Source organism: Rhineura floridana, chromosome 10, assembly GCF_030035675.1.
Source record: "Rhineura floridana isolate rRhiFlo1 chromosome 10, rRhiFlo1.hap2, whole genome shotgun sequence".
Lineage (NCBI taxonomy): Eukaryota > Metazoa > Chordata > Lepidosauria > Squamata > Rhineuridae > Rhineura > Rhineura floridana.
The window spans coordinates 62,174,796-62,246,884 of NC_084489.1; the positions used below are offsets into that span (position 1 = coordinate 62,174,796).

At 43.1% G+C, this 72,089-nt stretch overlaps 1 protein-coding gene across 2 annotated transcripts; it reads left to right on the plus strand.

The window, feature by feature from the left end:
- Positions 1–4,206: 4,206 nt before the first annotated feature.
- On the plus strand, positions 4,207–32,014 carry MSRB2 (methionine sulfoxide reductase B2). 2 transcript variants are annotated; one of them, XM_061586296.1, is made up of 5 exons: positions 4,207–4,641; positions 9,652–9,764; positions 17,296–17,372; positions 30,366–30,513; positions 31,442–32,014. In XM_061586296.1, exons 1-5 carry the CDS (start codon positions 4,488–4,490, stop codon positions 31,547–31,549), a joined length of 600 nt encoding a protein of 199 aa, XP_061442280.1. In that variant the 5' UTR covers positions 4,207–4,487; the 3' UTR covers positions 31,550–32,014. The 2 variants fall into 2 exon arrangements, 1 of the variants encoding a protein (XP_061442280.1); XR_009758097.1 differs by lacking the exons at positions 4,207–4,641; positions 9,652–9,764; positions 17,296–17,372 and adding an exon at positions 22,465–22,622.
- Positions 32,015–72,089: the final 40,075 nt, after the last annotated feature.

A 72,089-nucleotide genomic window follows, 5' to 3' on the forward strand; every position in this document is an offset into this window, starting at 1 on the left:
AGTTAAGATTATAGAATAATCTGCCTAGTCTTCAATACTGCTTTCTGCTTCTGTATCACTATCACCATTTGGCTGTCCTTTCTCACTGCCAGATATATTACTTGAATTAATAAATTCAGTGTCTACACTTTTATCTACCTGCTGCTAGAGTCTTCTCAGTGGCTGGCTCACCTCCTTTCACTCTGATTGGCTCCAATCAGCAGGAAAGGTCAAGGAAGCAAGCTAGAAGACTTTTCTCAGTCACTAACACACTACCCTTTCATGCTGATTGGCTCTAGGACACTGGAGATTTAGAGACCCTACTGGGACCTGGCTCCAAAAAAAGTAAGTGGTTTAAGACCTCCCTGAAACCTCAGATGACTACACTCCTGCTTGTGTGCTATGAGTTACTACAGGCAGTTGCAGAACTGGGATTGCTACAAAATGGGTATTATAAATGTACTCTGTACATTTAACATTTCTAGAGGAAGCAATGTAATAACGGGCTGGCAATGGGTTTTTGTAAATCTCTGGAGCAAGACAAGGGCAGTGTCTGCCTCCCCTCCCTCCCCCTGCCAATTCAAGAAACTTGCCCACAACTCTGCAGAGGTATGCCAATTCTGAGCTCCTGGATCCATCTGCCTTACCAGTCTCCCAAAGCTGGAAGAGCAGCAAAGAGGATGGATAAGATCCTAGCAAGATGAGCACTCAGTTCAGTGATTGATCCATTCTGAAACTGATGGTCCCCAGGCAACAGCCTGAACTTTCCAGCTGCTGGTGCAGCTAGGAAAGAGAAATAATATTACATGAAAATCAGTAAGCATTTAGAATTTAATACATACTTTAGAATCTTTCTTCCTAACTTGCTGAAAGTATAGTATGTAAAGGGTGATATCTGTTTGTGCATGACTCACCTGCTTGGCTTAAAGATATGGCTCATCATCAGCTGACACAAATGTGTGTGATGACCAGGTTGTCCTTCAAACCTGCCAACCAGGCTGTGCCAAGATACAGTTAAATCAAGAAAAGAGAATCACCACATGGAGAGGACTCTCACTATCTCTGCCACTTACTCTTTCACACCCACACACATGCTGTTATTCCTCCTGCTGCTGCTGCTGCTGCTGCCACCTCCCAGAAGTAAAGATCTTGGAAAATTCAAGCATTTTTCCCTTCTCTCACCTTCCAATAGTTAGCAAGATGATATATTTCTTCAGGCAAAAATAGAAACAATCCTGGGTTAACAACTGGATTTTACATTTTTATCATTGTGTGTTACTTTCATCCCTGCAGCTGTGGGTGAATCTGAAATTTGCATAGCACCTAAGATTGCCTCATCTGAATGCCTACTACTTCCTCCCACATTCCATCTTGAGTCTATGACCAAATGCTGATCCCACACCTTCACCAGCCAGTCTTTTTCTCCCTCTCTTTATCATTCAGCTTGATGAAAAGTTCTGGACAACTTATAAGCTTGCATACTATTTTGATTGGTTTAATATTTTTATTGGCTTAATACTGTTCTAACATGGATTTTGGATTCCTGACAACTAGTTTACATCACTGAGGGTGTATAGCACATTAAACAGGAAAATCCTAGACTCAAGGTTTGTCGACTTAGAAAATGTCTACTCAGAAATAAATCCAACTGAATTCAATGGCACTTACAGGAACATATATCTAGGATTGCAAACTAAATGCACAGTGGTTATATATTTATTACACAAAAGCTAGACATTTTTCCTTCAAAGCAACCCTTCATTTCACAAGTTCCATATGAACCTCTACAGGTGTTATAGCAGGCACGGATGATCTCTACATCCTCTTTTCCTCTAGGAAGACCTGCAACCGCAAGAGGAAGAGCATGCTTGCAGTCCCCGCATCCATCTCTGAAATCTAGAACATTGGCCTTCAGCTGGTGGGTCAGGACTTACTAGTCACTGTGGGTCACAGCAGCAATACAACCACTTTACAAATGTTTAATGTAAAATTAAAAAGTGGGTCCCTAAATGCACATTTTGGTGGATCCTTTGTTTGAAAAGATTGAGGATTATTGATCTAGAAAAAGGATAGCCAATGTGGTGTCCTCCAGATGTTGGTGGACTATAGCTTTTATAATCCCTGACCATTGGCCAGGCCAGTTGGTGCTAATGGATGTTGTGGTCCAGCAATATCTGGAAGTTACCACATTGGCTTCTCCTGGTCTAGAACACCCTACCAAGGAATGTTCCCCCATCCTTTGTTTTTAGATGTTGCTGCTGGTAAGTTAGTTATTAAGAGGCCTTTGAAGACTACTGATGTATTGGCTGCTGTTCCATGTTGCTGGCTTTCAGGTATTTTATTGTTCATTTTATGCTTTTAAACCTAATTATATAGCTTTATGTCAGACTATAAACATATAAACCCTGATCAATTACATCTATTATTGCAACATTATGTATACATCATAGACAGTTAATAAATAGTCTATTTTCCTTAAACATGCTTTAAAATGAAAATATTCCTCCAGTGCTCGCTGCCATTAAATTTGCCACTTATGCTTCCCATTCAGTTTCATCTTTTGTTGAATCAATGTCTCTCCAATAACTGTTAGAAGCAGAGTGTAGCTTCACTCCACCACCACCCGCTACATACTATAAAATCATTACACCCATAATTAACAGCATGTTCCTGCTGAGTGCTGAAGTGATCAGATTTAATCATTAATTAAACTTCGCGCTGGGCCTCTTTCACTGCATACTTTTCTTGAACTTTGACTCAAAGATTAGATTGCAATTGATGGGGCTAATAATTTGATCTCGAGTGCCCTCAACTTCCACTGAACTTAGCACCTATTCCTAGTGTGCAAGTGATTTACAGTGCCGTGGAAAAGTATCTGCCCCCTTTCTGATTTTCTGCATGGTTGCATATTTTTGGCACTGAATGTTACCTTGAGCCAAACCTAATATTAGGGAAAAAGGAACCTGAGTGAACAAATAACACAAAATTTAGATACTTATTTCATTAATTTATTAAAGAAAGTTAAGCATCACCCAATGCCCCCGTGTGAAAAAGTAATTGCCCCCTTAGACTCAAAACCTGGTTATGTCACCTTGCCATGACTGCAACCAAACACTTCCTGTAATTCTTGATCAGTGTGTCACAGCTCTGTGGTGGAATTTCGGTCCGCTCTTCCATGCGGAACTGCTTTAACTCAGTGACATTTGTGGGTTTTCGAGCATGAACAGTGCCTTTCAGGTCCTGCTATAACATCTCAATGGGGCTTAGGTGTGGACTTTGACTAGGCCATTCCAACTTTAAATTTCTTGTTCCTCAACCATTCTGATGTAGACTTGCTTTTGTGTTTCAGATCATTGTCTTGCTGCATCACCCAGCTGCGCTTCAGCTGACAGATGGATGGCCTGACATTCTCCTGTAGAATTCTCTGATACAAAGCAGAATTCATGGTTCCTTCAATGATGGCAAGTCATCCAGGACCTGATGCAGCAAAGCATCCCCAAACCATGACATTGCCACCACCATGCTTGACTGTTGCTATGAGGTTCTTCATGTGGAATGTCTGGATTTCGCCAGACATAACGCGGCCCATGTTTCCCAAAAGGTTCCATCCATTGTTCCAGAACTCTTGATGGTCCAGGTGCTTTTGGGCAAACAATGTTCTATGGACAGATGAGTCAAAGATGGAACTTTTGGGGGCCATGTTGCCCTGTTATGTAGAGATACCTCATTTCCACAGTCTACCTCGCCCCCAGCTTCAGGAGGGAGAAGTTTAAACTAGCGGAAATTCATCTGTCTTCCAGTCCGAAACAAACCCTACTTTTCTGTTTTCTAAAGGCTTCCAAAGAGCCGCAAAACATTTTTGTTTTCATATTCCCTGGACAGGCTCAAAATATCAAACTAAGTCAGGGTAGGGAACGAAGGAACACCACCCCCTCCCCTACACTTCATTCCGTGCGGAAGAGCCTGGAGTTTCAGACTGGCCCCACCGTTAGGCAGAGTGAAGCAACCACCTCAGACAGCTGCTTCTGTGTGTCATGAAGGGACAGCAAAACTGTTGTTTAATTTTATTTTGGTTGTTGTATCTTTCCTGCTTGTTGGTGGGAGTGCTTGTGGCGCTTTTTACCTCAGGTGCCGAACTAAAGCCTTGACAGGGCAGGCGAAACTTTTGCACGCAAAGCACGTTGGCTACCGCAGATCCCTCATCCCTTTCCGGCCTTCGTGCTCTGCCTTAGATGGCAAAACGTTTTGTGCCAGAGACGTTTTTAATTCCTGCCAGTCAGTCGTGTGCTATTGAAGAACTCAGAATTAAGTCTTCTTGAGGGGCAGCCCCGGCCGCACGGGAGGAGAGCTTTTTTGGCGCCCTTGGGCTCTCAGTCATCGCTCGATGTCTCGTGTTTGGGAGAAAGAAACATGTCGGCAAAGGGCAGGGCGGAGCCTGAGGGCGAGCGCCGAGGGGGTGAGGTTGTGACACTGCAGCCTCTGGCGCTTTGGGATCCTCCGGGGCGACGATGGCTGCTCGGCTTCTCAGGAGACTTCGCGGCTTACAGTCGGTCATGCAGGCACCACCGCGGCTTCTGCGAGCTGCGCAGGGGGCCGCCCGGAGCTGCGCCCTCCTCGGGTCCCGAGCAGCTCACACCGACACCGGTAGCTGCTCGGAGCTAGGTGGGCGGAAGCATGGAGGGGAGCTGCGTCTTGGTGTGGTGTTTTCCAGCCTCGCTAGGAGGGAGCGCAGGGCACAGAAGCGGGGAGGTTTTTCTCGGAGGATGCCGCCGTTATTTCTCGGAGACAGCTCCAGGCGATTCCTCTGATGTACTAATACATGACTTAATAATAATTAATTATAATTAAAGTAGAGCAAATTAGCCTGGTATATCAGTGAAGGGGAGGAGACGCAATGCAAAGGAAGGACAAGGAATTATGTATGTGAGAGGGTGGCCATTTCGGCAGGTGCAACGTCTCTTTTCATCCCTGCTGGGAGATTGGAACGGCCAAATGTTTCTCTCCTCTAAAAGGCCAAGAGCTCAGCCCGCCTTTAAGGTTAGAAGCTTGTCCCTTTAGGATTTTCACAGGTGGTCCTTTTAATAAAGGGCTTTCCTTGTGATAGTGGTGCCGGGATTATTGGAATATTTTTCCAAGGGAGCCCAGCCTGTTCCCCATTTCAATGCCACTCAAGCATCCGAACAAAAACCTTTTAAATACAATTTCGAGTGTTTCTGTTGCTTAATTAGTAGGCAATCCTATACATATCTACTCCGAGGCCAAAGGGGCTTCACTCCCAGGTGTTGCAGCCTTAATCTGCTTTAGATCTGCTGGTGGTTGGTCAGGTTGCTTTTTTAGATTTTGCGTATGTTATTGTTGTGTTTTGATGCTTTGTAAACCATCCAGGGAGCTCTTTTGAAGGACAAGGTAGAAAGCTCTATAATAAATAAAAAATAAAAAGTACTGCTGAGTTGAGAGGCTTTGCTTAATGAATTCCCCACCCCTATTTAAAATCCAGGAAACTCCTCTTTTCTCTTGCATCTGATGAACCGTCCTAATTAAACCTTTCCCAACCCTCCAGATGTTTTGGTCTGCAACTTTTATCAGCCCCATCCAGCACAGCTGGGCCCTACAGATAAAGAGCCAAAAGTATGGACTCAGCCACCTGCTTTTCAGTTTCATTATTATGTGCGGAGCTCTAGTTTGTGGCTATCAGCATGGAAGCAGGGGTTGGAGATATTTTAAGTTAACTTACACAGAGTATAGTTCTGTGTATGGTTGTATGGTTTTCCAAGGATCTGAAAAAAAGCAAATATCTCTGATCCAGCTGAAGTTCATTGTGATTGCAGTTGTGGACCTATGGACGCTTGTGTGGAAGTGTTGGGATGCAATTCAGTTTGATGGGGTTTGCATGGGGAAAAGGTAGACCCAATCTGTGCTGACTTTCCTTCAGGTATATAAACTGACACTCTTAGGGTTGTTGACCTCATTTTCTGCTCCTGTTCTTCATCCCACCGTGGGAGATGAGACATCTTTCCTTTGTGTGTCTCTCTCTCCTGCAGAGATTACAGAGCAAACATAGCCCTTTGCATCTTCAACTTTAGTTAGCTAGAACTAGGATCTTTCTTATCCGGTGTGTATTTCTAGAAGAAATGTAAGCTTTCTTATTTTCCTAAACCCAGAGTCTCAGTGTGAATATATCCAGGACAAAGTGTGCTCCTTCACTAGGGATCCTTAGTGTTACAGTTCAGCTTCCGTCAAGCATTCAACTCCAAATCCTAACAGGTTTCTCCATATCTCAGCCTTTCTTTGTGTTCTTCCATCTAGAAGGGCATTTGATGCAGAGTAGAATAGATCTGAGTACCACTGCAGTGCCTGTATGGAGATCTTCCTTCTACCTTCAGAAACCATAAATATTTGTAGTGCTATGCTCAGGGCTGTGGAGTCGGTACGCCAGACCTTCGACTCCGACTCCTCTATTTTTCTACTGTCCAACTCCGACTCTGGCTGCGACTCCTTCATAAATGGCAAATGTATATTAACTAGTAATAACAAATTTACTGTAGTAAAATGGTAGCACAAGGCATTTCATCACCACCATGTGAATCCAGAGCTTGGAAAAGTTACTTTTTTGAACGACAACTCCCACGAGCCCAATCCCTGGGGCTGATGGGAGTTGTAGTTCAAAAAAGTAACTTTTCTAAGCTCTGGATTCACGTGGTGGTGATGAAATGCCTTGTGCTACCATTTTACTACAGTAAATTTGTTATTACTAGTTAATATGTAACTTGTCCCTTGGGTCCTCCTCCGTGCCTGAGGACTGGAAAGTGGCAAATGTAACGCCAATCTTCAAAAAGGGATCCAGAGGGGATCCCGGAAATTACAGGCCAGTTAGCTTAACTTCTGTCCCTGGAAAACTGGTAGAAAGTATGATTAAAGCTAGATTAACTAAGCACATAGAAGAACAAGCCTTGCTGAAGCAGAGCCAGCATGGCTTCTGCAAGGGAAAGTCCTGTCTCAGTAACCTATTAGAATTCTTTGAGAGTGTCAACAAGCATATAGATAGAGGTGATCCGGTGGACATAGTGTACTTAGACTTTCAAAAAGCGTTTGACAAGGTACCTCACCAAAGGCTTCTGAGGAAGCTTAGCAGTCATGGAATAAGAGGAGAGGTCCTCTTGTGGATAAGGAATTTGTTAAGAAGCAGAAAGCAGAGAGTAGGAATAAACGGACAGTTCTCCCAATGGAGGGCTGTAGAAAGTGGAGTCCCTCAAGGATCGGTATTGGGACCTATACTTTTCAACTTGTTCATTAATGACCTGGAATTAGGAGTGAGCCGTGAAGTGGCCAAGTTTGCTGATGACACTAAATTGTTCAGGGTTGTTAAAACAAAAAGGGATTGCGAAGAGCTCCAAAAAGACCTCTCCAAACTGAGTGAATGGGCAGAAAAATGGCAAATGCAATTCAATATAAACAAGTGTAAAATTATGCATATTGGAGCAAAAAATCTTAATTTCACAGGAGAGAGACCTCGGGGTTGTAGTGGACAGCACGATGAAAATGTCGACCCAGTGTGCGGCAGCTGTGAAAAAGGCAAATTCCATGCTAGCGATAATTAGGAAAGGTATTGAAAATAAAACAGCCGATATCATAATGCCGTTGTATAAATCTATGGTGCGGACGCATTTGGAATACTGTGTACAGTTCTGGTCGCCTCATCTCAAAAAGGATATTATAGAGTTGGAAAAGGTTCAGAAGAGGGCAACCAGAATGATCAAGGGGATGGAGCGACTCCCTTACGAGGAAAGGTTGCAGCATTTGGGGCTTTTTAGTTTAGAGAAAAGGCGGGTCAGAGGAGACATGATAGAAGTGTATAAAATTATGCATGGCATTGAGAAAGTGGATAGAGAAAAGTTCTTCTCCCTCTCTCATAATACTAGAACTCGTGGACATTCAAAGAAGCTGAATGTTGGAAGATTCAGGACAGACAAAAGGAAGTACTTCTTTACTCAGCGCATAGTTAAACTATGGAATTTGCTCCCACAAGATGCAGTAATGGCCACCAGCTTGGACGGCTTTAAAAGAAGATTAGACAAATTCATGGAGGACAGGGCTATCAATGGCTACTAGCCATGATGGCTGTGCTCTGCCACCCTAGTCAGAGGCAGCATGCTTCTGAAAACCAGTTGCCGGAAGCCTCAGGAGGGGAGAGTGTTCTTGCACTCGGGTCCTGCTTGCGGGCTTCCCCCAGGCACCTGGTTGGCCATTGTGAGAACAGGATGCTGGACTAGATGGGCCACTGGCCTGATCCAGCAGGCTCTTCTTATGTTCTTATGTTCTTAATATACATTTGCCATTTATGAAGGAATCAGAGTCGGAGTCGGTACATTTCTACTGACTCAGACTCCACCCAAAATTGCTCCCGACTCTGACTCCACAACTCCGACTCCACAGCCCTGGCTATGCTGCATCTGTGTAGAGAATCTGAAGAGAGCTGAACATGTATCTTGTCTGGATCCAGTCCCTTTAGACTTAAATGCTGGGAATTTTAACCTTTGCTCACCTGTATACTCCAAAAGGGGATGGTTATGGGGCTATGCAGTTTGCACAGCAGAGTTTTTGTTTTTAGTGTCTCTGTGTGTGAGAGTGAGTGAGTGAGTGAGTGTGTGTGTGTGTGTGTGTGTGTGTGTGTGAGAGAGAGAGAGAGAGAGAGAGAGAAGGCAACTGATTTGTTCAGTTCTTGCCAAACCATTTGCCCAGACAGTTCTGCGTACATGTCCTAAACTGGCCACAACCTCTTTGCCTGTAGTCCTTTGCCAACGTATCCCACTAATCTCTGCAGCTCTTTTAAAACTATGTGTAGTAGCGTAGCTCAGTAGCTTTTCCTGGGTTCATGGTCATGAAGTGGTGGCTTTGAATCCCAAACTCCCTGTGCCTGAGTAGGAGCATGGATTTGTACTTCAGAAATGTTTTGGGAGGAGCCATAGTTCAGGGATGCACAACATGCATTCCATGCAGACTGTCCCAAGTCAATCCTGGGCATGTCCAGGTAAAAGGATCTGAAGTGTAAGAGCAGGGAGAGCTGCTTGCCTGAATAAGCAATACTTAGAGATGGGGCAGTGGTCTGACAGTATTAGGCAGCTTGATATGCTTAGACCAATCAGGCATACTAATTGTGCTCTGCTCAACCACAAGATCCAGATTGGTTTGCTAGTTTGCAAGAAGAATTGCATGTGTGAGGGAGAAGCAAAATGGTGGTTGAGAAGTATACAGCAACCTGTGTGTTGCAGGATTGATGGGGCCTCTGGAAGATAGGAACTGTTAGTTTGTCAAGGGTGATAGGATGTTTATTTGAAACCATTTTCATTACAGAGATTTTTTGTCTGTGACTGTATACAATATATATTTTATTGAGCTCGAGGCCCCATTAAACATCTCCTCCATGAATATGAGTCTTTGACCATTTCCTAGTAAATTCCACTACTGCGGAATGACGCTCATCTCCCAGCAGCTGTTCTGAGTGTATCATCTTTCAGCACCCTGCCAACTATAATCACAGGCCTCATATCATCTTCCCTTGGCTCTGGATGTAATCATTGTTTTTCTTCTGGTGCAATGTGGCATATAGGCACCTGTCCTACATATGCTGTCTCAAACCTGTTGCTTGTATTTCTTGCTGTTCCACCTTTCTAGATAAAGATGTGGGCTCTTTGACAAGATATGATGAGTCGAGCATTACCACTGACTGGCAGAAGAAATTGACTCCTGAGCAGTTTTATGTCACCAGGGAAAAAGGAACTGAACTGGTAAGCCAAGAGTTGTAATAGTTTCCATCCCAGTGGGATATGTATTCAATATAGACTCACAATGTATAGCTATCCATTCCCTGTCTTTAAATGATGATGTCTGTTCAAATTGTGTATAAAGTGTGTGTGTGTGTGTCAGGAAGAGGGGGAATGTTGAACCATCCACCACATTTCCCTATGTATGTAGTCCTTGCAGCTGCTTTTCACACATCCAGACTGCCCAAATTTGTGTGAAGGGGTGGGCATTGGGGGGGAGGAGACAGACTAGAGTTCAGGGAAGGGAAGTGACAGTCGGAGGTAAGATTGTCATCCTTCAAACCCATGTGCCCACTTTTGCACTTGAAATAGCACTCCACCCTCTGCTTTACATTATTTATTTATTTATTTAAGATATTTCTTACCCGTCCTTCTCCATAAAGTCCCAAGCCAGGTTATGACCATATAATCATGCAACATTAAAATCCAATAAAAACAACTTAAAACAAAGAATGCACATCAAACAGTAGAGGCTGGCGCGTTTAAATGATTATTGCAACAGGGAATATCTACAGATTAATTACACAAAAACAAAGATTATGGTCTTTGGGAAACGACATTGTCCTTGTAAATGGTCCATCGGGGAGCACCCAATTGAACAGTGTCGTTCCTTCAAATATCTAGGGATTCAGTTCCAGGACACGCTTTCTTGGAAACAACAGCTGGTGTCAATGAAATCCACAGCAATAAGAACAGCCGGCGCCATTCTTAAATTTTATAGGACCGAGGGGGGTAACCTTGTGGCCCAGGCACTAAGAGTGTTTCAAAGTAAGGTGCTGAATCAGATTCTGTATGGGGCAGCAGTATGGGGTTGGGAGGACTCGCTTCTACCCACTATCGAGGCTATTCAAAATGGCTTTCTTAAAAAATTCCTGCGGCTACCCATGGGTACGCCAGCGGTGTTCTTGCATGCAGAAACTGGTTTACCTCCTATAAGTGTGCGTGTCCATAATACATTGATTACTTTCTGGGGAGCGATAGCTAATGCACCAGCAAAGGTAATCCTGAAGGCCTGTTATATGTCAGCCACACCAGATTCTTTCTGGAGTAATAAACTAACTAGAGTTCTTCAAAGATACCATATCCCTGTTTCAACCGCTCCCACCCAGAGTAGACAGAAGCACTGGGAATCTATTCTCCGTCATTCAGAATGGATGGACAGATTAGCGATTGACAACTACAGGTTCTCTAAGTGGTTCACCTTATTTAAGTGTGACCATTTGAGGGCGAGTTATCTGACCTACTCCATTCCAGTACAGTTGAGGCAAGCCTTTACAGCACTCAGGCTCCAGACGATGCCAACTTCAGTTCTGTCAGGACGTTATCAACAGATCCCATGGGAACAACGCCTTTGCATCTGTGGAGCCGGAGTGGTAGAAGATTTGCCCCACTATCTGCTTGAATGCTCCTTATATGTTCATCCTAGGGACAAATTTTTAGCAGACATGATTAAACTACAGGATGATCCCCAGGCCGATAGTCTTATCCCCTTCCTTCTAGCTGATAATGATTATATGGTCACATACAGGGTAGCTCATTATGCCCTAGCAGCGCAAAAGTTAGGGGTAAAACACCCAGACATGGCAAACCAGACAAGGTAACATCAGGCTAGGCCTTACAAGGTACGAGCCGGATAGATGGATAGCTAGGCATTACTGACATATCCTGCGTTATTTTAAGCATGTTTAGTGGTTTGTATATTTGATGTATGTATGTTTTAATAGATGTATGAAAATGATTGTTCGTCTGCGACGGCCTAAGCCCATGCAATAAATATTTTGGATTTGGAACAGTAGAGGTGGTTCCATAAAAATAACACAAATCTTAATTGTCAAAGACGAAGAGGTACGTATTCAGCAAATGATGAAAAGTTTATAATGAAGATGCTTGGCACACCTCTATGGGCACTTCACATGGTTTGGGCAGATTTATGTTTAAATGCACAAGGCTGCCACTGTTGCAAGGAGTTTGACCCTTAGTATTCTGCAAATGGGGCTTCTCTAATCTTGCTCTGCAGTGCAAAGTGCCAAATGTTATACAGGAATGGGAAGCCTGTGGCCCTCTGGATGTTGTTGGACTTCAACTCCTGTCATCCTTGATGGTTGGCCATGCTGCTGGGAGTTAAAATCCAGCAACATCTGGAGGGTCACATTTTCTATGCTGCTTAGTGATTAAGCAGTATATTAATAGCAGAAATAGATGTAATAGTTGTGCAGTATTCATCGCATGGGAAACTTGTGTGTTTGGTTTTTTTAGAAAAAGAAGCAACAGCAGCAATGTTTTAGCCTTTGTGGCAGTAGTGGCTAACTTGTGGCCGTCCAGGTGTTGCTGAACTATAACTCTCATCAGTCCCAGCCAGGATAGTCAGTGATCAGATATGATGGGAGTTGTAATCTGGCAACATCTGGAGGGCCACCCCTGTGTTATGGCCACAATGTAGGCTAGTAAAGTAATAAATAAGAACATACCTGCTGGATCAGACCATCTAGGTCATCATCTTGTTTCCCACCAAATACCTTTGGGAAGCCCACAAGCAGAACAAGAACAAGCCTTTTCTACTGTTACTCCTCTGCAACAGCTGCTGCTTCAGTGGTTCCGCTCAAACCTCCCGGGCCACTTCCAAAAAGTAGCTATGGGAGACTACTGTTCGGCACCATGAGAGCTGTCCTGTGGTGTTCTGCAGGGTTCCATCTTGTCCCCCATGCTACTTAACATCTATATGAAGCTGCTAGGAGCTCTCATCAGGAGATTTTGGAGTGAGGTGTTATTAATATGCAGATGACACCCAGCTCTATCTCTCCATTCCATGCGAATCAGGAGAGGCAGTTGAGGTGCTAGAATGGTGCTTGAGGGGGTGATGGACTGGATGTGGGCCAATAAATTGAGGCTGAATCCTGACAAGACAGAGGTATTATGTGTCCAGAGTTCTCACGGCTGGGTGTTGGAGAGACGGCCTGTTCTGGACGGGGTTGCACTCCCCTGAAAGGAGCAGGTTCACAGCTTCGATCCTGGATCCAATATTGTCACTGGTGGCCCAGGTCGCCTCAGTGACTACAAGTTTTGCCCCTTCTGGACAGAGATCACTTGGCCACAGTACTCCATGCTCTGGTAACTTCCAGATTGGATTATTGCAATGCACTCTGCATAGGACTGCCCTTGAAGACTATTTGGAAACCTCAACTGGTCCAAAATGCAGCAACCAAATTACTAGCTGGGGTTCTTGTTAGATCTCATACAACTTCTGTTCTAAAACAACTGTATTGGTTGCCAGTTTGTTTCTGGGCCCAATTTAAGGTGCTCACATTAATGTTTAAAGCCCTAAATGACTTAGGTCCTAAATATCTGAAAGACCATCTCGTTCCCTACAGACCCTCTTGGTTGTTGAGATCAGCAGAGGGGGCACTTTTGATAGTTCCACCACCCTCAGAAGCTCAGGTTGGTGGTGGTCCGGGAGAGGGCATTCTCTGTGGCAGCCCCTAAGTTGTGGAACTCCCTCCCCACCGAAGTGTGTCTGGTAACCTCACTGTACAGCATTAGGCAAATGCTGAAGATGCACCTTTTTACCCTGGCCTTTGACACCTGAGATTTATATTTTTAGGACCCACCCTATTTGTGATTCTGGTTGTTCATAATTGTTTTTAACACTGTACATTAACCTTGTTATAACCTGCCTTGTGACCTCTTGGTGAAGGGGGGGCAATAAATGCTAATGCTGATGCTGATAATAACAATAACTAATAATAATAGTCATTACACAGAAATTCAGTATAACTGGAAAAATGGAAATGGACTGCCTTCAAGTCGATCCCGACTTATGGTGACCCTATGAATAGGGTTTTCATGGTAAGTGCCAACGAGGGGACTTGAGCTTCATTTTCAATGGTGATGCTGCACCCTCTGAATCCTTTGTAATTTTAGACAATGAACAAAAAGTTTACCAGCGAATACATCATGAGGAATCTGAGATGGAAACGGAGGAAGAAGTTGACATTTTGATGAGCAGCGATATTTATTCAGCAACATTATCAACCAAATCAATCACTTTCACACGTACCCAAACAGGATGGCTTTTCTGAGAAGATAAAACAGAACGGGTAGGAAACTTTTTGGCAGACTTCTACCTGGTTAATGGACTTGTGTTAGAATCAAGGAAAAGACGGGAACATCTCAGTGAAGAAGATATTCTTCAAAACAAGGCTATTATGGAAAGCTTGAGTAAAGGTGGAAACTTGATGGAACAAAATTTTGAGCCTGTCAGGAGGCAGTCTCTTACTCCACCTCCACCAAACACAATTACATGGGAGGAGTATATATCTGCTGAAAATGGAAAAGCACCTCATTTGGGTAGGGAACTGGTCTGCAAAGAAAGCAAGAAAACATTTAAAGACACAATAGCCATGAGCCAAGAATTCCCTCTAGGAATTGAATCGTAAGTCTAAAACTGTGTGCTATAAACGTTTGTTGAAAGGACATGATGAATTTAAAATATGCTGATGTATATAAAACTGTGCTTATTCCAGAGATTGCAATGTAATATATTATCATTATTTGTATTTGTATCTGTGATTTTATTCATTTATTGTATTATTGTATGTTGTACACCGCCCAGGGAGCCATTGGCTATGGGCGGTTTATAAATGAAATTAAATAAATAAATAAATAATAAATAAGTGGTATTCAGAGGGGGTTTACCATTGCCTTCCTCTGAGAGGCAGTGACTGGCCCAAGGTCACCCCGTGAGCTTTGTGGCTGTGTGGGGATTCAAACCCTGGTCTCCCAGGTTGTAGTCCAACACCTTAACCACTACACCACACTGGCTCTCATATAAATGATATGACGATAAAAGTCTAACATATGAAAGAGCAGGCAAGTGGGCTGTTAACTTTGTGGAATTATTTGCAAAGTGAAATCTTGCCTCTTGCCATACCTGACAGATTATACAAAACCAGCCAAATATGTGTATATTGGTTTTATTTGTATAATTTATGCCAGTTACTCCTTGGCACAGCATTCGCATTTTAGCATAGCCTTGGGCTTGCACAATTGCTCCTCCTCATCTTCCCTCCTTTTGTGTGCCCCCTCTTCCCTCCTGCACTTCCTTCTTACAGGACAGACCATAGCTTGCTATTGCATCCAAACTGAGCGAACCAGAATTGCTCAGCACAGTGTAATCATGGGTTCTAATTCCAGTTTGCTTGCAAACCATAGTTTTCCTGGGTCAGATGCAAGAGCAAACTGTAGTTTGATGTGAAGGAGAAACTGGACTTCATGAGGGGAGGTGTGAGTATGAGGCGAAGGTTCATTCATACAATGCCAAGTCATGATTTAGCATTATGTCTGAACTTAGTCTAAATGTAACTTCTACAGCTTCTAGAGAACTTATAAACCCTCCCCTATTTGTCCCTAGCATGTACTGTAGGGATACACTGTCTTTGCGTATGAAGATTCCATTAAGTGATCGTGGCTAGTTCCATTGACAAGTGGACCTGCAATAAAATGTTGCAGCCCGGAGTGTTTCTGTTAGGGTTCCAACCAGCCACCATGCCATTTTCCAGGGCACTGTATTCCATTCCCCATCCCCACAACAGTCACTCAGTAATGTGCAACTATTGAACATATTCAGTGTTCATTGGGCTGTTCTAGGATTTCCTCTCCTTAGGTGTTGCTTCCTCTGAAATTTCATATATCTGCAAACTTTGGGGTTCTCCCTAGAGATGTGAATCCCTGGAAAAAAGTGAAACATTCGGGGGGGGGAGAGAAAAATTCAGAAAAATAGTTTTTTCAATTTTTTCTCTTTTTTTAATGAGCCTTCACATCTTTAGTTCTTCCAAGCCAGCTGATATCCTCCACTGTTGTGTGTGGATGGTGCCATTTCAACTGCATAAGGATCATCATTTGAAAGAATAAGGTCACTGTTAGTATGTACTAGGGATGGGGAGCTGCTTTTGCCTGGCAGGCCAGATCATAAAGTGGTCACCCTCTGTGGGCTGTGCATTCTGATTATTCCTTGGTGTTGGGGCTTGAATTCAGTGCTGTTTAAATTTAGTGTCAAATGCAAGCTCCACTGCTTTTGGCAAAGTTTGGCTCCACTCATGAGCTCAGTCAGCAACTCCCACTTGGAATCATTTTCATTGTGGCTTGCATTCAGCAGCAAATTTTAACAGCACTGAATGCCAGCCCTGCTGCCAAGGAACATCAAGAGTGCACTTAAGCGTTCCTCCTAGTTGTTGCTTCATAGCCACAACTTTACCTCTTCTGCCCCTGATGTCAAAAACAGCTATGTGGGCCAAATTGGCCAACTTAATTTGGTCTGCAGGCTGGAGGTTTCCCACTCCTGATATTAATTAATTAATTAATTAATTAATTAAACTTGTATACCGCCCCATAGCCGAAGCTCTCCGGGCAGTTTACAATAACTAAAAACAAATACAATTTAAAATACATCTTTTAAAAAACAATTTAAAACACAATTTAAATTTTTAAAACAATATAGAACACATGCTAAAATGCCTGGGAGAAGAGGAAACTCTTGACCTGGCGCCAAAAAGATAACAGTGTTGGCGCCAGGTGCACCTCGTCAGGAAGATCATTCCATAATTTGGGGGCCACCACTGAGAAGTCCCTCTCCCTTGTTGCCATTCTCCGAGCTTCCCTCGGAGTAGGCACCCGGAGGAGGGCCTTTGATCTTGAACGTAGTGTATTGGGAGAGGCGTTCCATCAGGTATTGTGGTCCCAAGCCATGTAAGGCTTCATAGGTCAATACCAGCACCTTGAATCGAGCTCGGAAACATAAAGGCACCCAGTGCAAGCGGGCCAGAATTGGTTTTATAAGTTCGGACCGTCTGGTCCCTGTTACCAATCTGGCCGCTGCAATTTGCACAAGCTGCAGTTTCCGAACCGTCTTCAAAGGTAGCCCCACGTAGTGCATTGCAGTAATCTAATTTAGAGGTTACCAGAGCATGGACAACTGAAGCCAGGTTATCCCTGTCCAGATAGGGACGTAGTTGGGCCGCCAACCAAAGTTGGTAGAAGGCACTCCGTGCCACTGAGGCTACCTGATATATAAGATAAACCTCTGCTTCTTGCATTTGTCTAACTCCTTTTTTCAAAGCCATTGTCACTTCTTATGGCAGTATATTCTGTAAGTTATGTGAAGAGATATTTCTCTTTATCCTTCCTAAACCTATTGCAGTACTAATCACAGTTTTTATCTGTTTAAACATGAGGGATATTGGGTGCTATAAATGAGTGATGACAACATCCCTGAACCTGTAGGTTTCTGCCTCTTGGTTGAGAGGTCCCCAGGAGAGTGTAAGGTGGAAATGGGACATCCCAAGATGACAGAAGGAGACTATGTTGATTATGCAGGTTGAATGCCTATCCATGATGCCGTGGAAGTTCTCGCACATAAGCCTGCATGAGTTTTGGTTTTGCAAACTGGCTTTGGAAAAAATAGATGGTTTGGAATCAGAATCCTAACAATACATGTTTGAAGCCTTTTAGTGGAATTCATCTGACTAACATAGAGCCTGGGATGTACCACTGCATATGCTGTGATGCCCCGCTGTTCAGGTAGGAGTCTAATTATAATGTCCTTTTTTAAAAAAAAAGTATTCCTCTGCCCTCAGGAGCTCGGGTATGCCAGTATATGATGCTTTCCCTTAAAACAACATTGTGAGGTAGGTTAGGCTGAGAGATACCAACTGGCCCAAAGTCACCCACTGAACCTAATGGCTATGCCTGGATTTGAATCTGACCTTCCCAGGTCTAAGAGTGCATCTAGATACCATGTGAGAGATTATGATCAAGAGCTTCTGCTTAAAAAAAAAAGCAACTGTGAGGAGACCCTGAATCAGATCAAGATTATAATACTGAGGGAGGAGGGGATTAATCCTTTCCACTTCAGAATTTTCCTAGTTAAAATATCCCCTAAAGCTGCCATTTGTCCCTGAGGGACATTATAGGTACCTGTATGATACCTGTAAGTTCCCCCCACACACACACTGGTAAATAGCAACTTCGGGTGGGAATTTTAATTGGGTGGGGGGAAGGTGCAGGAGAAAGAGCTAAAACCCCATCCCCAGATAGTCCTGATTGCTATTAATGTTTTAAATATATACATATGGATGCTCCTAATCAATGTCCTGTCTGGTTTGACCGTATGTTCGGACCTTTATACCCCATGTATGGGGTATGTGTGGATAGTCTGCTGCTCATATGCATATATACGGTATGTGAAGTCTCTAAAGCTTAAGATGCTTTCCTAAGATGATTCTTAATGCCACCTAGGGACGTTATTTATTTATTTATTAAATTTGTTAGTCACTTTTCATCACAAAAGTAAACCCAAAGCAACTTACAATCAACAAAAAAGTTAAAACCGGTATAAAAATTTAAATATAACACTTAAATACAACAGTGGTGGAACAACCCACCCCCTAAAAGAGGATGTAGGGCCCTCCAAAAATTAGCAGCCAGTGGCACCTAAAAATAGATGATGATGGCACCAGGCCTGCCTCCCTGGGGAGAGCATTCTATAAGCAGGGGCCACCACTGAGAAGGCCCACTCTTATCTCGCCACCCTCCACAGCTCCCTCAGAGGGGGCACACAAAGAAGGGCCTCAGATGCCAAATGCAGGGTCCTGGTTGGTTCGTATGGGGAGAGGTGGTCCTTGAGATATTGGGGTCTTATAAAGCTTTACATATCGAAACCAGCCCTTTGAATTGAGCCTGGAAACTAATTAGTAGCCAGTGTAGTTGTGCCAGAGTTGGGGTTATATGCTCAGACCATCTTGCCCCAATAAGCAATCGGGTTGCTGAATTCTGCACCAGCTGCACTTTCTGAACTATCTTCAAAGGCAGACCCACGTATAACACATTGCAGTAGCCTAGCTTAGAGATTACTAGCCGATGCTGATGGAAGGCACTCCTCACTAGGCTACTTGAGGCTCAAGCAACAATAATGGATCCAGGAGTACCCCCAACCTACACACCTCCTTCAGAGGCTGTGTAACCCCATCAACAGCTGAATGATACTTCCCAAGCACCACTCTCTGACAGCGACCACCCACGTAGGACTGGAACCACTGCAAAGCAGTGCCATCCACCCCCAAGTCGGACAGCTGCTCTAAAAGAAAACCATGGTCGATGGTATCGAAAGCCGCTGAGAGGTCAAGGAGAATTAATACAGACATATTCCCTATCTCTCTCCTGACATAGATCATCATACAGGGCTTCCTTACAAAGAAGTGGGGCCAGTACTAGAACAAATATAATAATATCAACATCCATAAAATCAGAAACGTAGCTAAAATGTAGTAAAAAAATAAGATATCACAAACCTATCATCTGAACATTAGCAATGACTACCAAAAGCCTTGACAAAAAGCTGACATCAGTCAATCAATCTTTCTTTATTACAGTCAATGGCCAGCATAAAAGCTGACATCAAAATTACAGCAGTGAAGGTGTCAGCCAGATTTCACAGGACAAGGATTTCCAGAGTTGGGATGCCATCATGGAACAGACCGTCCCACAAATCCCCACCAAATGTATACTTCCCACTAGATCCTAGCTGGTGGCTCATCTCTGCCTTCAGGTTAAATTACTGTAACATGCTCTAGGTGGGGCTGCCTTTGAAGATGGTTCAAAAGTGCAGCTAGCATAGAATGCAGTGTCCATATTGATAATGAGGATCAGATCTTATTATACCAATTCTTGTCATACACACCAATTCTGGCCCAGTTGTGCTGGCTCCTGAGCCAACTTCAAAATTACAGTTTTAATCTATAGAGCCTTACCTGGCTCAAGACCCAAATACCTTGCAGATCGCCTTTGCTGACATGAATTACCCACACACCAAAATCATAATTTGAGGTCCTCCTTCAAGTAGTCCCTCCAAGAGAGGCTTGGAGGGTAGCAGTGAGGGAGAGGATCTTTTCAGCCATGCCCCCCCCCCACTTATGGAACATTAACTAAATTTGACTAAAATTATCATTTTTTAAAAGTATGTTTGTACATTCTTTTAAGGTGGCTTGAGATCATTTTTGCAGAAGGCAGTTTAAAAGTTAATAAAATCATCATACTGTGCTCTGTGTAGGATGTACCCTGAAGACAGTTTGAAACAGGCATAGCTGAAGTGATGCCCTCCAGATGGTTTGGACTCCCAACTCCCATCAGCCTCAGCCAGCATGGCCAGTGATAATTGAAATGCTCCCCTTGTCTGGAACATTTAACTTCTGCAGAATTCTGTCTTGACTATAGGGGGCAGCAGAAAGTACAAAACCCCTTTATCTCCCATCTGCACTGACAACTTAGGCATTTGGGAGTCTGGCTTGAGGTGCTGGTAATTACCTGTTCATTCAACCTACTGCAAGTAGAAATAAGGTCCAAATTCAAAATATTGGAAAGAAGAGTTCCCATCCCCTCTCCAGTAAGATTTACCCAATCCAACTGAATAAAACCATATCATGTTTATTACTGAACTGTGTGCAAAAGCAAGAGCTGCCCATTGAGAAGCATCCTTATTTCTGCACATGCGAAGGGTTTCTGCAGTATATTGTATGTAGGTTACTACTCTCCTACGAAACACTCACTGAGGATTAGGAATACATGGAACATAAGACTCCATTTTTATAGACAGCAAATTACAGAATTTTAATGGAACATCAAACCTTAATCCAGTCATAAAATTACAGCCAAGGGTCATACTTTTTAAATTTTATCTCGGCTGCATTCAGGACAGCTAAAACAAAGATCAAAGCAAATAACATATGTTGAAGGAATGGCGTATTAAGGGCTAATCTAATGCATATGTTTGGGGAATGTCCACTTATCCATAAATGCTCTGGTGAACTACTTCAAATAGAACTTTGAGCAGCAGTATTTTGGTGGCTACTAAAATGTTTCTAGCAGAAAATCTAAGCGATGTACCTGTAAATAAATCACGCTGGGACAGTTGTGATGGGGAGCTATTTTAATTGGACAGAAATTTGGCAAGGGCTCTTTTTACAGTAAGTAAATGTAGACCTGATGTAGAAGACACAGTGAACTAGACAATGTTAAACATCAGTTTGAAAAAAAGACAGCCACAGTCAGTGGGAAGTATATTTGCATTGGTCCTAGTCCAGTGATGTTGTCATGCGGTGGTGGGGTGTTCCCACTGCTTTGCACAAGAAATCGCCCACATCATCACTACCCTCCCAAGCACATCATCAGTGCTATCAACTATGCTGTCACATCTACTCTTGGGGCATAGAGAGAACATTTGAAGCCAAACAGGACATCCTAGGACAGACATCTATTTACATACAAAGTGGGTGGACACACACAGACACACACACGAGTGAGTTAGGCTAGGAGAAGAATTGCTTAAAGTATACTGGGGAAATTTTGCTCCTCTTCCCTGTACATTCCTTTTCTAGACACCCTGCACCACTTCATATGTGCACATGGCAGACATAGGAGTGAAATGCACCGAAGTCACTGCTGTCTGCTGTGATAATTTTCAAGAGTCGTAGCCATGTTAGTCTGTTGCAGCAAAAAGATCACAGTCTTGTGACACATTAAAGACTTACAAGCTTTCGAGGACAACAGTCCACTTCATCAGATGCACAAAATTCTATCCCTGTGCTACAGGTGTAAATATATGTGGTTCAATCCACAAGTGATAGCACTGAACTCTTGATGTATTGTAATTCAGCTGTTTCAAGTTGCAGTTTTATATGCTTTGTTTTATATGCTTTTTACCGTTTCATTGGTTTTACATTGTACTTTTGTTTTAATTATATTGTTTGTTTTTATATTGTAGACCACTTAGAGATTTTTAAAACAAGTGGTTTATATATGCTTTAAAATAAATATAATAAATAAAGATGAAGAAAGAGACACTTTGTTCGGTTGGACATCCACTTTCTCTGCTTTTTCCCTCCTGTAGTTTTTGAAGCAGTGCTGATTTTTGCCTGGTTTATGTCCCTTGATTAAAGCATTTACAATGGACTAGGCATGTTGGATTTTTTTTAAGTGTCTCCCTAATCAAGCTGCCCCAAAAATCTACAGTATATATTGGAATAAAACAGGACACAATTTCCCAACTGAATGTTTATGGCTTTAGAACTTTCTGTATAGAATTCTAAATTTTAAAGAATACATTGGGCTTTTAGTTTGTTAAACCATGGCTACTAATAATGTAAACCTTTATGTTTAATCTGAAGACAGACATGTTTTGTTAGTTTTTTTGGACTTTTCATGTGCCCTGTCTCCTAAAGGCAGGCATATGGTGGGTATCAACATTTACAGTGCAATCCTATGCATGTCTACTCAGGAGTAAGTGTCACTGAGCTTAGTGAAGCTTACTCCTTTGTAAGTGGGTATAGGATTGCAGCCTTAGAAACTTTCGGCATAATCCAGTTAAGAGTTGCACAGGTTTAAGGCTACAGAGCTAAACTCACTCACTATGGAGTATATGAAGTTATACATACTTCTGAACTATCATGCTTGGCTCATGCTATGATTCACTAATTTTAATGGGTAAATTAAGCATGTACTTAAATCTCTCACTGAAATCAATGGGGCTTTAAAGTACTTAAGTTTTGGTTGAACATCTCTCCCCTGATCTCTTTAAAAAAAAAATGGACTTGAAGTAACCCTGGTTGTTGGTTGTAAACATTCTGTAGCCAAATATCTATCCATTTAAAAGAAAAAGTGTTTTTTTTTTTCAATTTAAGAATATTCAAGTGTGAGACAAGAGTGCTTTTCTTAATAATGCAATTAGGGGAGGGGAAATGGCCGATGAGTACAAGGAAGCATTTCAACGTCGCTCTGGTAAAATCCCCTCAACTTATTTTTAATTCTAATTACCTGATTAATCCTGGAGTCGTGGCTGTGTGTTAAGTTTGTGGATAACCTGCTGAATGCTATAATTTATTAGCTGCCTCTAACAGCTGCCTTATCTTGCCTTCCCGGTGTGATTCCAGGCTCCCCCGGCCTTGAGGTTTCTGTCTCTAACTGAAAGCCTAGAGACTTACTCACAGCAGCTTTTTGCCCAGCAGCAGATACCTGACACCTCCTCCATGGAGAACGCTCTGAACCGGTGAAGCTTAAATGGATTAAATTTATATTATCTATTAGCCACCTAAGGCCTAGCTTTATTGAAGCAGTACCGAGGCAACTCTGGTGATCTGCTAATTTTCTGATTATGGTTCAAACAAGGAAGATGCTTAGAGACCAGGGGATTACAATGGAACAGATCCCTGGGGAGGACAATTATTATAAACAATCTAAAATCACGCAGTTTTTTTACTCGAGCAAAGATAAGAGAAGTGAGAAAGGGTCTTCTTGCCAGGATACTGCCCTTTCTCCTTCAAAGGAGGCTCTTTACTCTATGGACTCTGAAACAACTTTGAGAGAGGAGGGTGCTCCATCTGGACTATCATGTAGGTCTAGCCTATCATATGGAGAGCCAACTAACCCCCCAAGTGAGGCAATGGACTGGCCTATTGGCCACAGAGATATGTGGGGGGCACAGGATTCACCAACTTTTAGGAGTCCAAACTCATCCCAGGAGCATGAAAGGGCTGGCAATTTAACAAAACTGTCAGACTTTAACCCTGAGGAGTCGTTAGTGACAACATACAGAGGGCCCTCTGAGAATGGGAGTCCTGTTGGGCTGATTGGGGCCACTCAAGAGCAGATGACCAACACACCTTTGGACACAGAGAACGGCTTCCATGCTCTACTCTATATGGACCTGCATCGCTTAAACTTGATGGTGGAAATAATTCTGAAAGAGATGACAGGCATTAAAAACTTTATTTCGGAATCAAATGGACTGTTAGGAACCCTGACGACGGAACTTGTTAATTTAATTCCAAAGCGTACACCTACAGCCCCCAAGGCGAAAAGACGCCCAAATCCTAAAGTCATGACAATGGCAAAAAAGTCCAAAAATGTCAAAAGATACAAACTGCCAAAAAATAAGAAAATGAATTTTAATAAGCTCTTTAAAATTCTGGAGGGGACTGTAATCCATAAGAAGGTTCAGGCTGATAGCCCTCAATTACAAGATGGTGGTTGTTCTGTGTTAAAACTACCTGTGTCTCTAACAGAGACATCGCCTACATTGCTAAGACCAGAACCGGAAGTGAACTCTCTGGACGGCTACAGGGTTGAACGACAACATATTAGGGTTCATCGCTTAGAAACTACAACTCCTCATCTAAGACCGAAGGAATGGTCCCTAAAATATACACAAAATAAATAGCATTGTTAAATCTACCTGGCTTTAACTTGGATGAACCACAGTTTAAAAGAAAACTCTATATTATTAAAATTCTGCAAGATCTAAATTTGAAACAAGTACAAGCAGAGGACATTATGAACGTAAACTGGCTTTATAATCCCACCCAATTTAACTCGGCTTTAATCACATTCAAGAACCCTAAGATAGCAAAGTTGATATTGGAGAAAAAACATATTTTATGTAAGCAAGGGATAACGACTCAAAGACACTTCCAAAATATCATAGCCCCACACCCCTTGCTGATAATTCCTAAGCGCAAGACTATCCTCCATCCGGATGAGTGTGTGTCAGAACCCATTGATAGGATAATCGCTCCAATGATTGGCACCTCATCCCTTCAACAGAACACCCAAACTCTGCAAATGTCCATACTGATGGAAGAGTCCCTGACTGAGAGTATAGATGGAATTGCGGATAAAAACAGCAGTGTTGACCTGGACCACTCTGATCAAGAGTTCTTCGTGGTTGATGAGATAACATCTTCACCTCCAGAATGTAACAGTGACTTAAGTCACCCTTCACTTCCCCCGGACCATGTTAATGACACTGCGGAAACCTCCTTCAGCTTCTCCTGTGAGGGGGAGGAGGATTTAATAACGAATTTTGCTACGTTCTCGGAGCAGGCCCAACAGGAAGTAATCGGCAAACTACAAAAGCTACTAAAAAGTCTTTTGGCTAGGAGACCGATTGCCAGATTTCTGGAGGAGGCGGAATTAGGATTGCCAGGTAGACTACCTCCAGTGGTCGGGAGCCCACAAAAGCCCAGAAATTGTGTTTATTCGAATGTTAGCAGACCTGCTTGGACCGTTCAGGCCGAAATTCATTTGGAAGAGTCGTGTCCCTCACAACAACCGCTGCCAGTAGTGCCCTGACCTTGCCTGCCCCTTGGCTCAACCCAGGACGCGATAAATATTGTGTCCTGGAATATAGCAGGTTGGGCCTCTAAACAAGTAGACAGTGGTTTTAAGGAATTTTGTAAATCGTTTCATATACTTTGTTTTCAAGAAACCTGGGTTGCTGGCCCTTCTTTCAATTCACTTCCTGGCTATGTCGCCCGCGCTCTCCCAGCCACGAAGTCTTGTCGAGCCAGGAGAGCAAGGGGAGGTCTGGCTACTTTAATATCCATAGACGGAAACCCAACTATTGCTGAGATCACTCTATTGCCCTCATCAAATATACTAGTTACCAGAGTCTGTTGGCCGCCACAGACAGAAATTATTGTTATAAATGTCTATATACCGCCAGAGAGTACCAATGCCGGGCAAGTGAGAATCTGGACAGAATTATACTAGGTATTAACCCTCTTATATCAGTCATTTAAGGATCCTGCCATTTTGGTGGCAGGAGACTTTAATGCAAGAATTGGCAGTAATAATCTCACCATGGGAAACAAACTAGGGCTATCCAAGGAAGATCTGTCGGCCATGCCTGACAGAAGGTCTAGGGATGAGGTTATAAATCCGGCAGGAAGGCTGCTCTTTAACCTGGTGTATAAATACCAACTTTTTCTGTGTAATGGCTCCCCCATATTCCCAGATTCAGATGCCTTCACGTATTATGGACCGCGTGGCAGGAGCGTTATTGATTTTATGGCTCTCTCATACCCCCTTGCTTCTCAGATTAAATCGTTTGGGGTGCCAGTAAGACCAGAGAGTGACCATATGCCCATTTGTCTGTTGCTCTCCATTCATTTGCGTCTCCCTTCAAATACCTTTGCACCAACCTCAAATTTAATGTCTCAAGGTGGCAAAAGGATTTGGTGGAATGATAAAACAGGTTTGATAATTAATACAGCTTTAAATCTCCCTTCTTTAATGGAAATGCGCGAATTTTTGTTGCCTTCTCCGAATCCTACCACTGCGTACACTGCCATTGTAGACCTACTAAAGCCGCTGTTGACTCACTCTCGCTCTTCACCTTTGAAGAAGCTGGGTTGGTTTGATTATGATTGTGTATTGGCGAAACGAAATCTGGCTCAGGCCATCAGGAGACTAAGACAGGATGATTCCTATGAAAATCTTGACTTCTTTGTGAAGCAGAGGTGCTACTATAAAAAACTTTTAATCCTTAAGAAATCTAATTATATAAAGAAACAGTGGACGGAATTGGGACTAGCTGCTTTAGAAAAAAACACGCCAAAATTTTGGAGATTGGTATCGAGGGGGCTTAAGGGCTATTGTGCCACTATAGAGAACCAGATCAACTCTGATCAGTGGAGTCGACATTTTATGAAGCTGTACTGTTATGGTGTTTCAGATCACCAGATAAATAATATCTACATCTTTCAGTCCTTAACAGCGTGCTCAGAGTGGGCCCCGGTTACACCTGATGAAGTCTTCGCCTTGGTTAAGTCCTTAGCTGATAACAAAGCGCCAGGCGAAGACATGCTCCCGGCAGAAGTATTCAAGTACAATATAGAGTGGTGGGCTCCGATATTGGCCAAACTATTTACCTTTATTAATAGGGAGAATTACCTAAAGGCTGGAGTACTAGCACTGTGGTGCCTATCCACAAGGGGGGACCAAAAACTGATCCCGACAATTTCAGGCCGATCAGTTTATTGGATATAACATCTAAGATCTATACCAAATATCTTTTAAACAGACTAGATGACTGGGCTAATGCAAATTCTACTTTTGCACAGGAGCAAGCTGGGTTCACTAAAGATAAATCTACGATAGATCAATGCTTCATATTACTCCATCTTATACAGAAATATGCTCTACACAAAAGAAAGGAGTTATTTGTAGCCTTCGTAGACTTCTCGGCAGCTTTTGATACGATAGACAGAGAGCGTCTCTGGGCAAAATTGTCCAATACAAATATAGATCGACGCTTGGTTTTTTTTACTTCAAATTTTACACTCAAATACTTCACTGAGGGTGAGATTAGGGGCAAATGGCCTACTTTCTGAGGAAATCCCTACCAAAAGAGGAGTCCGTCAGGGATGCCTTCTGGCCCCTTTTCTTTTTAAATTTTATATTAATAATATAGTTCAAGAGCTAGTTGGGGCTCAGTTCTTCCCGCCTGCTGTTTTATCAGATAAATTGTCGGTTTTATTATATGCGGATGACTTGGCTTTAATTGCCACAACCCAGATTGGTCTGAGCAGGCTGCTGGTCAGCCTGGGGGAATATTGTGCTAAGGAACATCTTAAAATTAATTATGATAAGACCAAGGTAGTGGTATTTGGTAAGAAAAGAACCAAACGTGTGGAGATTGAATGGAGAATTTATTAAACAACAATGTACCTACCGCTACTTGGGCCTATATTTCAATTCCAATCTATCTTGGAACTCTCATTTAGAGGCGGCCCGGCTGAAAGCTGTGCACTCTGCACACCAACTTTGCCGCTTCTTTAATACCAGGGGTGGAAGTCTGGTCACACCAGCTGTTGAAATTTTTTACAAGAAAATAATTCCACAACTCATATATGGGGCCGAGGTTTGGGGGTATGTTAATAGCGCTCCCCTTAAAAAGGCCCTGAACCAGTTTCTTAGATTCATTCTGGCAGTCCCCCGAGGTACTCCAATCTCCCTATTAAGGATGGAGACCGGTACTCATTCAGTCGAATCTTTGACCCATGTGGCACTGGCCTCCTATTGCCTGAGGTTGGCATCTATGGACAATTCTGCTCTCCCAAAAAAAGTCTCCTAGAACAAATAAAATCCCCCTCCTCTACCTCCTGGCTAAAATGTGTCAAACCCATAATGGCAGCTTATGGGATAACTGTAGATCTATTACCTACCAATCCCTACCCCCGGGCCAAGAAACGTCTAAGAGATAGGATATTATTATATGCACAGAGATGGACAACCTATTCGGCAAATATATCCCCTTTTTCCCCGGGATTTTCTTGGTATAAAACCTTATTCAATATGGAGCCGTACTTCATTTATTTAACAGCCCCCTCTTTGAGAAGGGCATTTACTGCTTTACGATTCCAGACAATGCCTACAGCCTATTTGGAGGGGCGGTATGCAAATGTACCACATCACCTTCGGGTCTGCGTATGCCAACTGGGTGAGATAGAAAATATCTCCCATTACCTTCTCCGCTGTCCCCTATATGAGGACCCCAGACTTAGATTCCTAGCCCCTATAATATCTCTGATGACTGAAAGACCTATTGTGGAGCAAGTTGCCACTCTGTTAGCGGGCAATGATATATATGTAACTCAACAGGTGACTAACTTTGCTGTTGCGGTGGAGAAAATTAGAGCAAAGTATGTAAAACTCCTGGCCATAGCTCGAGACCAGCTTTTATGTGCTTGAAAATGTTGTTCGCTTTGTTCTTAATTGGGAAGTTTTTTATAGGATATTGTACCCTTATACCTATTTGTCTCTCAGTGTTTCTTTTATATTTTGTATCCTGTTTTTATATTCTTGTGTATATTTTATTGTGATGGCATATTGCTGTAAACAATTAAAAGTACATTCCAATAATGCAATTATGGTTGTCAGCATTTTCATCCACCACAAGGTGTCACTAGAGAGCACTGATTCTGCAGCGCTGCCAAAAAGATCCACACCATACTCAGCACATCCCAGAGCTTGGAAAAGTTACTTTTTTGAACTACAACTCCCATCAGCCCAATCTAGTGGCCATGGTGGCTGGGGCTGATGGGAGTTGTAGTTCAAAAAAGTAACTTTTCCAAGCTCTGCATCTAACTCACAATTAAATACATGGCTTCCCCCAAAGAATCCTGGGAACTGTGGTTTTCTCTTCAGAGAGCTAAAAATTATCAGCATCCTTAACAAACTACAGTTCCCAGGATTCTTTAGGGGAAATCATGTGCTTTAAATGTGTGTGGGATCCGGACATGCTCTATTCTGCTTTAAGCTGGAACTGGAATAGCAACTCTACTTCCAGACTTCTAACACTCTGTACCCAAATGGGCCATCCTCATTTCACCAGCCCCAAATGCTGAGGGGCAGGGTGATTTTCACTGGAGCCACTGTGTGGGAGGGAAAGGTTAAATGCGCTATCCCTCACTACTACTACTGCCCTGCTGCAGTTGGGGGGCAGGGAATGAAAACAAGATAAAAAGGCAATGTTAATTGGAAAAGGAACAGCTAAATGAGAGGTTTTTATTATTATTACTATTGTTGCATTTATATCCTACCTTTCCTCCCAGGAGCTCAGGGTGACATAGATGGTTCTCCTTCTCTCCATTTTATTCTCACAATAGTTCTGTGAGATAGGTTAGGCTGAGAGGCAGCGATTCACCCAATGTCATCCAGTGAGCTTCATGGCTGAGTGGGGATGTAAGCCCTGGCCTCCCAGGTCATATATTCCTATTCCTAGGGAGAAGAGACAGATCATAGAGTAGGAAATGGCTAGAGCAATCTAGGAAATGGATAGATACAGCAATCTGTACAGTCCATAACCAGCTAGATAGTAGCATATTAGGCCATATACACTTAGGGAAATTGCACAACTATTCCATTCAGATTTTTTTTAAAGTCTTATTTTCTGAGCTCTGGAAAAAACCCACAGAAGCTGAACAGGGAAAACTTGAGAGTGAAAAGTTTTGTTCACAGTGTTGTATGCATGCACTGTAAATGTTAATTGAACACAGTGCAGGTATTCCATAGAAAATGCCCAATATAAAACCAGCCTAAGACAATTAAAAAGCAATGTTCTTCTGTTTCGCTTTCAGCAGAGTTAAATAAAGCACATCTCTACAACTGAATAATTTCAAAACAACAATACTCATTTCTACCTTTTAAAAGGAAAGTATTTAATTAAAGTGACTATCCCTTTTCTTACGGCTTTTAGTCAACATTGTTACAAGGAGCCAAGAAATATGCTCATTTATGGGCAGCCCAGTCTACAACCCAACTGAGCCATTATAATTAGATTTAACTGGTTTCTAAATCCTATATGCATTAGTAATCTTTCGTGATTCACTTAAACTTTCTTCCATATAGGAAAGGTTTAAGATTGTGTTCCTTTGGACAAATATTTACTTTCTAAAGGTCTCCTGGAAAAACAAGTGTTCAGTTGCAGGGACAGGGTAATCAAAATGCACAGGATATTGGAAGGCCTGTGATCAGTACCCTGGTTTTGGTGGTGGTGGAGAGCAACAAAAGCTCAGGGGATGCAAAGTTGACCACAACAGGAGCCTGAGGAGAGGGGTGGTTAACTATGGATCACTTTTACAATCAAAATCATCCCTCTCCAATATACTTACTTGTTCATGGATAAGGGATAAAGTCCGGTGTGTGTATTTCATTAATATTCAACTTTTCTCTCCTTCATAGCTCGGAAGCGAATTATGATTCCGGCACTGGGTGGCCATCCTTTTCAGAAGCCTATGGCATGCATGGCACAGATGAAAGCAAAACTAATATCCTGAGACGGCCTGATCATTCATTAGGAACAAGCAGCATAGAAGTCATTTGCAAACAGGTACACCTCCCTTAAAGGAAGCATATAAAGTTGCTTAACTGCAAGCGTAGTATTCCATCATGTGATACAAAAAGGGAGGGGAGAAAAGCACACTGGATTGATTGATTTTGTAGCCACGTTAATCCCTCTAAATATTCTTCAGTAAATCATGAAATTAGTCCCGGGTGGTGAACCTCATGTAGGAACTTCTGGGGCCAATCTTGTGCTACGTAACAATAATTGAACATTAAAGCTGCAATCCTATATAAACGTACCTCGTGGTAAGTTCCATTGAACTCAATAGGACTGACTGACTTCTGAATAGACGTGTTTAGGATTGTGCTGCACCTTGATGCATACTTTAATTGGGAGTAAGTCCCACTCAATACAGCAAGATTTACCTCTGAGTAAACATACATAGGATCCAGCTGTACGTGTAAGAGAGTTATATGATGAGGGGATGGGAAAGTTGACCTTACAAAAGTTGCTGGGAAATTTAGTGATCTGCCCCTTAATTGATTACACTATGGAATCTAGTCCCAGTCGATTTTCTGACTGACTTACAAATGTGGTTAGTTTAACAGTGAGATTCTGAGAGGAATGAGGACTTTTTTTTCATCCATATTAGTAACTCATTCTAAAGTGGTGTTCTCAACAAGAATGCTTTTTACATATTAAAAGAAACCATAATAAGAAACCATCTTATTAGCACTAAGAAAGCTTACCCAAGAGAGGTCACATTTCACACCTGGGGTATTTGGATGCGCACAAACATAGGGACTAAAATGAATGTGTTCAGAAGTTGCTTCTGAACACAGAAGGTATTGCTTATATGGCAGTTGCAGACTTAATTGTCCCCTTTGGCTATGAAATCAGTCTGTTTAATTTATGTAGATATACATTAATTTGAGAAGCTCGCACTGCAACTAAGTCTGTTCTTCTTTTGCAGTGTGATGCTCATCTGGGCCATGTGTTTAGTGACGGTCCCGAGCCAACTGGGCAAAGATTCTGCATCAACAGTGTTGCATTAGTATTTAAACCAAGTTCAAACCAGTGAGCTTTCCTCTTTACAACTTCTGCATCGATACAGCTTTGATGCTCAGATCTCATTTGCCACAGAGGGCCACTTTGAAAATGTATTGAAAACCAGGTGCCTTTGTCTAATGTGCCGGTTTTGTGTGTGGAGGGGGGGGAGAGAGAGAGAGTGAGAGTGAAGATAATTAATGGAAATGTGTGTGGGGGATGCCAAGCCATTGATGTGAGATGCACTGTACTTTTCTGTGATGGAATATGCTCATTTAATATAGCCAGATTAGTCTTGAGATCTGTACATGCTCTTCATGTGCATGTGGGCTGTTTCATTAAACCCAGCACAGACAGCAGACACCATACTTATAAAAGGAATGTACATACTGCATTTGTTTATCAATTTTTTAAAAATGTTGATGATTGTCTAATTGTTAATAGGTGAAGTAATCAATTATATGCAAATTAATGTACAGATTTCCCAAACATAAATATAGATGCCTTTTATGTGCCTCTTAAATATAATTTAAATTAAATTATAAATATAATTTTAAAATTATTTCTCATTGTTAGAAGGAATGGCCACAATATGTTTCATCAATTTGGGACATCGGAATATAAAATGTCCCCTATTACAGTTGGAATTTCTAATTTTTTCTAAGCCATTATGGCAGCAGGGCAGCAAGCAAGGTGAGAGTGTGAGGGAAGTGAGAATGGCTGGTGGAGGGGGCAGGTGATCAAGTGAGCAGGGTAGCCAGGTTATGGTGACTGAGGCAAGTGGGTGGCTGTGGGATGAGCAGGGCAAGTGGGTGGCCGTGGAGCAAGCAGGCAAGTGGCTGGGGGCAAGTGCTGGGGTGGCAGCCTGGGCGGGAGACAGGTCAACACCTTAGGTAGGGAGGTGGCCTAGGCATGTGATGCTGAGCTGCACAGCAGCAGAGACATTTCTTGAGGGGGAAGCGGCAATGCAGGGCAGCAGAGGAGGCAGCGATGCAGCACAGGAATAGGTGAGGAGTGTTAATGGGCCCACGGTGGCCAGCTCATGCCAATGTCTGGGGGTCCTGGGGGAAATTGTGAGGGGGGTTAGCAATAGGAGTAGGGTGCCTGGGAGACATTTGCAAGTCCTTGGGGCACATTTGCGAGTGTGTTTGTTTCAGAGTCCGTGTGCACAAGTGTGTGTTTTGGGGTGCCTGGGGTGTGTGTGTTTGGAGGATGGGGGGTGTTGCGCTGCAGCCAACTCAGAAGGGACAGGAAGGGGGGAGGCATGAGTTTCAGGCACCTCCGCAGCCAGAAGAAGCTGAGTTAGGGATTGTTGTGTCTCAGCAGGACCGTGTGGGAGGGGGGCAGCCTGCTCTTCAGCCAGTTCCCATGAGTAATGTCATTTCTGAGGAGCCGAGCGCACCGCCCCCAGTTGATGCAGAGGACTTGGGGGAGGAAACTTCAGAGTCAGTGCCAGCTCCTCCTTTTCCAAGCAGTTCACAGGAGGATTCCAGCGTGGCACCGCCCCCTGACCTCGAGCCTGTTACTCGGGAGCAGGTGTCTTCAGATGAGCTGTTGGATGCGCGTCCCCTGTCTCCTCGTTCCCGTCGCCGTGAGAAACGGACAGGGCAAAGACAGGAATTATGAAGGAGTCAGAGATTACGTTCAAAAACATTTCCTATATAAGCCTGCCGCTCCCAGTGGGGGTCGTTGAGTCAACTTCCTTAACACGCTGCAGAGCATGTCTAGAGTATAGTTAGGGACTTTAGTGAGTTAGTGTAGGGTTTCCTGTTAAGTGCAATGCTTTTGATGTATCCATTACTCTAATAAAACGAGATTTACTTGCACACACACTCCAGCCTCATTCTTTCGGCTCTGAACGGGACAGGGGGTTGGCAAGCAAAGTAAGCAGTGGGGCAGAACCCCGCCAGTAGACCCATAAAAATGTAAAAAAAGAGCATGTTTAAATCCCAAGGTGGCCATCCAGCTACTATTGCAGGCAAGGGATCATTTTTAAAAACTGGTGGTCCAAAATATAAATGCATATTCCCATCTACATCAAAAAATGTCACCAGCCAGTTCAGTAACACTTAAATAAGTATCATGATGCAGATGAAGATATGGATGCAACTACACATCAGCGGCACATTCTCACAGATCTCTCTTTTCTGGATCTGGACTGGGGATGTATGGAGGCAGTGATTTCTGCCCCCTCCTATGTTTATCACAATCGCCGTCGTTTCCATTCTTCTACAGTTTGGATTCTGCTGAAACATATGCTACTCACCTTGCTAACCACTATGGCTGAAATTAATGTAATTAATTGTATAATTATGTAATTAACTTCAGTGCATTTCAGTTGAAGGGAAACATCAAAAACAATGCAGAAAGAATGCATTTCTCTTTGGAGATTGTATCACTGACTGATTCAGTTTTAGTACTATATAAATAAGTCACCAATCTTTAATGTTGGATAGTTGGTTTGTTTCAGTTTGCACAACCTGTTTTGATTCTATAATTTTGTCATCTTTATTGCTGACGAAATGCAAACGCATGTGTACTGACTATTTTTCTTCATTTATTACAATAAAATCATATACATTAAAAAAAGAAAATAATGTAATTGTTTATGTAATGCTTGCAGACTAAAAAAAAATAGCAAATACCACTCGTATTCACTTGCATGATTTTTGTTCCTGACCTCGTGCAAACATGCAAATCGTGGCAATTTCCACTTCCATTTCTGTTTCTGATGGAATTCTCTGATATCCCTAATCAGGACACATTTCTTTCATAGACAATTCTGGTTTAAAAGTTACATTCATGTAAATTAGAACTCCACACTATCATAAGAACATAAGAACATAAGAAGAGCCTGCTGGATCAGGCCAGTGGCCCATCTAGTCCAGCATCCTGTTCTTACAGTGGCCAACCAGGTGCCTGGGGGAAGCCCGCAAGCAGGACCCGAGTGCAAGAACACTCTCCCCTCCTGAGGCTTCCGGCAACTGGTTTTCAGAAGCATGCTGCCTCTGACTAGGGTGGCAGAGCACAGCCATCATGGCTAGTAGCCATTGATAGCCCTGTCCTCCATGAATTTGTCTAATCTTCTTTTAAAGCCGTCCAAGCTGGTGGCCATTACTGCATCTTGTGGGAGCAAATTCCATAGTTTAACTATGCGCTGAGTAAAGAAGTACTTCCTTTTGTCTGTCCTGAATCTTCCAACATTCAGCTTCTTTGAATGTCCACGAGTTCTAGTATTATGAGAGAGGGAGAAGAACTTTTCTCTATCCACTTTCTCAATGCCATGCATAATTTTATACACTTCTATCATGTCTCCTCTGACCCGCCTTTTCTCTAAACTAAAAAGCCCCAAATGCTGCAACCTTTCCTCGTAAGGGAGTCGCTCCATCCCCTTGATCATTCTGGTTGCCCTCTTCTGAACCTTTTCCAACTCTATAATATCCTTTTTGAGATGAGGCGACCAGAACTGTACACAGTATTCCAAATGCGGCTGCACCATAGATTTATACAATGGCATTATGATAGTGGCTGTTTTATTTTCAATACCTTTCCTAATTATCGCTAGCATGGAATTTGCCTTTTTCACAGCTGCCGCACACTGGGTCGACATTTTCATCGTGCTGTCCACTACAACCCCAAGGTCTCTCTCCTGGTCGGTCACCGCCAGTTCAGACCCCATGAGCGTATATGTGAAATTAAGATTTTTTGCTCCAATATGCATAATTTTACACTTGTTTATATTGAATTGCATTTGCCATTTTTCTGCCCATTCACTCAGTTTGGAGAGGTCTTTTTGGAGCTCTTCGCAATCCGTTTTTGTTTTAACAACCCTGAACAATTTAGTGTCATCAGCAAACTTGGCCACTTCACTGCTCACTCCTAATTCTAGGTCATTAATGAACAAGTTGAAAAGTACAGGTCCCAATACGGATCCTTGAGGGACTCCACTTTCTACAGCCCTCCATTGGGAGAACTGTCCGTTTATTCCTACTCTCTGCTTTCTGCTTCTTAACCAATTCCTTATCCATAAGAGGACCTCTCCTCTTATTCCATGACTGCTAAGCTTCCTCAGAAGCCTTTGGTGAGGTACCTTGTCAAACGCTTTTTGAAAGTCTAAGTACACTATGTCCACTGGATCACCTCTATCTATATGCTTGTTGACACTCTCAAAGAATTCTAATAGGTTACTGAGACAGGACTTTCCCTTGCAGAAGCCATGCTGGCTCTGCTTCAGCAAGGCTTGTTCTTCTATGTGCTTAGTTAATCTAGCTTTAATCATACTTTCTACCAGTTTTCCAGGGACAGAAGTTAAGCTAACTGGCCTGTAATTTCCGGGATCCCCTCTGGATCCCTTTTTGAAGATTGGCGTTACATTTGCCACTTTCCAGTACTCAGGCACGGAGGAGGACCCAAGGGACAAGTTACATATTTTAGTTAGCAGATCAGCAATTTCACCTTTGAGTTCTTTGAGAACTCTCGGGTGGATGCCATCCGGGCCCGGTGATTTGTCAGTTTTTATATTGTCCATTAAGCTTAGAACTTCCTCTCTCGTTACCACTATTTGTCTCAGTTCCTCAGAATCCCTTCCTGCAAATGTTAGTTCAGGTTCAGGGATCTGCCCTATATCTTCCACTGTGAAGACAGATGCAAAGAATTCATTTAGCTTCTCTGCAATCTCCTTATCATTCTTTAGTACACCTTTGACTCCCTTATCATCCAAGGGTCCAAGTCATACTGACTTGATTGAGGGTTTTATGCCTTGAAAGAAAGCCTTAGACCCACAATCAAATGCAAAATTAAGCACATTTATGCCCTTTGAATTCATTGGTCTTAAGTACAATCTAGCGATAAACTGGGTTAGTAAGACAAAATAGCTGGCATTTTTAAATACAAACTAGAAAGAAAAGTCATCTTTTGTGAAGAATGATCCAGGGCATTGTCTCTGTCCTTTACAACAGTGTGTCTTCTCTGCTGATTAATTGGGAAGGGGTAGGAGTGCAAATGTCAGTCTGCTTTTAGAACATTTATTTGATTGAGCCAATCATCCTTGCAGTTTTAGTGCACACATTTCTGTTGCTTTTGTTGAAATAAAAGGAGAATCTTTTGTGGCTGAAGATGCTTTATGTTAACATCACAGTTTGGACAACTTCAAGACATTGGTGGCAGAGCTGGTCTTACCATTAACAGAGTGAAAAGATCTGCCTCAGGTGGGAGATTTTGATGTCCCATAGAAGAGCAGCAAATTAAGTATTTGTGTTATCATACTTTTACCGTAGTGGGGAGCTTATTTGGACTTTCTAGATTAGACACCAAAGGTCTTTGGTAAAATATGATTGCTGAAGTGGGGCATGTATTGGACCTGGAATGGGGAATCCCATGTTCAAAACCCTGCTCAGCCAAGAAGGTTGCTAGACGAGTCATGATCTCTCAGCCTGAACTACCTCACAGTGTGGTTGTGAGAATAAAATGGGGTAGGGAGGAGAGCTGGGACTGCTCTCTACTCCTTAGAAGGTGGCATAAAAATGTAACCAAAATTTCAGAGCCAGGAAACATTTCTCAGTATTGGGAAGCCTCTCCACACTCCTGTCTACTGACCAAGAACCATGTTATTGCTAACCACAAGGGCGGCCCTACCATTAGGCAGAGTGAGGAAGCCACCTCAGGAGCCAACGATGCCTCCCTCTCTGGGCTCTCCTGCTGAGTCTTCCCTGTTTCCCATGAATAAATAAATAAACGTTACAGGCATTCTCATCCTCCTGAGCAGTTCCCCAGCAGTGGTGAGACTTGCTTTGGTGCCTGCCCTTCAGTCCCTAAACTAGCCTGCTGCTCTCAAATGCAGTGGACACTGTACCATCAGAAGTCTTGAAATAAAATCCAGCTGCTTCTGTACTGGTGGATTTCAGTACACATTCTGTGTGTGTATGTGTGTAAGTCTTGTCCTTTGCCTCAGGCAGCAAAATGTTCATCCCTGGCTAACCGCATGTGTTAAGTACCTTGAAACAGATCCTCAAAATCATGAGATGAATTTGGAAATCATGAGATTTGAAAACAACAAAGCTGTGCAGCTATTAAAATCACCCTTCTCATGTCTTAACCTTAAGAAAACAAAAGTTACAAGCCACATTTTCTGCAATTCTGTTTTATTTTGGAAAATAAAATTTTAAATGTTGATTTACAATAGCAATCCTCCACCTGTTTCGGTCTGCTGCAATACGTTTTCTTCATAGATCTCTGACAATATTGGGAACAATATTTATTTCATTCTGGTCTGCATTTTAAATTCTATTAATGGGAACTAGGATGCACTGCAATTCTTACAATATACAGTAATACCTCAGTTAACAAATCAGGAAAGAAGCTTCTTTTAACAAAGTATTTTTTGGGTGTGTGGGGAGTTGGGGGGCTGCACACTCTGACATAGTCAGAATGTGGCTCCTTGTCTACTGGATTGTGGCTGCTTCAGGCAGCTCTCAGGTGTGGTTGGAATGGCACTCCTTGCCAGGTGGCACAGATGCCTCTGCAGTAAACAATGCTTTAGGTGCCGAGGAAGCACTGGCTACTGCAGACACGTCTGCTCGAGTGCAGGGGAGGATGGCAGAGAGAGAGAGAGACCCAGCACTGGGTGGTGGTGGTGGGAGCGGCGGTGGCGGCTGCTCCTTGCCTGCCTCTTTTCTGCCTGCTCGAGTGTACCAAGAGAAAAACTGTTCAAAGCTTTAGATTGCTATAGCAAGATGCTACATGATAAGAGAAAAAAGGCAAGGCAGGCATCCCTGGCTGCATTTTGGAAGAAGCCTTCAAGTGGTCTGTATGCAAGGCTTACCTGACTTGGTTGTTTCATTTCAGACACGCACATTGTTACTTCTGAATAAAAAGTTTGCTGAAATACGTTGAACTGCTCTTCTTTTTTGTGGTGTAGGAACCTATCTCTGTTACTTCCATATTATTCCTACCTCTGGTATGAAAGTTTCTGTCAAAGTAGCAATGTCCAGGAATGCATGTACGTCGTTAACTGAGGTATTACTGTATGTCTTCATGGATTTTTTATTTATAAAATTATTTTCCTTGCTAAAATAATGCAAAACATAAAAGGAGTGTTTACTACTTCCTGTTGTAAATGTTGGAATAAAACGTTTTGCTCACAATGGTTTTAATTTATTCTTGATGCAAGTCAGTTATTAAAAGCTACATAAGGAGGATCAGATACTGTGTGGTATATGTCTCAGTGAGTCCACATAATTATCTCTGACATCTCTCCTTACCTCCATCTCTGACATTTTCTTCAAGCACTAGGATTTGGTTCTTCCTAGGACAACACACACAGAATATATGGCAATGGAGTTTTTGCAGCATTTAACCCTACGGCCTGATCTTATGAGGTGCTGCTCTGAAGGACCCTCTCATAAGATTCTAGTGTTGGCGTGAGAAGTTCCTTTGCACCAATAATTGAATGTTTGGTTGTAGTGTCCCTCTTGGGGCAATGCAGCTTTAAAAACAATACCAGTTTCAGGATTTTGTAGGTTGCCAGGCAAGACTCGACATCAAAAGGGATACTGTAGAGCTGGAAAAGATCCAGAAAAGGGGCAACCAAAATGATCCTGGGGTTGCAGCAAGTCTCCTATGAGGAAAGTTTACAATGCCTGTGGCTTTTTAGTTTAGAGAAAAGGCAAGTAAAGGATGGGACACAACAGAGGTGTATAAAATTATGTATGGATAGGGAGATGATTTTCTCATAGTACTAGAACTCTGGGCCATCCAATGAAGCCAAATGTTGGAAGATTCAGAACAGTCCAAAGTACTTCTTCACACAGTGCATAATTAAACTATGCTATTTGCTCCCAAAAGAGGAAGTGAAGGCCACCAACTTAGATGGAGGGTTAGATAAATTCATAGCCAACCAGATGCCTATTGGAAGCCACAAGAACCTGAGTGCTACATCTCTCTCCCCACTTGTGATTCCTAGCAGGGCTATAGTCCTCCAGGGTCGTGGGAGGTCATAGACCCCTTACTTTTTTGGGAACAGGGTCCCAGCCAGGTCCCTGTGTATGAGCCAATCAGCATGAAATGGGAGTGTGTTAGCTACTGAGAAGAGTCCTTGTCCTTTCATGGTGATTGGAGTCAGTAGCCAACACACAGCCTTCTCTTGCACGCCGACTGGTTCCTAGGGACGTTTGTTGTAGTGGAATGTGGATTCAGAAACAAACAACATGGAGAGCGCGGGTGCCGAAGGAAAGTAGAAAGGGGGGAATGGCGTGACTATCATGAAGGAACCCTGCACTTCCGAACTGGCCACTACACTGCTGATTCTTTAGCACAAGTATTCAGAGGCTTACAGCATCTAACAGTGGGGGTAGAACATATCCATTGTGGCTAACAGCCATTGATAGGCTACAACAACAATCTAAATTTGGAACTTCCCCCCCACCCCCTCCTCACTCCCTACTTTGTGTAATATCTTGCCAGGTGAAGGGTTTTGAAGAACCTGAAAGTTTTCCACACTTTTTGTGGCATCATCATCATTATTTACATATTTATGTTTTTGGTGGGCCCCAACTGTGAATTTCAGAAACTTGAATTTGTGGTCTTTATCACTGGTTAAGTTTTATTCCTTGACCCACTGGGATGTTAAAGTGTAAATATGAACCTAGGTTAGATCACCAATTACAGATATTTTTTCATGTCTGAAGCCACCTGTAGTGTATCCCTAGTATACGTCACTAAATCTTAGCCTAAGTTGCCTACCTTTAAAATGGTAATAGTGACACCTCACAGCAATGTTGATGCGCTTGGCACATTAGAAGTGCCATAGAAAATATTCATTATAATTCAAAAGGGGCTCAAAGAGCCCAGGACAACATCAGGGTCTGAGCACAAAGTTGGCATGAATTCTATCCTGTTCACCGTCCCTCAGATAAGACCCTAATACCTCCTGCACTTAAAGGCACTCCCTACTTGTTCCTTTGCCAACAACCTCTGCAAACAATTGGACTTTACGGGTGCAGATTAAAGCTGCATAGCAGGTGGCAATCTAATTGCTATCAATCTTGTATCTACATCTCCTATTTTGTCATCTGAACTGGGCCTACAGCTGGCTCTCAACCCTGATTATTTTCTGTACAATTAGTTACAGGTTCAAAGAAGGTATCTGCTTCAGATCCTTGATTTGCATGCCACATACGGTATAGAACCAAAGTCAGCAGCCTATGTGATTCGGGAGATGGCAGCAATGAGGAGGGCTTTGTACAGGTGCCATATTCTGAATTAGGGGAAATAACTATCAAGGTTCCAAAGTATCCTTTTCAGTCAATTCACAGGAAAGCATTCATTGCACAATTTGGTATTCATTGCCTGGCCTAGCTAGCTGGTACCAGCTTGACACTTTGAGTAGAGAAAAGCAGCTGAAAGAGAGGAATTATGCCAACCAAGGGTGGCATATCCTGCATTGGATCTGGGATTATGCCAGGAAGCAGCAAGCAAGCAAATGAAGGGTTAGTACCACAAATGAAACACATCTCTCCTTTCATCCACAGGAATAATGGGATCTATTTTCAGAGTCTGATGAAATAACAGGATCAATCACATTTTGTTTCCGGGACTTTATGTGTTAAAAGCAATCTTCTATTATGAGACCTGTGTGAGTCACAGACTTTATTTATTTCTCCCACTGAGTATTTAAATTAATAATCATCCAAACGGGTAGGGGGAATGAACATATCTTGCCATTATTTGAAGAACTTTGCTGACTACTAGTTTGTTTCTGAAAACAATTCAAGATGCTGATCTTGACCTATAAAGCCCTGAAGGGCCTGGGATCAGGTCAGCTGAAGGACCATCTGTGCCCATATAAACCTGATAGGCCATTAAGATTTTGATTGGAGACTTGGATCCGAGTGCCCTCCAGCCCCTGCTTCACAGGCAAGGTAGATGGCTACTAGGTACAGAGCCTTCTTAGTTGTAGTTCCTTAACATAAGATCATAAAACAAGAAGCGCCTGGCTGGATCACACCAAAAGCCTAATAAAAATTCTGTCCTCACGGTGGTTAACTGCTGTGTATACCACTTAGAAGTTTTGTGATTACACAGCCTATTTGTTGTTATGTGCCTCCAAGTCAACTACGACTTATGGTGACCCTATGAATCAGCGACCTCCAACAGCATCTGTCATGAACCACCCTGTTCAGATCTTGTAAGTTCAGATCTGTGGCTTCCTTTATGGAATCAATCTATCTCTTGTTTGGCCTTCCTCTTTTTCTACTCCCTTCTGTTTTCCCCAGCATCATTATCTTTTCTAATGAATCATGTCTTCTCATTATGTGTCCAAAGTATGATAACATCAGTTTCATCATTTTAGCTTCTAGTGATAGTTCTGGTTTAATTTGTTCTAACACCCAACTATTTGTCTTTTTCGCAGTCCATGATATTCGCAAAGCTCTCCTCCAACACCACATTTCAAATGAGTTGATTTTTCTCTTATCTGCTTTTTTCACTGTCCAACTTTCACATCCATACATAGAAATCGGAAATACCATTGTCTGAATGATCCTGACTTTAGTGTTCAGTAATACATCTTTGCATTTGAGGAACTTTTCTAGTTCTCTCATAGCTGCCCTCCCCAGTCCTAGCCACCTTCTGATTTCTTGACTCTTGTCTCCATTTTGGTTAATGACTGTGCCGAGGTATTGATAATCCTTGACAAGTTCTTTTTTATTATTATTATTAATTTTTATTCAAATTTTCAAAAACAAAAAAACAAAAAAACAACACAAAACAAAAACAATTATACAAAAAAAATAAAATGTTGACTTCCGATTTGTCGCAGATCAACCATAGGTCTACAATATAAAACAATCCTATCTCTAAAATTATATTACAAAATCACTTTCCTCCAGTAGTTATCTTAATTAATCATCAAATCTCATAAACATTACTTTATTCTTTCCACAAAAAGTCCAAAAGAGATTTCAATTCCTTGAGAGATATATCTTTCAATTTTTCTCCAAATAAACATGTCGCTTAATCCATCTTGATTCAAATCTATTAGGTCCAGTAATTTCAATAGCCATTCCTCCATTATCTATATTAATTCTATCTTCCATCTTCAATAATCCTGTTAAATCCAGTAATTTCAGTAGCCATTCTTCCATTATCAGTATCCCATAATAATCTTGTTGTCATAGCCATAATCCAAATAAACATATCGATTAATCCATCTCGTCGAATCTATTAGGTCCAATAATTTCCATAACCATTCTTCCATTATCAATATTAATTCCATCTTCCATCTTCCATAGTCCTGTTAAATCCAGTGGTTTCAGTATCCACTCATCCATTATCAGTATCTCATGATGATCTTGCTGTCATAGCCATAGTCATATAACAAGAGTCTGATGGGAATTTCCCCCTTCACAAATATGTCCTTGCCATCAATTCTAAATATGTTGCTGAAATATTGTTGTAAAGTCACTTCTCTGCTCTTCTTTTTTACAAAATGCACTGGCTCATCTCTTAAGAGTTTTTCCATTGTCACATATTTGTAATTAATTCCATAGATTTTTTCTATGTCAAGCTCCATCACATCATTCCAGTCAAGAAAATTATCCAAGACGTTGATAACTTTATCACTAATATCTTCATTAGTTTCTTCAGAGACAACGTTGAATTCCAAACAGTAAACTTTATTTCTAACATCCGTAAACTCCAGATCTTTTTCCAATTCCTCATTTGTTCCAGTCTCCATGGCTTGTATCTTCCCTTTAATTTTTCTTTTCTCATCTCTAATCCCATCAAAATCCTCTTTCACAGAATCCCCTATTTTTTTAAACTCCTGCATCATTTTGCTAAATTCAATTTTCATCTCCTGTCTGCCCTGTCTCAGGGTTTGTTTCATTATCTCAATCTCACTCATTATTTTCTGAAACATAATTTCTTCCATGGTCTCAGTCACTTTCCTGGTTGTCATTCTTAAAACCACAAAAACAAAAAATTATTTCAGCCACAATTGGGTTAATGTTTCAGGCTTACAGACATCAATACAGCCTGTCTTATCTCTTATATATTCAGGAAAACAAAACAAGTTTAGTTCCCAGCTTCAAGCAGTTAGTGGCGTCGTGAGTAAGCAGATTCGTCAAAATGAAATAGACCAAAAAAAAAAATAGTTCCAGACATGATACTCCAAAGTTCATAAATCAAATTTGTTTATTTTTTTCCCCTCCTCAAAATAAAAATCCCTCTTCCATTAATATCTTTAGAATGCACTTCCAGGCCCGCTTTTTGCAATAAAAACAAAGATAAGCTTTTTTCGATTTCTTTCCTCCTTAGTTTCGTGAGTGAAAGAGAAATTTTTTAACTCACCCAGTTCCTTATAGCTGATTCATTGACAAATCTCTTTTTGGTGCAACAATTTAAACCAAGTAAAAAAAAATGGAAAGACGGATGCTTGCCTGTTAGTTCGTTTTTCTTTGAAGAAAAGATAAACGTGTCGCTTAATCAGCAAGAGCTTTGATGGAAGTCCGTCCGGCATTCGCTGGCTGAACTTTCTCTCATAAATTAATGAAATCCAGTCCTCCCAACAAAAACAGGCTTTGTGGTTAATCTCACGTTTCTCCCTGACCAGGAGAAAATCTTAACCAGTCAAAAAAAAAAAAACATTCTGACTGATTAAAGCTGAAAAAACTTCATCTAAGACAAGAGCTTGTCTCAGAGGCAGCACAGGCGAATCACCCTTCCCGGAAGTCTCATAATCCTTGACAAGTTCAATGTCCTCATTGTCAACTGTAAAGATGCCTATGTGAAGCTCACAAGCAGGGTATATGACACTGCCATATACTGAAACAGACCATTGGTCCATCAGCTCAGAATTGTCAACTCAGACTGGCAGTGGCCCCTGACCCTCCAAGGGCCTTCTCAGTTCACCCTATGTAAGAAGATCCATTTGGCAGGAGATACTACAGATTGAAGCTGGGGTCATCTGTGCTGGCAAAGCATACACATTGCCACTGAGGTGGTCCCCACCCTTATTATTGCATTATTGTTATTATTATGGTTTGATTTTATTATGATGTTGTAAGTCAGGAATGGGCAGAAGGAAGATTGTGATTTGCAGCAGTTCACAAAGAATCTCTGACTCACCATTGTTTAACAGCAGCAAAAAGGTTATCCTCCTGCTTCTAAATTAAGCTGCCAGCAATCACACCACACATTTATTCTGCTATTATTCCACTTTAAACAGTCATGGCTTCCCCCAAAGAATGCTAGGAAGTATAGTTTGTGAAGGGTACTGGTACCTATACCCACCTCACAGAGCTACAATTCCCAGAGTTCTCTGGGGAACTGACTGTTAAACCACTCTGAGAACTGTGGCTCTGTGAGGTGAACAGGGTTTGCCTAACAGCTCTCAGCACCCTTCACAAACCACTTCCTGGGCTGACCCTGTGCCCTGTGTCACCATTTTGCCCCAGGCTCCAGCTGGTGGATCAAAACAAAATAAATCCCACAAGCCTGAAGTTTGTCTCTCTCTGTTGGAAGCCACTTTAGAAATCAGAGATTGAAAGATGGGGTAAAATATTTTAAATAATATGCAAAACTGGGCAGCTATGGGCAAGACTGACTCCCTCCTTCCCCCCCCCACACACCTTAGTTTAGATTCTTCTAAGGTTAAAATACTTTTCTGAGATGCTTGAAGGAAGGGCAGGACAGGGGACCATAGCTCAGTGGTAGAGCATCTGCCTTGCATGCAGAAGGTCCCAGGTTCAATCCCCGGCATCTCCAGGTAGGGCTGGGAGAGAACCCTGCTTGAAATCCTGGAGAGCCACTGCCAGTCAGTGTAGACAGCACTGAGCCAGATGAACCAATGGTCTCACTTGGTATAAGACAGCTTCCTATTTTCCATGGATATAAGCAGGTCTTATTAATTTAAGTGAGATTATGCACTCCCATGTAAATATTGTTATAGATTTGGGGTTGAGATGGACACATACAGGAAGTGGAAAGAAGACCAAGCCACAAAGGAAGAGTACAGGCAGGTATCACAGAATTGCAGGAATGGTGTCAGGAAGGCTAAAGCTGAGAATGAGCTGAGGTTAGCGAGGGATGCTAAAAGCAACAAAAAAGCTTTATTCAGGTATGTCTATAGTAAAAGACAGAGAAAAGAAATGGTGGTACAGCTACTCAATGAGGATGGCAAAATGATAACAGATGACAAAGAAAAGGCAGAAATCCTCAATTCCTACTTTGGCTCAGTCTTCTCCCAAAAAAGGATCTGTGACCCTCCCTGGAAACATGAAGTAGAAGGGGCAGAATTGGAGCTTGAGATTGATAGACAAATGGTCAAGGAATACCTAATCACTTTGAACGAGTTCAAATTGGCAGGGCCCGATAAACTGCATCATAATTGAAGGAACTGGCTGAAGAACTCTCAGAAATGCTGTCTATTCTTTGCGAAATCATGGAGGACTGGTGAAGTGCCAGATAACTGGAGGAGAGCTAATGTTGTCCCTATTTTCAAAAAAAGGCAAAAAGGAGGAACTGGGGAACTACAGACCAGTCAGCCTAACATCAATCCGTGGAAAAACTCTGGAGCAGATTATAAAGCAGTCAATCTGTAAGCACCTTGAAAACAATGCAGTGATTACTAGGAGCCAACATGGATTTATGAAGAACAAATCTTGCCAAACCAATCTTATCTCATTTTTTGACCGGGTAACCTCCCTTGTAGACTGTGGGAATGCCGTGGACATAATATACCTCAACTTCAGCAAAGCTTTTGACAAAGTGCCCCATGATATTCTGATTAGCAAGCTAGCTAAATGTGGGCTGGATCCACAGTTGGCTCCAGAATCGTACTCAAAGAGTGCTTATCAATGGTTCCTTCTCAAACTGGGCAGAAGTAACAAGTGGGGCACTCAGGGCTCGGTCCTGGGCCCAGTGCTCTTCAACATTTTTATTAATGACTTGGATGAGGTACAGAGCATGCTTATTAAATTTGCAGATGATACAAAATTGGGGGGCATAGCTAATACCATGGACGACAAACACAATTCAAAGGGACCTTGATAGGCTGGAGCATGGGGCTGAAAACAACAGAATGAAATTCAACAGGGATAAATGCAAAGTTCTACACTTAGGAAAAAGAAACCAAATGCACAGTTATAAGATAGGGGATACATGGCTCAGCAATACGACATGTGAGAAGGATCTTGGAATTGTTGTTGATCACAAGCTGAATATGAGCCAACAGTGTGATGTGGCTGCAAAAAAGGCAAATGCTATATTAGGCTGCATTAACAGAAGTATAGTTTCCAAATTGCATGAAGTATTAGTTCCCCTCTATTCAGCACTGGTTAGGACTCATCTTGAATACTGCGTCCAGTTCTGGTCTCCGCACTTTAAGAAGGATGCAGACAAACTGGAACTGGTTCAGAGGAGGGCAACAAGGATGATCAGGGGACTGGAAACAAAGTCCTATGAGGAGAGACTGAAAGAACTGGGCATGTTTAACCTGGAGAAGAGAAGACTGAGGGGAGATATGATAGCACTCAAGTACATGAAAGGTTGTCACACAGAGGAGGGCCGGGATCTCTTCTCAGTCGTCCCAGAGTGCAGGACACAGAATAATGGGCTCAAGTTGCAGGAAGCCAGTTTTCGACTGGACATCAGGAAAAACTTCCTAACTGTTAGAGCCATACGACAATGGAACCAATTACCTAGAGAGGTAGTGGGCAACATTGGAGGCATTCAAGAGGCAGCTGGACAGCCATTTGTCAGGAATGCTTTGATTTGGATTCCTGCATTGAGCAGGGGGTTGGACTTGATGGCCTTATAGGCCCCTTCCAACTCTATTATTCTATGATTCTATGGATGATTTCTATGAGTCCCCTTCCAGCCTCTGATTTGGAACCCTGCACCTAGAGGTGGGCTCTGCAGTGGAGAAACCTGCTCCACTGATCAGATGAGTCTCCTTTGTTAATCTAATAGAGTGGCCAGGTAGGCTAATCTATCAAATGCCCATTAACTGGTGAATGGGCCAGGGAGATCCTATTGTTACTGAAACTCTTCAGGAGAGCCTCCCCCCCTTCCTGAGGCCAAGGAGTGGCTTGTGTTTTGAGTTGAGTCTGAGGAAAGGCTGGGAGCTGGAGGCAGGCAGAGAGGGTGGCTCTCTGCACCATGGCTTTAGGGTGCCTCTTGTAAGCCTGATGGAAAATGCAAGATTTATTGGACTGCTGATGTTCTGAACCCCTCCATCGAAAGCTCAAGTTGGAATGTGTGTAGATAAACCATATGTAATAAAGACACGACAGCCTCCACTGACCTTCTTTCCAAGGAAACCAAACCCCTGGGTAAGCGCAGGGACCCCCTGAAATCTCACACTGCTCAGAGATTGGGGTGGTGCGCAACAATTATGTATGGCTGATCTAAATATATGAAAGCAGCCCAACGGCCAAACTGGGAACGAGATATACAGGCAGGAACTAAGTCAGGACACCTGCTAATAAAAAGAGTCAGGCTGGGCACAGCTGAAATACTCCAGCAAGCTTTTCCCAGTTTTCAGTATAGAAAGTCAAAGCTTGGGGTATAACAGAAGAGACGAACTGCTCTCCCAGGCTCAACAGTAAGGGCAACAGAAAGGCCAAGAGATGCATCCGTTCATTCCATTTTAACACACAAGATGGCACCAAAGAACCAGTTTAGCCCTTCAGGAGCTCTGTTGCTATTTGAGAACAGTGGAATAAATAATAGTCATCTTGGTTCCAGAATGGAAAGGAAATACAAGTTGGGTCAGGATAATGCCTTTTATTGTACTGCCTGCTTAACAGACAAGTGTCTGTGCTATACTCAGCTCTTTGTCTAGCATACAGAAGGTGAGCTAACACGTTTCCGTTTGGTGATTTCTTGCAAATGCTGTTGTTGGCCTTGCTTTGTACTTTCACTACTCTGCCTTTAACTATGCCTATTTCGCATCATCCCCTCCCATCTTTGGCCATGTCCCATCTTAAAGAAACAAGATACCAACCAACATAAAGGGTGGTATCCAGTGGTGACTCACTGCTCCCAAAAAGAAACCTGTGAACAGGGAAGGAAGCGATTTGGGGCGATCCCCCCACAGCACCCCACAACCCCTCTGAAGCTGCTCCACTGAGTTGGGGGACCCTCTGGAGCAGATTTAGGGGGGCACAGGTGCTAGAGGAAGAGGGGGATTGCCAAGAATTGGCTTCCCCTTGTCCTGATGATGGAGTTCCTTCTGTAGCGAACAGTCAGTATATTGGATATCATACAATATGATTATATTGCGCAATTCTCGTTACATGCTCTCCACTTCTCCAAATGGTGAGAAGTTGCTGGGGAAGCACTGCCAGGTTTAGTTTAGTTTCATGCCACCCTGGGCTCCTACTGGGAGAAAGGATGGGATATAAATCTAATCTAATAATGGTGATGATGATGATATGATGAGAGGGCACTGGAAAAGTAAGGTGTCTTTCTAACATTAGCTTTGTTTTACAAGTGGAGCCTTAGAAAAGGCAGAAAGCAGTCCTCCAAGGCATAAGCCACACTCACCCTGTAGTCATCCTCATCAGCAGGTTGAACCTTTCAAGCTGGACAAGCTAAGGATTTGAACATGCAACCACTGGTGCCATCAAGGCAGGTGGGGCAGACAGCCAGGACCCCAATCGGCAGAATAAGCAAGAAGAGGGATCCCAAATATAGCAGGGTTGGCTTCACTTACATGAGTGAAGTAATGTGCATTACTGTCTAAAGATGTAAAACCATTAAATCCAATATCTAAAAGTCCCTTAAATTTATCATGGCCTGCAACCTTCTGCATACAAAGTGTATGATCTACCACTGAGCTATTTTTTTATTTACTTGTGCTTCTTACATTTATATCCTGTCTTTCTTCCACTATGGAACCCAAGGTGGTGTACATGTGATTACTAGACGGTCATCCATCCAGACACTGAACAGACTCACTTAACTTCAGCAAGGTGAAGGCCTCATGTGTCTTTGGACCATACCCTATAGCCCCTTCCTGATGGAAAGTGCAGAGCATCATGTAAGCCACATGGGGACATCCCCTAAAGGCAAGTGGGACATGTGATATTTTATTTTCTTATTTACAGGCATGCGCCGCTTCACTTAACGTACTTCACTTCACTATAACGTACATGCTCCATACGCCACCATACCCCGCTTAACGTACGCGTGCTTTGCAATTACGGACACTTAATGGCATGACGCCGCTGCCATCTAGTGGCGATTGCAGTGCAGTACATGCATAGATAATTGCTTCACTTTAAGTACATTTTCACTTTGCATACACGCTCTGGTCCCATTGTGTATGTTAAAGCGGGGTATGCTTGTATAGAATGATAGCTATGTTAGTCTTTTGCAGCAAAAACAATGAAAGAGTCTTGTGGCACCTTACAGGCTAGCACATTCATTATAGCCTTAGGTTTTGTGGACCAGCAGCAGAAAGGAAGAAGGCCGTTCCCCTCCAGCCATCCTACCAGCGTCCTCTCCACTACCACAAGTGGGAAAGTGTCAGACAGGACACAATTCGGAGCCCACAAAAAAAAGTCCAGAGGGAAAAGAGATGAACCCCCTTACCCCTCCCCACTCTGGCTTGTCCTCTATTCAGTCCGGACCAAATGGTCACTCAACTTGGAGTCAAAAGTTAAAGGAATTCTATATTCAGAGAAAATTATTAACCTTCAACAAACTATCAAAGCAGAAACTCAAGGAATAAATATACTCACACTTTACCACGAATTGTCCATAGAACTACAAAAGACTCTTAATTTTAAATCTAACTTAGCAACCAAATCCGGCTTCTCAAGATCCCATACTAACTCTTGGTTTGACCAAGAGTGCCATGCTATGAGAACTCTCCTAGAGGAAGAATACAAAAGATACAGAAAATTAGAGCTCACTGCAATCCCTCAGGAATATATGGCCATGAAGAAAAAATACAAATCGCTGATTAAAAGCAAAAAGAACTTAGCCCAAATAAACCAGTGGAAAACATTAATACTGGCTTCAAAAACAAAAGATATGTCCACCTTTTGGTGACTTGTTAATAGAGGTTGGCCCAATCAATCTCGGGAGTCCGGTATACCACATTCCCGTACAAACTTGGGAGTCCTACTTCCGTAACATTCATATAAGAGTGCAGGAATGTGAACCCTTCTCTCGGAATTATTTGAATGATTTACTGGTTTGGCCCCCTGTCTCTCCTAAAGAAGTAACCTCTTTAATAGCAAGATTGAAAGAAGGCAAGGCCCCTGGTCTGGACAATATCCCGCCAGAAACATTTAAGCGACACACTGAATGGTGGGCCCCAGTTTTAGCTGCTCTTTTCAGGCAATCGATCATATGGCCAAGATTCCAGAAGACTGGGGGCTAGCTACTGTAATCCCAATCTATAAAAGAGGATCCCGATCTGACCCAGCTAACTACAGGCCAATCAGCCTGCTGAATACAATCAGCAAACTATATGCTTTACATCTTCTGGATAAATTACAGACTTGGTTGGTCCAGGAGAACATATTGGCAGATGAACAAGCGGGGTTCAGAGGAGAATGCTCCACAATTGACCACCTATTTGTTATACAACACCTGGTGGAGAAATATTCAACTAAAAAGGGGAGTGCCCTATATGTGGCTTTTATAGATTTCAAACAAGCTTTTGATCTTATACCCAGGAATAAACTATGGGAAAAGTTTGAGACAACCAACATAGATGACTTTAATGTTGATACGTTCACTCCATGAAAATACCAGACTACAGGTCAGATGCGATAACATAGGACATTTGACTAAATCAATTCCCACCTATGAGGGAGTCAAACAGGGATGTGTTTTAGCTCCCTCTTTATTTAACTTTTATGTAAACTCCCTGGTTGATTCCTTGGCGCAGACTGCATCACAACCACCGACTCTAGCTAATAGAATGATATCGACATTACTTTACGCTGATGATGAAATTCTGCTATCACTAACTTGCAGTGGATTACGATGCCTGTTGCGTGCGTTGGCGGATCATTGTGCCAAAGACCACCTAATTATTAACCATACTAAAACAAAAGTACTGTTGTTTACTAAAAGTAAGATGAGACACAACTGGCAATTGAACGGATTGAAAATCAAACAGGTTTCATCCTTCCGATACCTGGGGGTGACTTTCCACGCTTCAGGTTCATGGCATTTCCATATCAAGAATACCATCTTGATTGCGTGGGGACCTCCAAAGCACTTCTCTCTTTTTTTCATACTAAGGGTAGACAACACATCTCTTCTACCATCCAAGTGTTTGTGGTGAAGGTTATTTCCCAATTGATGTATCGCACACAAATATTAACTTTTCCAAAATCAGTCCCTTTCGAACCTATACAGCAGTGATTCTCAAATGGTGTGCCCAGGCACACTGGTGCGCCCTAAGAGGTGGCTAGGTGTGCCTCAAATATTATGAAAGTATATTTTAAAAATGAGAAGAAACCCATTTGTATAGGATAAGTAATAGTTTTCTATAGTTTATTTTTATTCATAGTTTAAAATATATTAATATATTTTTAATTTTGTACATGAAGTGCGCCAGAAAATTTTTATATGTTTTACAGTGCGCCACGAACCAAAAAAGTTTGAGAACCACTGCTATACAGACAAAATTCCTGAGGGCTGTTTTTGGGATCCCATCATGTGTCTCAAATGCGATAGTAAGAATGGAAGCTGGTCTCCACTTCCATCGAAGCTCGAATTTGGAAACTTAAAATAAAGTGGTGGGTAAAACTCCAATTCTCACCCGTAGGCTTGGCTCCCTTAGTACTCTCTGGCACATTTCAATCGTCCTGGCACAAGTCGGTGATTAAGAAAGTGTCATCTCTTGGCTTTTCGCCTGCCAACATTTACAACATAGGATATGTTAAAGCATGGTCAGCTATGTTCCAAAGCATAATGGACATAGAACTGCAAACCCAACTATCTGTGTCATCTAGCAAGCTCGATACCATCACCTTTTCCAGGGGCTTTGCCCCTGCTCAATACCTTAGTAACCTCCTTATTGCCAGACATAGAAGAGCTTTTTCCATGGCAAGATTCAATGTGATGCCGTCAGCTTTACTTGAGGGTAGGTTTCGTGGGGTCCCACGGTCAGATAGGCTGTGCCTGTGCGGAACTGGAGAAACTGAGACAATATCCCATGTCCTTTTATACTGTACTTTCTACCAAGGTATCCGCACTTGCAGCATTACTCCTATCATTTAATCAATACCTGGCCACGACTCATTATACAATACAAGACATTTACTGCAAGATTGCCACCCTCAGATTACATACACCGTTGCTAAATTGTGCGCCACGGCAATCATAATTCGTAGAACACTGCTAAATCAAAAGTCCATACAAAGAGTATCGACACTGGTTTTAATTTGTTTTAAAAATGGTTTTAACTGTATGATGATTTTGTATTGGCCATCGGCTGCAATAAATATATGTCCTCTATTCAGGACTGCCGCTTTTGATTTCAAAAGAAGTGCCAGAATTGGAAACATCAGCCTTCTAAACACTGGAGAAGATGATAAAGCAGATCACTTAAGCAATATAACTCAAGTGGGTTTCCAAGCACTGTTGCCTAGTTACCTTTGGCAAACTGATTTGAACTGAAGGAAGGGCCATAGTAGCTCGGTGGTAGATCATCACTTGTACAGTGTTGGCATTATGTGAATGTTGAGCAGCAGTCAGAGCAGCAGCAGCAAGAAATATTACATATAGTTTGTGATCCTCAGAATGCATGCAGAAAGCCCCAGGTTCAGTCCCTGGTGTCTCTGTTGTGCTGTGTGTAGTTGTGTTGCTTAATTTCGTTTAAAAGCAGCACCACAGCAGCAGAGAGTAACAGCAGATGTTGAAATGCGAGTGTGCCAGCGTGTGCGTGCGTTTGCCTAAGAAAGCAGGCTTTTACCCTGCATCAGCATCACTGAGACTGGAGACTTAGTAAAATAAGAAAAGCTACTTTATTTATAGAAATACATTGTAGATAGAAAAGGCATACCTAGTTCTAACTAACTAGCTAAGTTGGAGGCATAACGCCCAAGTGCGGGAGTCAGCCCCATGCTTGGAGAGAGCAGAGACAAAGGAATGTCTCCTCTCTCCTGGACAGCCGGAGGACAAAGGAGTGGAAAGGGCGGAAGGAGGAGCAGGTAAGCTTCCCTAAAGACGTCACAGTCTAGTGACAGAAGGAAGTCAGTCAGAGCATCACAGGTAAAAGGTAAACAAGCCTATCCATCTGGAGGACCCTAGCTCTATCTTCCTTCTGGAGCACAAACAAAAGAACAAAACAGGAGTTGCTCTTGCCCCACGTCCAACAGTCTCCAGGTAGGACTGGGAGGTCCTTTGCTTGAGAGCCACTGCCAGTCAGTGTAGACATACTGAGCTAGATGGACCAATGGTCTGACTCAGTATAAGGCAGCTTCCTATGTTCATTCCTACGAAGCTTACCATGCCATTCCTGTCCATTTAACAAAATTTTAAGAGATCTGCAGTTCTAAAGCAACCCCATCTTGAAACTACACTCCATCCCTCCTGAAGTGCTGCTGTTTGGTAACTTGGTTATCGGTTACTTTTGTGGTTTTATTTCATGAAATTAATGTAGCTTGTACTTGTTTTAATTGTGATATATTTGTATCACAATCACCCTGGGACCATTTGCTAAAGGGTGAGCTATAAGCAGATATAAATAAATAAATAGCTAGTCTTAACTGCTTTCTTTCTCTACTTTTCTGATACTGAACCATGGCCGCATTTTTAACTGTGAGTTGTATCGACTAATTCCTACTCAGAGTACACCCACTGAAATCAATGGACCTAAGTCAGCCATGGCCATTAATTTCTATGAGTATACTCTGAGTAGAACTAACACTGGATACAGCTCAGTGTGAACCCATTTACTTTAAAACTAAACTTTTAGAGAAATCCCCGTTTTGTCAGGCAAACCAAAACATCACTATCATTCTGGTGCAACAACGATGAGAACTTACAACGATCAATGGAATCTTGGCCCAGTTACTGTAATTTTAAAAGCTGAATGTAATCACAAATGAATATATTACCAATGGCTCAATAAATCATAACAAAATGTACAAAGATATAACAGTATGTAGTACTAAGGTGATCTGCTAGTAACGCAACACTAAAGAGTATACAAAAAATGGGAAAAGATCCACATGCAGCATTCTAGATGTCCCACTTCTGCAAATGTTGCTAATCAATAGGATGTTCAGATAACCTGTTTCAGAAGATCTTATGAGTGTGAAATACACCAATTAGAGGGATTGTGGTGCACATAGTTAGTGCTGAGGAGGATTATCTTCCTTTCTCTTTGTAGGTTTCTGTGACTGGCGCCTGTCAAAACCTGTTTCAGAAAATCTTACAATTATGAAATACAATAATTAGAGGGATCGTGGTGCATATAATTGGTGCTGAGAGGAATTGACTTCCCTTCTGTGTGTAGGTTTCCGTGACTCACATCTGTCAAAAATAGTATAGAGATTGAACATTTGGAATTCAAAGAGCAAAAGATTTATTCTTTGCTCTTAAAAGATCTTATGTTCCTGTTCCTATACAGGGGGATGGGACCAGCTTTCAGTGCTAGTCTAAGAGGACAGTGTCCTCTTAATCCAGAGCTGAGAGCCTAGTGTCTGAACTTAGGCTCTGCTGCTAATATACATCAGAGCACAGGACAGAGCTCTAATACAGTAAGTCTTCTGGAAATTTGAAACCAGATCTACATTTGATAAAAATGTAAATGTACTGCCTTCAAGTCGATTCCGACTTATGGCAACCCTATGAATAGGGTTTTCATGAGGTTGAGAGGCAGTGACTGGCCCAAGGTCACCCAGTGAGCTTCATGCTATGTGGGGATTCGAACCCTGGTCTCCCAGGTCGTAGTCCAACACCTTAACCACTACACCACACTACACCACACTGATAGGCCTGTCCTAATTCTTATGTCAACATTTGCATCTGTGCCAATCCTTGGAACAGTTCCAGTCCTGATCATGCTTCCCTGTCTAAAGCCTGTATCAAGCAATTTGAAAAGTCCATTTTTATATATTTATATATTTCACTACTGAAAGTGAAGCAAAGAAAAATTGCACAAGAGATCCATGAACCTAGGATGTGTGTCTTGATGAGGAACAGAAGAGATTTTTCAAATGACAACCATTCACTCTGAATGGAACAAAAACACACCAAACATTTGATCTAATGACACCAAGCAACCATGGCATTGTTCCAACAGGAAAGGAAAACTCAGTGTGAGAAATACTCGGCAGAGGGACGATAAATTAGGACACAATCTGCACAGGCCTGCACAGCGTCCAGGCACCATACAAAGAGGGCACTGGATTCTCACCCATTCTCTAAGGCTTCATATGCCAGCTCAGAAGGCTTGCCCTACCAAAACCCCATAGTCCAAATGAACAGGTGCAACCCCACCCAAACAACAACATTAGAGGACAAAGGAGAACAAATAAGCATTAAATCCTACCACAGTGCTACTCATCCTAGTAAGCAGAGACAGGTGGCAGTAGATAATTCTGCCAGCCACAGGACCCCCTTGTTGCACATATTAGCAGAGTATGTGCTGTTATTAAATCACTGTTATTAGCCATCACTGCTAGTTACATGGCACAGCAAATAAAATATATCCAGCAAAAGAAACGCCTGCTGTGCATGGGATGTGGCAAACCACCCAACTAAAAGCCTAATCAATAATTGAGTTAACTCAAAATATTTGTGTTTCAACAGGTTTAATCCCATGGGACCTTGATCCTGAAAGTCCTATATGTGCATGTATGCACCTGTAACCCTCTGCCCTGTTCTGGACCACAGCAGCCTTTCCCCTAACCCATGTGCAGCAATGCAGCTTAGGTTTTGAACCAGGAGGAGGCCTAAAAGGGGGGGTGAACCCAGCTTGCTGTGCAACACAGGATGAGTAGACACACTATTTACCAAAAAAGGAAGGAAACCTATTTGCTGTGCAGGTCATATGACTTTGGATTAGGGTTGCCAGGCTCAGGGTCTGAGACTGATCCTGTATCTTTAGGAGAAGAGAGTCAGCCAAGTGCAGGGAATTGCCAGGCCTAGCCTCCAAGAGGTCTTCTGTATCTTTAAAAGTTGTGCGTGGGGAAGGGAGAATTCCACATTGTGTTTTTTCCCATTACAATGTTGCAAGAACACCTGCACTTGACTGGAATCTTTGGGAGGGACACACTCTAAATATACTTTAATGGTATAGTGTGTACATAGCCTACCTTTCTGCTTGCCTTCCTCTGTGAACAGAATGGAAGCTCAGCAATCTGGTGAAGGAGGAAGAAATCACTCAGGGTAGAAACACACTCACTGTTCAGCCGGTTCCAGTGCGTATCCACCCCTCTTTTCTGAAAATGGGGGCATATGATGCTAGTTGAACCCTGCCCCATTTTACTGTAAAATCTGGTGAGAACAGCTCAAGTGTTTTTTTTTATATAAAATTCAGTTTCAAAGAGATTTTGCAGCTGATCAACCGATCAGCCCATTCCCCCTCCAGGTGTGGCTAATGAAAACGCTTTGCTCTGGCAAATAGTGTGTTCAAAGTCTCAGTCCCACCTTTGGCAACTCACACACTCGCCTGGAGGATATTCCACCGCCTCACCTGCTTGAGATTTCTGGTTGTCATTGGCGACCAGTGACTGGTTAAATATAGGACTGTAGTAACTGAACAAGGCTCAGTAACCTTCACAGCAGTTCTAGCCAGTTTGCTATCTGAGGTGAAGGAGCTAAGTCACTATTGTGATGGTTCCTCTCTGTATGAGTTTGCTCCCCCACCTTGTGCCTGAGTGACCTGCTCCTCTGGCAGGAGAAGGGCTAGGAAGAATATATATATTCTGTGACATCTTGAAAGTATTCCTCTCCTCCAGCAGCAGTCATAGAGTGGCACATTTTGCTCAAGATCAGCCAGTAAGTGTGAGGCTGATCAATGAACTGACACTGTGTGAGCACACCATTCTCTGGATCACACCAACTCTTCTTCGCTTCCATCAGGATCCTAAATACTTTTGATTCCAGTGGTGCACATGGACCATACTGAAGGGACACTGTGTCTGAACGGTGATCCTCACCAGGGCTGGCCCAAGACATTTTGCTGCCCGCAGCAAGCTGGTGTTCTCCCTATTTCCATGTATAGAAACCCACTGGACTGGCAACTGAATCGTACTTCAGTACTGCTGACAGAACAGCATCCTACACATTACGTGAGAGCAGCAAGCTAGTTGGGGGGAGTTGATGGGAACGGTGGAGGGGCTATCACTACTGCTCTGCTCCCAGCATCCAATGCACACGGCAGTTGCTTCACCCTGCCTAATGAGAGAGCTGGCCTTCATCCCCACCATACACTACCAGTGCAGCCTCATGCTCCCTGATAGGTTAGCTGCTTACCTATTATTATTGTTATTTGCAGTTTAAAGAACTACAATCTTCCAAAGGTAATAGCAGAATGTCATGGGAGACCTTTCCAAATTGCAAATAAAGGGGAGCTTCCTTCTTTAAAAAGTTCTTTGTAAAACCATAACTAGCAGTGAACTATGGCAGGTCAATACCATACAGTTGAAGCACATCCAAATGCACATTTGAGACTTCCCCCAAAGAATTGTGGGAACTGTAGTTTGTTAAGGGTGCTGAGAATTTGTATCTCTGTGAAGCGAAAAACCACAGTTCCCAGAATTCTTGGGGGAGGGATCATGCGCTACTCAGACGTGTACAACGTGGCTTTCTTCCACTATAAGTTTGAGTACAACTCCGCCTTTAATCGCAGTCTTAGCATTTCACTTGAGAAATGTTGATATATCACACGGGGCTTCAAAGACCATTAAGATAATAAAGCTAGGAAAGAATAACTTTAGAAGATTCCGTTTACCCAAACTCTCCTGCTTGTCAGCCTCCTTCTGCCTTAAACGATGAGCGAGGAGAAATGAACCGTGCGGTCTGAAGGATCCATCCGCTGCATAAACAAGAAAGGAGCTTTCGGATTATTTTTGCCTCTCGAGCGCCCCCTATAAGGTAAAGGTGTCGCTTCTCGAATACTCTAAAATGAGTTTATACAGTACCGCGATTCTGATCTAGACAGTTTGAATTTAGGAAAAGAAAATAGCGCGGTTGGGAGAGGAGAGTCTACGGGGAGCTGACCTCCAACAGCTTGTCAGCTTTAAATCCTTTGTTCTTATATTCCACAAAATCATAGGACTATATATAGGGGCATTTCTAATGGTCCCTTTTGGACAGAATGTAATAAAAAAAGAAAATTATTCAATTTTGCTTTTTTATCCTCTTATCCCCTTCTGTTGTAAACTTCAGTATGATTGGAGACTGATTATTAATAATAGAGAATGGCCTGCCTTCAAGTCGATTCCGACTTATGGGCGACCGTATGAATAGAGTTTTCTGTTGGAAGTGGGGCAAGAGCAACTCCTGTTTTGTTCTTTTGTATATATTCCAGAAGGGAGATAGAGTTAGGGTCCTCCAGATGGATAGGCTTGATTACCTTTACCTGTGATGCTCTGACTGACTTCCTTCTTGTCGAATGGTTAGACTGATGTCTTAGGGAAGCTTATCTGCCCCTCCTCTTTCCACCCTTTCCTCTCTTCTCTTCTTGGACTGTCCAAGAGAGAGGAGACACCTTTGTCTCTGCTCTCTCTCTCCTGAGCCATGAGGGCAACTCCCAAGCCTGGGCATTGTGCCTCCAACAGTTAGTTAGAACTATGTATGCCTTTCTATCTACTATGTATTCTATAAATAAAGTAGCTTTCCTTACTTTACTAAGTCTTAAGTCTCAGTGATCTCAATGCAGGGAAAAAGCCTGCTCTCTTAGGTAAACGCACACACTGGCACACTCACATTTCAGACCGCTGACATTCTCTGCTAACATCTATATAAATTTACACATTTTCATGGTAAGCGGTATTCAGAGGGGGTTTACCATTGCCTTCCTCTGAAGCTGGGAGGCAGTGACTGGCCCAAAGTCACCCAGTGAGCTTCATGGCTGTGTGAGGATTCGAATCCTGGTCTCCGACGTCGTAGTCCAACACCTTAACCACTACACCACACTGGCTCTCTATTAATAATATAGCACTCTTAATATGAAAAACACCCTCACTGTTTTCTGGGTTCCTAGTTTTGAGATGGACAACTGAAGCTGGGTGAATTTGCCCCAGGTCCACCCATAAGCCAGGGTAGGATTTAAACCTATACTTAAGCCTACCCATGCCCAAGACACTGAAACACAGCGGACCAGAGAGAAAATATTATTCCCTTAGCAGCGGCACCACCACAATCACAACCATTAGATTTAGTGATAAATTAAATGGAAAAAATAAATAATCAGTTGCTCGATTTGGTCCATTGAAAGGTTTCACTTTATATGATCAAATCTGCTTCGAATTCCTCAGAAAAACGTGCCTCTTTGTGTGCTGCTGCAGTTGCTGTTGATGCAGTTTTTCAGTTACTCAGGATTTTTAATCAAGCTGAAAAGAAACATATTCTGCTGCAGGCGATCTACATCTCCAGCGGTTGACCCTATGTTTTCTTTTTTTTACAGTGGAAATGTTGACTATAATAATAGCACACACATAACAGATTTCCATGGTATGTTATGTAATTTACAGCCACCTACTCTACATGTTTTCGCTAATGAACCGCCCAGAGAGCTTCGGCTATTGGGCGGTATAGAAATATAATAAATAATAAATAAATAAATAAATAATGTCAGTGAATTTACTCCTAAGAAGGTGCAGGTAAGACTGTAAGCTTGTTTACTTGGAAATAATTATAATCAATGAGACTAAGGCTGCAATCCCTAAAGCCACTTATCTAGGAGTAAGCTCCATTGAATTAATGGAGACTTATTTCTTAGTAGACCCAGTTATGATTGCAGCCTTACTCACAAGGAAGTGTGTTTAGGATTGCAGCTGTACAACATACATAGTTAAGGAGTTCAGTGAGACTTACTTCCAAGCCAGCCTACATAAAATTGCAGCCTTCATCTCAATTCATCTCCGCCGGGACCTAGACTCTCAAGTTATAGCAGTAGATCCTAGTGAGGTGTCCGGAGCACAGTCTTGTCCTGTTTTGTTGGATGAGCTTCAGTTGGTTCAACTCGAGGACGTGGACAAGGTGCTTGGACAGGTACGTGCAACCACTTCGGTACTGGATCCTTGCCCCTCCTGGCTGATAAAAACTAGCAGGAATGGAACAGGTAGCTGGGCCAAGGAAGTGATAAATGCCTCTTTACGAGAGGGAGTGGTCCCGGGCTGTCTGAAAGAGGAAGTGGTGAGACCACTCCTGAAAAAGCCTTCCTTGGACCCAGACAATTTTAACAGCTACAGGCCAGTGGCGAATGTTCCATTCCTGGGCAAGGTCTTGGAACGGGTGGTTGCTGGCCAGCTCCAGGCGCTATTGGATGAAACTGATTATCTAGATCCATTTCAATCGGGTTTTAGGCCCGGTTTTGGCACTGAGACAGCCTTGGTCGCCCTGTACGATGACCTATGTCGGGAAAGAGACAGAGGGAGTGTAACTCTGTTGATTCTCCTTGATCTCTCAGCGGCTTTTGATACCATCGACCATGGTATCCTTCTGGAGAGGCTCGCGGAGTTGGGAGTTGGAGGTACTGCTTGGCAGTGGTTCCGCTCCTACTTGGCGGGTCGTCTCCAGAAGGTAGTGCTTGGGGAACATTGCTCGACACCGCGGGCTCTCCAATATGGGGTCCCGCAGGGGTCAGTTTTGTCCCCCCTGCTTTTTAATATCTACATGAAGCCGTTGGGAGAGGTCATCAGGAGTTTTGGAGTGTGTTGTCATCAGTATGCTGATGACACGCAGCTCTACTTCTCCTTTTCATCTTCTTCAGGTGAGGCTGTCGATTTGCTGAACCGTTGCCTGGCCTCGACAATGGACTGGATGAGAGTTAACAAACTGAAGCTCAATCCAGACAAGACTGAGATGCTGTTGGTGGACGGGTTCTCTGATCGGATGGTGGATATATACCCTGTCCTGGACGGGGTTACACTCCCCCTAAAGGACCGGGTTCGTAGTCTGGGAGTCTTTTTAGACTCTTCCCTCTCACTTGAGGCTCAAGTAGCCTCGGTGGTTAGGAATGCGTTTTACCAACTTCGGTTGGTAGCCCAGCTACGTCCCTATTTGAGTAAAGAGGACCTTACATCAGTGGTACATGCTCTGGTAACCTCACGTTTGGATTACTGTAATGCGCTTTACGTAGGGCTACCTTTGAAAACAGTTCGGAAGCTACAACTAGTGCAAAATGCGGCGGCCAGATTGCTGACAAGGACCAAGCGGTCCGAGCATATAACACCTGTTCTGGCCAGCTTGCACTGGTTGCCAATATGTTTCCGGGCTAGATTCAAAGTGTTGGTATTAACCTATAAAGCCTTATACGGTGCGGGACCACGATACCTTGCGGAACGCCTCTTCCGATATGAACCGGCCCGTGCACTACGTTCTGCTACGAAGGCCCTCCTCCGGGTTCCAACTCACAGGGAGGCCCGGAGGGTGATGACAAGATCTAGGGCCTTCTCAGTGGTGGCCCCCGAACTATGGAACAGTCTCCCTGAGGAAGTACGCCTGGCGCCGACTCTGCTTTCCTTCCGGCGCCAGGTCAAAACCTTCCTATTCTCTGAAGCATTTTAAGTTACATTGACTTAATTTTAAAAATGTTTATTGTATTGTTGATTGTATTTTAATATTATTTTGTTATTCATTGTATTTTTATACTATTTTATGTTCACTGCCCAGAGAGCTATCGCTAGTCGGGCGGTATATAAATTTAATAAATAAATAAATAATAAATAAATAAAAATTTCTTTTCATTCTCCTGTTTTTAAAGCATTTGTGGTAGTGGCTATGACAACATGCTGCAGCAGTGAGTTCCGTGGGTTGATTAAAAGAACATAGCAATTTATATAAAGCCTATGTAGTTCAGTGGATGGCCCCTGGTCCTTGAATCCTGAAAATAACGTCTCTAATATCTCTAGTCGTGATTTCCCTACTCCTATCCACGTTTCCAACAGCTCTGATATGAACGTTTATGCCTAAAAAAAAAAGCCTCGACCAAAAGCAAAAACACCCTCTTTCTCGTCTTTGCACTAATTTCGAGTCGTGGATTCCTTTTTTTGCCTAAGCTGCAGGAAATCTTAGGGGGAGAAGAGAATCTTAACCAACTGATCAAATTGTTACAGGAAAGAGACCCGCACACTCCAAGCTGTTCTTCCGTATCCCAGTCCTGGATTGAGTCTCCCGTCCCTTTTCCCGATGCTGGAGGAATCTCAGCTCTCGGCACCGGGTCAGGAAGGATCGATTCTCCTCGGCTTACCTACCTTTCTGCGCTCTGGAGAGCGGGGCGCTGCCGAATCTCTCGTAGGGGCGCCTTGGCGCAGTTCTCCAAGCGCAGGTTGTTTACCAACAAAGCCCCAGGGTAGCCTGTTGCCCGGTTATTTTCACAATCTGTATTTTCCCTCCCTCCTTGCTTTTTTTTTTTTTAAAGACATTGATCTCGAGGTCTGTCGCCGTCCCTCTGACTGAGACTTTTTTAGCTCCCAACGCGTTTATTGTGCGCTCAAATTTAGCACCATCCCTCTTTATGGAAATCCAGGCGACCCCTTTGCTCTTTGCGAGCAGGTGCCTGCGGGTTTTTTAAGCCAACTCTTGGTCAAACTTACAAGAGGACACTGTAAAAGTGTCAGCTCCCCCCTTTGCCTTCCCCTACCTCCTGTGCTAGTGTGAAATCCAGTAGCTAACAAAGGTGGTGGTGGTGAGGAGGAGAGAGAGAGATGTGAATACTTCTCGCTTTTCAAGACCCGCTTTTCAAGTCCACTTACACGTCTGGGGATGATTTTTGTCTTCTTCTTATAAAAAAAGAGGCTGTGTTGAAAATCGGAGGGAGGGAGACGGAGAAGGACAAACACACAAAAAGATACCTGTTTGGATTGTAAAGGGCCTGGAAATCACCCGTGAGCGACCATATATAATTTGATTTGCTAGGCAATCTGCAGAGCGATTGCCCATCATTTATAATGTTCATTGAGCATTTTGCTTAATTGTGTCTCTTTTTGTAAAGGAAGCACAGCCCCCTCCCGGCTCTGAAGCGCACAAGTGGCCAGATTCCCATGGACCAGCCCGGTCTGCAGCTTTGCAAGCTTTCCCAAGCGCTCCGGGCGGGGAGGGGCGAGGGAAGCGTCAATAGCTCCAGGCCGGCTGGAGGAGGGAGGCGCGGGCGGGGGGCAGCGAGGGAGCCAGAGAGAGAGGCTTGCGCAGGTACGAGCCTCGCTTCTTGAATTCGCCCCCATTCAGCCCTTTGCAACCCGCAGCCTTTGCAGGTGCTGCCTTTTGAAACGCGGCCCCCTCCCCTTGAAGATGCCTGCCGCTGTTCATTTCTTAGGAGAAGTGGGATTTATTTTGCTGCAGCACAGAGAGAACTGCATCTGATTAATCTGTGGAGGGAGGCACACAGAGAAATCATTCTTGGGCCCAACGACTGCTCACATCAGAGCTATGATGCTCGGTGGCTCGAGCCATCATTCATATATCGCTCAGGTGAGGGGCGCAGTGCCTCGCCTATGACGACAGGTGGCGCGCTGTGCTAGACTAGGAGTAAAGATTACTGGCAGCTGGGACGTAAAGAAACCTGTTGCAAGCGCCCTCAACGTGGGCTTTGTTGTTATCGTCGATGTCTCTAAACTAAGCGAATGAGACTGCCCCGCTCGCCTGCTTTAGGAAGATGGGATTCTGTTCTAGAATTAAATTAAACCAGCTAGTCGAAGGGTGCGTGTGGCCCTTTCTCGCATGATCTTGTTAAACATCTTCCAAGCCCCTTTCTTTCCAGAGTTTGTCACTCTCGTTTTCCCAAGTAAGAAACCCAAGAGAACAGAACGGCCCCCCCCCACATTTTTCTCGGTCTTCCCAGCTCTATCCAAGAGCGATCCGATACCCCGTAGCCTTTCACGCCAAGCTGAAGACCAGCAGACGATCAGGACGATGTTCCTACTTAGGGAATCTGCCTTGAATATCAAGCGTAGACTGGATGCTCCTCTCCGTTTGTCATATTGTAGTATCTCACGAGGACGACCCCAAACCAAGAAGTAGGTTTGGAGGAAGGCTTAGGAATTGACTGATCTACAGAGCAAACTTCTCTCCCCCCCACCACCACAATTTTCTCCAGTGGTTGCAAGGAAAAATAGAGGCAGCAATGCGCCAGAGTTAAACCGCGTTCCTGCCGCCTAATCAGTGCACACCGCGTTACAAGCGTGTTAAATAAAATCAATAAATAATGGAAGTTTTTCTGTCTCTTTTAATACTTTTAACTCCCCGCAGACAGCGCACCTGATGATCCCCTCCTCCGTCCAGGCTTTAGTAACCCCTGAAAAAAACGTGCTTCTCTTTGCCCCCTAATCCGCAAACTGTGTAGATCTCAATATCGATTGCTGAGCGCGACGGGGAAAGGCAACCTGCACATGCTCAGAGATGCCCCCTTCGTCTTTATTACTGCTCGTTCCAGACATGAGCCCCGACATTGCCCCACCAACACCCAAACTTATTCTGGGACCGAACTCTACTTCAAAACGTTTGGGTTGCAGACGTGTGAGGCAAGGGACGCGGGGGCAACAGTATTTCACATACGCCAGCCCAACTTGAGGCTCTCTGAGGCTGGAAGATAGACGTCAAGAGGGAGATTTTAGCATCGCTCTAGGCCCAGGGGAAAGAAGGGCAGGTCTAAGGGCTGGCTTTTCCCTCACTCCTACCAACTTCAGCCAGAGCCCCGTCTTCTTCGTTTTCCCCAGTCATTTGATTTGCCTCAGCAGCGCCGACAAATCGATGGCGTCCCCATTTGTTAGAGTCCTCAACGGGCTCTGCGAAGGACGGGTGGGGGAAAGTCTCCCCTCCCTCGCTCCCGCCTTCGTCTCCAGGCGCACAAATGGTGGGATTCCCATGCGCTCGCCCTGCTCTGCAGCTTGCCACTGGGAGATGAAAGACGAGGAGGAGGAGGCCAGGAGGAGACACAGTGACCCCCGACTTGAAAGGCCTTCAAAGAGGGCTTTTTATGGCGCATTACCAGCCGAGGGCTGCTCAGGTACCAGCTCCTCGCCGAGGGCTCGCCGCACCGCCTTAGGCCAGTGCTGCAGGTGCGCTAGCAAAGTGGCCCACTCAGTGCTTTTGTGGCAGGCTTTTGTATCTTTTCCCTCAGCCCCTGCTCCGGCTTGTTGTCGCATTAGCGCTTCCGGACTGGGGGCGCCATACTGTGTTATGGAAGGGCCTCTCACATGCGCACTTCCTGTTTCAGAGAAAGCTGGGACTAGTGGAGAACAGCGTGGAAGCTACTGGATTTGGGGAGGAGGCCTAGCTTAGTGGTAAAGCATCTGTCTTGCATGCAGAAGGTCTCTGATTCAATCTCCAACATTGAATCCTGTCTGAAATCTTGGACAGCTGCTGTCAGTCAGTGCAGATAATACTGAGCTAGATGGACCAATGTTCTAACTCTCAGTATAAGGCAGCTTCTTATGTTCCTAAGTATGCATGTATTGGTTTGCTTTTCAAAGCTTATGTTGTTTTGTTTATAAAACTGTATCTGGGCCTTTTCAGGCCAAACACAGGAAGAGGTATGTGAAGCTCCAAAGGCTGTGATATTTTTAAATTATTGGTTGACCTAAATAAATATATCACTTTTTTTTCCTGTGAATCCAGTCGGCACACCAGCCCTTCTAGCAATTTCATTTGGGGGCCCTTCAGATTTGAATTTTCTAATCAGGTGGCCCTTCAGTGTGGGGGAGAAGGATGTGGAAACTGCATGTACACATAGAAATATATTACATGACAAAAACACGTGGTGTACACATGTACAAGGAATGGAAGAGAACAGGTGTGGCTTCCCAGCAGTTGTACACACAGCAAATAGACTTATATGAGTGTTGTCATGTGGGATCTTCAACATGCAGTTTACACACTTTTGCTCCCTGAGTATAATTTATCTGTTTTTAAAATAGTTTCTGACCCCAGGATTTTTCTAGGTCAGGGGTCCCTGACCATTGGTCGTGCTGGCTGGGAATGATGAGAGTTGGAGTCTAACAGCATCTGGACAGCCACAGGCTCCCCATCCCTGTTCTAGCTGGATGTTTTTAAGAGCCACAGCCACAAAGAAGGCACACTTGTGGGTGGGCACCTTTGAGTCAGAATTCCTGGTGGAGAATTTGTTTAAACAAGTCAAGTGTAAGGAAATAAATGGCCCAGTCTTTGGCAGGGGATGCTCACTCAGTCTCCTGTGCTTTGTCTCATTCTGGGATACAGTGGCAAGGCCGTTCCCTGTCAGAGAAATGAAAACGGACAGGAGAGTAGAGAAATGAAAAGGAGGAAGGAGTTGCCATTTGCTCAACATCCCAGCTTGCTTTTTGTGCAGTAGCCTCTGAGAAAAGGATAGAGAAATTGCTTTATTGCTGGACTGTGCCACATGGCCAGTCCTTTGTAAATAAAGAGCAAGTAGGTGTTTCAATGAAAACACAGAAAACCAAACCTGAGCACAATATTCTTCAAGTGACCAGACTTATGATGGAAACTGAAATCATCTAGAATACTTGATCTGAACTTTTAATTTGTGGGTGCATGTGTGTCTTTGTATTTCTTCTACTACAATGCAAAAATGATTCTCAAGCTCTTCTTGACAGTTCCAGAAACAAAGTGGCACTTAAAAAAATAAACTTTTGAGCTGCAAAAACCCTGTTTCATTTAGAAACCGATACCTGGAAGAGTGGAGCAATTTCTTCAGTAATGTCCTCACAGAGTTGTTATGATGAAGTATTCCTAGCAGGACTTAAAGAATTTGTGCCACCTTTGGTATCCATTTTCAATAATCAGGGCTCAGCTTTGTTTCACTGAAGTATTATTTATTTATATACTGTTTACTTGCCAAAATGGCTTCTATAAGTAGATTAAAGTGCTCCTGAGCACATGATAAATGCTTTCCAAAGATCTATGAGTAAGTAGAGAGTCCATGCTCATCAGCAATAAAGGGAAAGAATATCTAGATCCGAAATTTTCTTATTGCAGATGGGGCTTCTAACATGCCCTATATCAGTAACAACTTCCAACAAAAGGGGCAAGAGCAACTCCTGTTTTGTTCTTTTGTTTATATTCCAGAAGGGAGATAGAGTTAGGGTCCTCCAGATGGATAGGTTTGATTACCTTTACCTGTGATGCTCTGACTGACTTCCTTTGTGTAGAGTGGTTAGACTGATATGTCTTAGGGAAGCTTATCTGCCCCTCCTCCCTCTGCCCTTTTCCTTTCCTTTCCTCTCTTCTCTGACTGTCTGAGAGAGAGGAGGCACCTTTTGTCTCTGCTCTCTCCTGAGCCATGAGGGCAACTCCCAAGCCTGGGCATTGTGCCTCCAACTTAGTTAGTTAGAACTAGGTATGCCTTTCTATCTACTATGTATTTCTATAAATAAAGTAGCTTTTCTTATTTTACTAAGTCGTAAGACTCAGTGATCTCAATACAGGGTAAAAGCCTGCTTTCTTAGGTAAATGCACACTCATTTCAGACAGTTGACAATCTCTGCTAACAAATATACAAATTTACACAACACTTCCCCCCCCACTACTCATTTCTTGTTTAACATCCTCAGGAAGAGTCTTGTTAAACTAAAAAGTAGGGATGTGCGCTGACCACAAGGCTCAGATCTAATTCAGCACTGCAGAGGCTTCCTTCTTCTCTTTGGATATGAATCAGAACCTTGATTAGGAAAATCCAAAGCTTCAGGCCTCTCCATTGACGATAATGGGGAAATCAACAGACAGCTATAACTTTTTCCCCTCTTTTTGACAGAACTGAATGAAACTTGCAGGCATAACAGCTCCTTTTGTTAGAATATGTGGTTCAGCTCCAACTTGTGGGTTTAGGCTACATGCGGTTAAAAAGGGTAGCTAGAGAGGAGACTTCCTGATTGCTAGGCTAATACCAATCCTTTGATCTCCTGCTGTCTCTCCCTTCCTGCTAGACTGATATGCATAGGATGTTGGCCACATCTCCTTCCTCCTTCCTTCTTCTTTCTCTAGAGAGGGAGAGCAGACATATTCTCTTTGTCTCTCCCTCTCCTCCAAGCATGAGGGCAAACACTAGGCTTAGTGTTTGTATCTCCAACTTAGCTAGTTAGCTAGATGTAGAACTCTTTCCTATCAAGTATGTACTTCCAGAATAAAGTAGTTGTTTCTTATTTTAAAGCTTAAAGTCTCTGTCTGACTAATTTGCAGGGAAGGTGTAATCTTTAGCAAAGATTCAAACACATAAAGGCTCACTCAGTCTCTCCATTCCCAATTTCACCATACTGCGACACCTTTTGAGTGGTTAAGCTTGCCAGATTCTGGGCAAATAGGGGCAGGATTTTTTTTCTTGTTGGAAATGTGTGGTTCAACCAGAATTGGTGGGCTGGGTCTGCATGGGGTTAAAAAGGGTAGATAGGGAGGAGGCCTCCTGGTTTCTAGGCTTCACCCAGTGCTGGATTTAGGAACAAGCCAAGTAATCCATGGCTTACAGCCTCACATTATGAGGGCGCTCTATAATATGTTGAAGATAACTAAGAAGTTTTATTACAAATTAAATTGGTTTGGCTTAAATAATGTTTCATATCAAATCCACTACCCAAATTCTGAAACCTGGCCTTCCATCCCAATCCACACCCAGTCCCATCAACTTCCCTTCCAGGGCTGCTGGACTACTCTCATCAACCACAGGTTGCCCAACCTCACCTCAGACCTCAAGAGGAGACAATGGGAGCTAGCCTACCAACACATTCTAAAGTCCGGTTCCACACCAGGCATCATTTCTGCTAATTCCCTCCTTGCCACTTTCCCACCAAATTTTCTCTTTATTTTTTATGGTATGGGGCCTCTGAATCTTGACATGGTTTAGGGTGTCAACATGTCTTAATCCAGCCCTGGCTGCACCTATCCTTTGATCTCCTGCTAACTCTTCCTTCCTGTGTAAACTGATATTCTCAGGATGCTGTCCACATCTTCGGGATTCCTCTTTCTCCTTCCTTCTCTTGAGAGACAGAGGATACATCTTCCCCTCATCTGTCTCTCTTCTCACAGCATGAAGGCAAACACTGAGCTCAGTGTTTGCATCTCTGAGTTAGCTAAATAGCTAGATGTAGAACTCTTTCCTATCCAAATATGTATTTCCTGAATAAACTAGTTTTCTTATTTTTGTTATGAAAATATGTATGCAGAGATTCTCAGCGGTCTGAACTGCGTGTGTGTCAGTGTGTGTATTTACCTCAGTAGCAGGCATTTTACCCTGCATTGAGATCACTGAGACTTAAGACTTAGTAAAATAAGAAAAGCTACTTTATTTATAGAAATACATAGTAGATAGGAAAGGCATACCTAGTTCTAACTAAGTTTGAGGTGCAATGCCCAGACTTGGGTATTGCCCTCATGGCTCAGGAGAGAGAGCAAAGACAGAGATGTCTCCTCTCTCCTCTCCTCGGACAGTTGAATAAAAAGACGAAGGAAGGGCAGGCCAGCTTTCCTGAGCATATCAGTTTATAACGGAAGGAAATTAGATAGAGAACAGCTCAGGTAAAGGTAGGCAAGCCTAGCCAGCTGGAGGATCCTAACTCTATCTTCTTTCTGGAATACAAACCAAAGAACCCAAACAGGAGTTGCTCTTGCCTACTTCCAACACCCCTTCTCACTGAGTGTTTGGTTCAGCCCATGAGGTTCATCTTGTCTCGCAGATTGTAGTATCTGACTTTGCCCAATGCCTTCATCAGAGCATCTGCAGTCATGTCTTCCATTGGACAATACTCCATCTTGAGTAGTCTTCTGCGGTAGGTATCTCTAATGAAATGGTGCTTCACGTCTACGTGCTTGGTTTGTGAACTCACCCCTTCTGACTCCATGAGTCTGATGGTTGTCTTCATGCATCACAACAGGCCCAGGTATAGAGATGCCTAAGTCTTTGAACAGTTCAAGTAGCCATGTCAACTGTCAGCTTGCTTCAGAAGCTGACACATACTCTGTTTCTGTGGAAGAGAGTGCTACAGCCTCTTGTTTCTTACTTGCCCAGCTGATCACTGAATCTCCATAGCAGAAGAAGTTTCCATTGGTGGATTTTCTATCTGTAATGTCTTCAGCCCAATCATCATCTGCATATCCCACTAGTTTGAGATCTCGGGTAGCCGCTAACTTCAGTTTCATGGTTGCATTGCCTTTTAGATATTTCACCACTCTCTTGATTGCTTCCCAGTCCTTCTTGGTTGTGACCTGGTTTTTCTGCACAGATATCCGACTTCTGCCACCACATCTGGCCTGGTAACAGTGCTGATATACAGAAGTTTCCCGACAGCTTGTCTTGTTTCTCTCAACTTTTCCTTCAGCATCTGGCTTTTTCTTGAATATCCACTTGCAGCCCACAGCTTGCCTTCCTTGAGGAAGCTTGGTCAGTGTCCACATTTTATTCTTGTGTAGAGCTCCCAGTTCTTCCTTGGCTGCCTGCCTCCACCTCTCAGCTTCAGCTTTGGGTAAGGCTTCAGTCTCTTTCCAGGTCTCTGGCTCTGGAAGTTCATCTCTCATGAGGTAAGCAAGTCTCTCTGGTGGTACACCTTTGTTGGTGCATTCAGAGCATCTGGATGTTGGCGCTTCAGCTGCCCCTTCTGGCTCTGATGTCTGTTCTGGCTTAGACTCGCCTTCCTCTGCTGGTATATTACTGTGATCCCTTCTGGTGTGGAAGAATAGCTCTGTTTCTTCTTCCATTTCACTGTCATCTGTTTGGTGTGACACCCCTTCTGGTTGGTGTACACACTTTCCTTCCTCAAAGTGGACAGCTGTGTATATTCCAACTCTGCTAGTTGTGGGATCTATTACTCAGTATCCCTTGTGTGCTGAAAAATATCTAATGAATATGCCTTCCTTGGCAGTGTTGTCAAATTTTGACCTCTTTTGTTTTGGGTTGTGCACAAAGGCCTTGCTTCCGAATACATGAAGGTGAGACACACTTGGTGTCCGATCGTGCCATAGCTTGAAAGGTGCTTTGTTGGTTGCAGCTGCCGGAAGTTGGTTCTGCAGATAGGTGGCAGTAACTGCTGCTTCCCCCCAGGACTTCTGTGGTAACTGTGCATCTTGCAACAAGGAACAAATCATCTGTCCAAGAGTCCAGTTCATGTCTTCCGCAACATAGCCCTGGACACAAATTCTCCTCCATGGTCAGATCTTGTAATCTGTGGCTTTCTGCCAAATGTGTTGGACAGAATTCTGACATAGTCCTTCAATTTTTGAAGTACTTGACTTTTCTCTCTCTATGGATACATTGTGGTATACGTGGAGTAATCATATATAAATTTCTGCCCTGTGGTAGCATTCTCATGGGTCCACAAAGGTCTGTGTGAATTAATTCTAGGTTTTGTGGTTTTCCTTTCATTTTTCTTAGGAAATTTTGGTTTCACGTTTTTGGTTTCACATTTTCCTGTAGATTTACATTGTCCAATGTTAATGCCTCTAGCCAA

Coding starts and splice junctions, on each gene's coding strand:
- MSRB2 (XM_061586296.1), top strand. CDS start 4,488: ATGGCTGCTCGGCTTCTCAGGAGACTTCGCGGCTTACAGTCGGTCATG. Junction 4,642..9,651: donor CGGTAGCTGCTCGGAGCTAG/GTGGGCGGAAGC, acceptor CCACCTTTCTAG/ATAAAGATGTGGGCTCTTTG. Junction 17,373..30,365: donor TGTGATGCCCCGCTGTTCAG/GTAGGAGTCTAA, acceptor TCTCCTTCATAG/CTCGGAAGCGAATTATGATT.